Source organism: Helianthus annuus, chromosome 4, assembly GCF_002127325.2.
Source record: "Helianthus annuus cultivar XRQ/B chromosome 4, HanXRQr2.0-SUNRISE, whole genome shotgun sequence".
Taxonomy (NCBI): Eukaryota; Viridiplantae; Streptophyta; class Magnoliopsida; order Asterales; family Asteraceae; genus Helianthus; species Helianthus annuus.
In genome coordinates, this window is record NC_035436.2 from 33,046,031 (window position 1) to 33,118,119 (window position 72,089).

Consider the following 72,089-nt stretch of genomic DNA (forward strand, 5'->3'; position numbering starts at 1 on the left):
TCAACCAATTATCAAGAATGGGTATTTGTCACTCGATTCATTTCTGTGACTGTGGTCATACCACTATTGGGTCCCGTTGCCCAAATAGTGACGGTGTACTCACACAGAGTAATAATAACTCACATAGAGTAATATTCACTCACATAGAGTGATAATAACAGTAATGTGCACAATACCCCACATACCAGCTGTAATTTGGTGATTACAAAGACTTAATCCCTGTAATTATAACCTTTGAAAATAATTTGAGGTATTGTAATACTTACTCACAAACTGTGAGAAAAGAGTTTATAAAAGAGGAATGACTCACATTGCAGATTAACGAGCAATAGATATAAGCCTACTGATTAGCCTTGATTACACCTAGTTTTAACACAATGCACACACACAGGTTAGTAACTAATACAGCAATTACGTCAATTCACGAGATTAAACCTTCACAACGATTAATCAGTGCAATACTCGATAATTCAATCGGATTCACAACGAATAACAGAGCATAGTCCGAATTCGAACAGCACTCTAATATTCGAGTCGAAATCACGACGAATAATCAAAGTACAAGCTCAATTGAGCAGCACCTAGACTATCGTTGGATAGTTATAATCGATCGGACGTTGAATCGTAATAGCGATCGAGTTATTACCCTGATTGCGGCAGCGTTTCGATAATTGTGTGTGTGTGTTGGACTGTTTTGCTTATAACTCGACGTATATTATGAATTTTAACGTCGTTCAAGTGCCAAATTTCAAGTCCCAACCCCTGCTATTTATACTGAAAATTTGACACCGTCGCGTAGCGCGAGGGGGTACCCCTATAGGCGTCGCGCTACGCGAGTGGTCACCCTACTTTCATAGAGTAGCCCTTCGTGCATGTAGGCTTGCTGTGTCGACAGTTTTTCAATTTTCGAATTTTACAATTAGTTATGAGGATAATCGTTGGCTAGGGTTTATCCCCCCCTGAGTTTTAGGGGCCCTGATCCTGATTCTGATTGTAATGAAAATTTTAGGGTTTATGCAGAATCACGTGGGTTTTTCAATTAGGGTTTCCTTATTACCTAATTACCATCCTAATTATGGATTTTAGTGACAGTTGTTACAGCTTCCTACCCATATAAACTTTCTAATCGGACCAGTTCGGTTAGTTTCGGTTTTTGATATATGGTTAACCGAAAACCGAAATGCCGGTTATTCAAAAAACAAAAACCAAACCATCGGTTCGGTTCGGTTAATTCGGTTTCGGTTAATTCGGTTTTATGCACACCCTTACATCTTACAAATATCAATATTTATCCTACGTCATATCGAAATTTACCCTACACTTTAAATTAGGTTCGGTTAGAAAGAATATATATTGAAAAAAAGTTATTAGTTTAGTTCAGAGAAATACAATAATTTAATCAAAAATGTAAATTTACTCTTATAATTTTAGTATAACATTAAATAAAAAATTAAATGTAGTACTTTTTTTGAGTATAAAGTTATTCTTTTCTATTTTCGTAGGAAAATTTATTCTAATTTGAACCCATATTAATTAATTATTAATTATTAATTATCTCTATAACAATTAATTAATTAATTAACTCTATAACAATTTGGAAGTTGGATGAATAGTAGATATATAATATTTTAAAGATCAAAATTACAAGTATACCCTTAGTTGGCCCAAATCAATTTATGATTTCGTCCCGCTTTAAAATTATGATTTTGTCATCAGTTTAAAATTACGTTTTTATTAACTCTATAACAATTTGGAAGTTGGATAAATAGTAGATATATAATATTTTAAAGATCAAAATTACAAGTATACCCTTAGTTGGCCCAAATCAATTTACAATTTCGTCCCGCTTTAAAATTATGATTTATTATCAGTTTAAAATTACGATTTTACCTCTAGTTCAAAATAAAATTATGTTTTTGCCCCCAGTGAAAAATTACACTTTTGCCCTCGGTTCGAAATTACGATTTTGTCCCGTTTAAATTAAAAGTTTCGCCATTAGTTTTGTTTTCTTCCTCCCGGGTAATTTACGAGCCCTCAAGTTAAATTCACATTTTTGTCATCGGTTTTGTTTGCTTTCCCAGTCAAATTACGATTTTGCCCCACTTTAAAATTACGATTTTACCATTAGTTTAAAATTACGTTTTTACCTCCATTTAAAAATAAAATTATGCTTTTGCCCCAGTGAAAAATTACAATTTTCCCTTCGGTTCGAATTACGATTTTGCCCCGTTTAAATTTACAGTTTCGCCATTAGTTTTGTTTTCTTCCTCCCAGGTAAATTACGATTTTACCCTCAATTTAAATTTACATTTTTGTCATCGCTTTTGTTTGCTTTCCTAGTCAAATTATGATTTTGCCCCCAGTGTATAACTACAAACACAAGATGGGGGCATAGTGCGAGGCAAGTGCCTGGAACTCCCCCATTGGCCCAACCAATTTACGATTTTATCCCCGCTTTAAAATTATGATTTTGCCATCAGTTCAAAATTACGTTTTTACCCTAGTTCAAAATAATATTATGCTTGGCCCACAACTAAAAATTACAATTTTGCCCTCGGTTCCAAATTACGATTTTGCCCCGTTTAAATTTACAGTTATGCAATTAGTTTTGTTTTTTTCCTCCCAGCCAAATTACGATTTTGCCCTCAATTTAAATTTACATTTTTGCAATCGTTTTTCTTTGCTTTGTTGTTTCTTTTTGTTTTTTTTGTCCTTTTCCGCTTTATGTATAAATTATAGTTATTACTGCGCGAAACTATTAAGAAAAAAATGCGCAATTCAGTTGGTTGTATGAACATTCAAATATAGTGATTGTCTAGGGTTCGAAGTCCTTCATTGGAAAGAAATTTTTTTATTACCTGCTGCTAAATAAAAGTTTGAGTATCTTTCATTCTTAATAATATTTTTCGTGATTTATTCCTTCTTCTTTTTCCACTTTTATATTGTTTTCTCTGCTTCTAAATTTGTAATTTTTATAACCAACCGGTAAGTAACAAACCAAACACATACCATGCTCATCCTGTTAAAACTGAAACGAATCGATAACGTTCGAATTCCCCGCCACGTAGCGTGTCGAATTTGACTAGTTAATACATAACTACTAAATGGTTTTCTTTTTGTCTTCTAGTACAACTTTTAATCTTTATCAAATTTTTCATACACCCCTTCAACTTTAGTGAATTTCTTTTAACCAATTACACTATATCATTTGTACTTTAATAAAATTAATTACATCCCAATAAAAAAAATATTCATACTTTTAATTCTTTTTTTTCTTTTTGTTTCAATTGTTTATTCTAATTACTATAATTAAAACTAAGTTTTACATTTTGACGTATTTACTTAACCGTGCTACTTTCTTTATTATCAACATTTCCATGTCATTATTTTTTACGTGGTAAATGCTAATGTACAAATGATCGAAACTGAGTCTTACATGTTTTCTACCGCATCTACACACCTGGCGCAAACAAACGGGTTACGCCCACTTCTTATATTAAATATGATCAAGTTACACATATCAAATATACAAGTTACAAATATTAAATATAGTGTCGTTGTTGTCAACCACCTAATATCTATCCTATAGCGAGAGTCTTGAAAAAGTTGTCTAAAACCTCAAACTTTGCGTGAAAGGAGGCCGAAGCCTATTGAGAAAAAAGAGAGGGAGAGATGTGGATGAAATACGTACTCAAACGGATGGAGGACATACGAGATACGAGAAAAGAGTTTTTTTTTTTTTTTTTTAAGTCGTAAAAGTTCAAAGTCATAAAACATTTGTTTTAATTCAAAAACAAAAAATTGTTATCATTCAACTCGTATCGTTGTTGTTATGATCAAAAGCCATATAACATTTCTTTGAAAATCGAAAAAAAAAAAACTTAAGTCTATTAAGTTTTTTTAACGAGCGACAAGTGGAGGAAAAATAGGTGAAGGTTGGACTGACAGGGAAAATATTCAAAAGTGAAACTGCCAATGACAATAACTTCTACTAGGGGTTATTAAAGGTCAATTTCCCTAATAATAATAATTGTATCCATAACAACAATTTAATGAAATAGTTGATTTTCCGCCCTCGCGTTGCGTCGGGGACCTATTGTCTGCAAAACGCGTGTTGGCAACTGCAAGCAGATACCAAATATCAAGACATAAATAAAAATAATGTGGTAACGATAGTCACTTCTTCATAAAAAATGATTTTAAATAATCTAATATACAATAATAGGACCCACACGTTGGAAATTCGGTTGTTTTCAGTTCAGTTATTACGGTGCTAACACGTTAAAATATGGATAAGCTTGGTACCGGTAACGGCACCGAAAGTACCGATCTGGAAAATCATCGAAATTAGGTACCGGCACCGAAAATGCTCAGTACTATACAGTATGGTATTTGAAGGTAAAAATCAGTAAATACAGGTATGGTGCTAGACCGGTGTCGAACCGAAAGTAATGATTCTGAAAACGCCAAAAGGTGGGTACTAAATTGGTACCGAAAATGATTGGTATTGTAAATTTGGTACCGATACGATACCGGACTGATTACATGACTTGATATGATTTGCTCATCAATAATCTAAATATCCAAGTTAATTTACATGCTACAATTCATTCATTATAGTAAAAGACAAAAAAGAAAACAAAATAAGTTGTTTTGTATATAAAACCTCATTCAAACGAAATACAGTTTACTAAAGTGTGTATGAAAAGTAATCTAAACGGTGCAATTACTTGCGTTGCTACGTTGCTACAGGATTTGATGAGCTCGGTACCAACCGGTACCGAAAATAGCGTTACCGAAAATCCTCAAATGTGGGTACCGGTACCGAATATACCTGGTACGGTACCGGTATTTGAGGGTAAAAACCGGTGAATACTGGTGCCGAACCGATACCGAAAATGTCAAAAATCGGTACCATTCGGTACCGAAAATATATCCGGTTTGGTAAATTTGATACCAATACCGGTACTCGATACCATTTGCTCATCCCCTTGATGATGTTAGTATTCATTGGGTTGTGTATGAAAAGTAATCTAAACGGTGCAATTACTTGCGTTGCTACGTTGCTATAGGATTTGATGAGCTCGGTACCAACCGGTACCGAAAATACCGTTACCGAAAATTCTCAAAAGTGGATACCGGTGCCGAATATACCTGGTGAGATATGGTTCGGTACCGGTTGGTACCGGTATTTGAGGGTAAAACCGGTGAATACCGGTGCCGAACCGATACCAAAAATGTCAAAAGTCGGTACCGAAAATATACCCGGTTTGATAAATTTGATACCGGTACCCGATACCATTTGCTAATCACCTGTTGATGTTATTGTTCATTTTCTTTTAATTTTAATATATAGGTAAACTAGATTTAATTATAAGTTTAGGGTTTGATTTAATTTTAAACAAATTAGAGGGATTAGAGTGTAAATGACCTTGAACCTGAAGGATGGTATTGAAAATTTTCATTTAAAATGATTTTTCCTCTTCGATTCTAAATTCCGAATGGGGAAACTCAGAAACCGACGATTTGTTCTTTTTACGTAACAGATGAAAAATAATTAGGATTCATGATTAAATCACTCATTATGGGAAACAAATAATCTTGTTAATGTTCATAAACTAATCGGTTCTCACAAATTCACATACTCTCTCTCTCTCTCAAAATATCAAAATACTCTGAACCTCCGCTACACAGATTGAAAATTCGGAAGCCACCGCTGGAACAACCTTCTCCGGTGACAACAACAGCCATTCCACCACCACGCAACTTAACGCCACCGTACAAACATGCCATCAACAAACCACAACCACAACCAACCGGAGTTACGCCGTCATGCGTTGCAAAATTATCGCAACCACCATTCACAGCCGTCTACCACCATTCACGCAATTATACGCCGTTTTTCGAATCAGGTTTTGAATAAAAAAAATAAAACTATGATCTAGAAGTTGTTTTTGTTCTAGTGACGGTGTAGCTTTACGTAAACTGTGAATCACCATTGTTGCTCTTAGTTCCGTTTGACTATCCGAAGCGCCTTCAGTCTCCGATCAACTTCTTCTGACAATTATGGTTGAGTAATGGTACCTGATGGTGAATTAAACAGACTCAATAACAACACAAAAATATATACAAGAAGTAATATGATACATGGATAAGATTCGAGTATTTGGTTTTTAAATTCGTGTATCCATCTAAATTGTTTTTTGAACCGAACTTTACACACCCTTGGAAATAACTGTAAATCCCGCCGCATCACACGACCACCCATTTAGTTTAGAATGATTTGTTTCAACAATAGATGTCCATTTTTTCACATGTTCGTAGTCAACATATTTATAGTTTAATTGAAATTATAAAGTCATTGTCCAAAAAGAAACTAATCCTGAATTCTAAAACATTCTAGAAGGTGTAGGTTACCTTCTGGTACTGGTCTCTTAGGCTATGCTCGGTAATTCACTGTATGTTGGGTGCTGACCGTTGGAACTTTTCGCTCAATAGTGTTATATATGAAATTTTTGTATAGAAATTTTTAGATATATACATTTTCGACCTCCTGGTTCTATAGAAATTTTTTGGTATATATGTTTTCGAATCCTCCATCCGTCATCCGGGTCAAGCTTCGCCACTGTCGCTCACGTCTTAAAAAAACATACTTACTACTAGTACCGAGAGTACTCTACTCAGACTATGAGTAGTGGTTCACCATATCAAGTAGAAAAATTCGTTATTTGACGTTCACGTGATCAATAAGTGATATTACTCTTGGAATGGTGTAATAGTATAAAATGTATGAATCAAACAATACCATGAGTTTGGACTTTTCATACATACTCACTCTCTTTGTCTATAATCAAAACCAACCCCTCTCTTACTCTCATGATGGAGACTACGAAGGCCATGAGTTTGAACCATTTCACATGTAAGGAGGATAGTGTTTCAAATGTGGTTGGATGTGATTTCACATGACCACTACATATGGGTACATTCATAGAAACCTGCTTTTTAGAGCATTCACTCCAACTTCTTCTCTATCAAAATTCATATAATTACACTAAAAATCACAATATTTTCTCTTTTCTTTTCATTTAAATGATATTTTTTATACTTTCATCATTATCTTTTATTTCTCCTCTACTTACAACCACTTTTAAAAAATATTAAATAACCAATGTGGGGAACAATGTCACCCCAAATATATAAATGAAAAGTAAAATTTTATATTATAAGAAATGATTGTTAGTGTTTTTGAGTGGTTGTGAGCGGAGAACAGAAAAAAATATATGCAAATATTACTGTTCATATGTAAATATAAGGGAAAAAATATCTAGAGAGAGAAAAGCTTATAAATTTTTTAATATTTTAAGGAATGGTTGTGAGTAGAGGATAGAGTAAAGATAATAATAAAGGTATAAAAATATTACATTTTCTCCACCATCCTTCACCTCATCTTCAAAATTTATAAAATTTAACAAAAATTCATTACATTCTATTCGTTTACTTTATCTACACCCCTATAATAACAGTACCTACACACTCCACCCAAATTTGAAAAGTTACTATTCACCTCTATATCCAAGGGCGTACCCACCTCAAGCTGTGGTGGGCAGATGCACCCTTTGAAAAACTAATTTTTAGTTTTATTTTTTTACGAAAATTTCAACCGCACCTCTTTGAAATTTTCACCCGCACTCCTTGCAAATTTTCAACCGCCTCACTCAGAAAAAAAAAACTGTTATGAATTTATATAAAAATTAAACGTTGACTATTATTTAATATATATAACACAATTTATATAATTATTTTTTAACCACTTATTTACTTAATTACTTAACCCAATCAAAGACCAATCTACATTTTTATTAACCCAAGCCCAAACCCAACCTAAAGAAATTTGAACTAAATAAAATAACCCAAACTCATCCACCAATTCGAACTCCAAATCACGCCCCAAAAAAACTTCCGGCAACTTGACGCCATTGCTCACGACTGGACGACTTTTTTTGCCTGAAAAACCAAAATTCCGGCAATACCGATCCATATTACCCCAGAATTCCGACATAGAACTACTATGGTTTCTTTATTGATTTTTTTTTTGTTTTATGTGGTGATTAGGAGAAAACATAGACGTATAAGGGTTTGATCTCTTTATATTTTTTTGATGTTTTTTTGGTTGTTATAGACTTGTAGTTAAATGATTTTGTTGTTTTATTCATATTATAACTTTGTTTGTTTAAATGATTACTTAAAAGTAATCAACATTTAATACTATGGCTTGAATGTTTGAAAATAAAATTGAAAATTATGAACTATGGTTGAACATGATTGTTTATTTTGTTTAAGTGTTTAATGTTGTTTAATGAACTTCTGGAGCATTTTATATTTGATAGGAACCACGAGTAAGAATGTAATAAACTTATAAAGTGTTCAGTATCTCTAGATAATGTTTTGGATAGATTTCAAAAATGAAAACCTGTAGGGCACATTTTTAAATACGTTTATAATGACGTTTGACGTGTTTTTGATGATTATATAAATTTTATTTTGATATTCTTTTGTCTTGTATGACCCGATCCGACCCCCTATGAACCGATTTTTTCTACATAGATAGAGGCCTAAAATCTTAAAAAATATTCCGCACCTCTAGCAAAAGATTTTGGGGTCCCCCACAACTTATATCATCTCTCACATACACACTTGCACACATACACATATATAAAAAGAAAAATAAATTGAAAAAAGAGAAGAAAGAATAAAAAAAGAATATAGAGTTAGATATGGTGAATAGGATGTGGAACATTTTTTATATAAGAGATAAATTTTGAAAAGTATGATTTTAACTTAAAGTATAAGATAATTACATAAATAATGGTGGAGGGAATATGAATCTTCTTAGGGACCCGAGGTGGTGAGTGATACACCCCCCATCACTTGTGAAAAACTTTAGCATACCGCCGCTACCATCATTTATCATGCGTGGAAGTTTTAATGCGTGATTAATATCACGCGTGAAAAAACAAAAAAAAAAATCCGACCGTTTGTTGATTTTGACCGTTATTTTTTGAACGTTTGATTTAATAAAAAAGAACACTTTAAACAATCTATATATACTTCACAATTTTTATACCATTTTACCCACACCAAAACACAAACACATATCACACATTCTACATATTTCAAAAATGGATTTTCTTACGGATTCGACGTTTCCGATATACAGCAATAGCGATACAGATAGCCAATCGTCTTCCGACAACGAGACGCTTGATCTTTTCGTGTCGGTGTATAGCGAACTTGAAGGAAGTTCGAACCGCCCAAAGAAGAAAATGATGGATCGTGAACTATATGTGACAACCCTCACTAAATCAGGTATCCGTACGGTTTAATTAATAACTAATTACTGTTTAATTACTGTGCTTGCTTGAAATTACTGATGAACTGCTACTTGATTTCTGATACTTGTACATACATGCATCATACTTTAATTACCGTCACTACATTATTTACATACTGAACTCTAGTGACAAACATGATGCACAAAAGCACAGTAGCACTATGAACGGATAACCTATTGAACATGCTGATAAAGCCAGCATAAGGCAGATATTGCCTCTAAGGCCTGTATGAGCCAGAAATATTTCACTACACCCATAGTGAGTGTAGGGAAACAAGGGTTGTAGAACTGCGTCTCTAGGGATAAGTTACAATGACTGGATGTGCCTAGGACATACACTAAGCACAAAACTCAGCACTTTAATAAACAATTCAGCTTCTAGCTAACTAATAAAGTGCCAAAACATGAGAAAATATTACTAGACACTTTCCAAAGTGTCGAGAATAAGTTGTGTCACTAAAAATGGTATTAACGACACTCTAAAAGCTTTGTTAAGCGTTTTAACGGATTACTATCCAACCGAACAACCGGACTATACCCGGAACATGAAAATATTGTTAATAACATTATTTGTCTTTCTCTGAGCCAGTTAGGGTCCCTGAATACCCTAACACCCGCCATAAAGCACAACACACAACTAACCGGGTTAATCCCTTAACTAACCTAATTAACCACGCTTCCGCAAAGCCAGGGTGTGACAGCTTGGTATCAGAGCTCTAATCATAGCGAACTAGGATTCCTTCTCGAGTCTAGACTATGATCACTAGGGCTCTCACGAAAACATTTTTACTGCATACCACTTAAGTTCAGATCCAAAACGTCTTTATAAACAAATGTTGAGCACATTTTATTTATTTATTATTAGGCTCAGTCTTGGAGGCTGAGGCTCGGTCTTGGAGGCCGAGGCTCGATCTAAGAGATCGAGGTAGATGGCTAGTAAGACTAGGAAGAGTAGGCTCAGTCTTGGAGGCTGAGGCTCGGTCTTGGAGGCCGAGGCTCGATCTAAGAGATCGAGGTAGATGGCTAGTGAGGCTAGGAAGAGTAGGCTCAGGCTCAGTCTTGGAGGCCAAGGCTCGATCTAAGAGGTCGAGGTAGATGATAGAGCAGTCTTAGAGACTGGGAGAATTTGGCTAGTGGGACTAGGAATGTCAGTCTAGGAGACTGGGAGGCTAGTGGGACTAGGAGAATTATGTGATTTCTTACTTGGTGACTAATGTGTTTACCTGATTATATGACTGATTATTTGTGCATATTTGTGCTTATGTTACAGACACATGGACTCGCCCGGCACTGGCGTCTCAGACACCACCGGACCTAGACCTGTAGTATCAGATGACCTAGCATCTTCAGAGCACGAGGTGCACACGTCGGACGTTTCTAGCATGGACGAGGACGACTTTCAGCCCTTCGCGCTACCTGACGAGGCTGATGAGCTCGCCGATGGCCCTCTTGTTGAGTACCTACCATTAGTGGAGATCCCTGCTCCCATACCCTTAGCTGTTTACCCTGCCTACGATTTACTTCTTGACGCCGAGGCTGACGGCGATAATGATCTGTTTGACGATGATCTCCTAGAGGACGATGAGGAGGGCGAGGCCCTCATAGCCGACGGAGGACTTTTACTGCTTGCAGATGCTCCAGCTGCGGCGTCACCTGCATACTCACCTGCTCCAGACTCCTTCGAGTCTGTGGCCTCCGCACCTTCCCACACTCTGAGCGCACAGCACTTTTCACATGGTTCAGATCCTGACCAGGCATCTTCTGTTGCCCCTATTCCTAGCTTTGCTTTCGACCACGATGATGTGGAGGATTCCGATCCTATTTTTCCCCCAGGATTCGACCCGGATCAGGATATAGAGTTTATACCTATGGATCAGCCTATGGAGGATCTAGTAGACCCAGCTGACCCAGTGGATCCCATCGACCCTGAGTTTGACTTTGAGATGGCTTTTGATGATCCCGAGCCTGCCATCGCCGCTGAGCAGGCAGCCGCTCTAGACCCTGTGCTTGAGCATGACCCCGTTCATGTTGGCATGCCTATTGAGCCTGTGATTGCTGACCCACCTGTTGATGATCACCCTGTGGATGCTCCGTTGATGGAGGGCGATCATGTCATTGCTGCTGATCATGTTGATCACCCACTTATTGCTGATGCACCCGTTCACCCTCTTGTTGCTCCCCCACCTGATCCCGTTCCACTAGAGCCCGAGCATGCATTATTCGCGACCCACATGGATCCACGAGATGAGCACGCACAGCACGGGTGAATTCCTGCTGATGATGAGGTTCCACCTATTCCCCCTCAGATCACTGATACTCGTCACGTTGATACCTCCTTTTCATTCCCTCGGTTTACACCTCCAGCGCGACCTGGAGAGGGTTCCTCGGCCCATCCCTTTGGGCATGTGCCGACATCTATTCCCTTCATGTCACAGTTTCCACCTGTTTTACCCCCTGTTTCTCCATTTCATGTGGCACCTTTTGATCCAGCCAGGGAGCCGTTTCTCTGGTCATCACCACCTATCATGCCACCGACTGACCCCTACCATCCTTTCCACATGGGGTACACTATTGAGGACGTTTTGATGTCTTTCGTCGCCCAGCACGAGGCACACACACAGCGCATTCAGGAGCTTGAGAGAGCTCAGCCGCCACCGTGTCAGTGCCAGGGTCAGACCCACTCTCCTTTGCAGCCCTCTCGACCTGTACCCCCAGATTATGCTGCACGTCTATTTGCACTAGAACAGCAGGTTGCTTCTTTCCTTCGTACTCAGAGAGCCATGGAGGAGGACTGGCTCCAGTTGCGTCGTTTGTTTTACACTCACTTTCCCCCTCCTCCACCGCCATCCGTATAGAGCTCATCAGTGTCGTTTGGGTAGACGTTGGTGAGAAGACGGCGATTGCTTTTGACTGCACAGCATTTTTGGATACTACTTTCTGATTATGACTTTTGTTGATTTTGTACATGGGATGTAGTGACACTGATTTGATATAGTTTTTGGACAGGGGTGATGTAGCCCTTAGTCGATTGATGTTGTATGACACTGTGATGTACTTGTACACTTACTATGTGGTCTCGATATATGGCAATCGCAGTATTCTCATCATATTTGATGCTTGATTGATTATTTATATTTTTATGACATGGGATGTTGTGTGAATGATATTTGTGACAAGAGATGATATGTGAATGATATATTGATAACATGAGATGTTATGTACTATTACTATCATTATATACGTACGCTCTACTATGGCCTGACCAACGTAAACACATCTTTAGAAGATGCCGCCCAGACGTCAACAACCGCAAATGACTACCAATCAGGCAGAACTCCAGCAAATCATCGCTGCTGCCATCGCACAATACGCCGCCTCTCAAGGAGGGACTAGTGGAAGCAACTCAGGCAATACTGGCAACAACAACAACCCGCCTCATGGTAATACTAAGTCATTTAGACATACCATGACCTAATTGGATATCTATGGCAAAGATGCTAATGTCGTTCACATGTTATACTATACGTGCAGGGTGCACCTATAAGCAGTTTCTAGACTGCAAGCCAGTCAACTTTGATGGCACAGGAGGTGCTGTCTCCTTTGTTCGTTGTGCTGAGAAAACTGAATCTGTTCTTCGCATGAGCAAATGCGCACTAGATCAGCAAGTCACCTATATCTCTGGGCTATTCTTGGATGGAGCCCTATCTTGGTGGGATTTGCAAGTACAGACACTTGGTGAAGCTGCTGCCTACGCGCTAACCTGGACCGAACTGAAGGAACTTATGCGCAAAAAGTACTATTCCCGCGCTGAAATCCAAAGATTGGAAACAGAGTTCTGGCATTTAAAGATGGAAGGTCCAAAGATCGCAGAATACGTTCAGAGGTTTCATGACTTATTGCATGTGGTACCCTACATGGTCACTCCAGAGTTCAAAAGGATTGAACGTTTTATTTGGGGATTAGCTCCTTAAATCATAAGCATGGTGACCTCTTCCAAGCCTGCGACTATTACTGAGGCAATTGATTTGAGCGTGGCTCTCACAGAGGAGGCTATTCGCCTGAACAAGTTCGATGATGCTGAGACTAAGAAGAAAGAGACTCATGTGGAGTCATCAGGAGGTACAAGCGGAAGTTTTCAAACTTCAAGCAAGGCACTAGCGGTGTGGTTAAGAAAGGGGAATCAAGCATGCCAGCTCAGGTTACAGCTGGTAGTGGGAAGAAAGGAAAAGGATACATGGGCACCCAGCCCAAGTGTAATACCTGCCAGCGCCACCATTCTGGCCGTTGTGGTTTGAAAGTTTGTGAAGCTTGTGGAAGGACTGGCCACCTGAAGGATTCTTGTTGGGCCATAGCTGGCCAGAGAGGCCAGGGAGGATTCGGAAACAAAAACACCAACCGGGGCGGAAATGGAAATCGCCCACAAGGGAACAATGGAGGTGATGGAAATCGAGTTAACAATGCTAATCAAGCGGGCGCTGCGAATCGTAATCAGAGGAATAATCAAGCTGGTGGAAATGGGCAAAGATCCGGATGCTTCAACTGTGGTGATCTTGGGCACTACAAGAGGAATTGCCCAGAGTTGAGCCAAGCCCGTGGTAGGGTTTTCAACATGGAAGCAAGGGAAGCGCGCCAGGATCCCAATGTCGTTACTGGTACGTTCCCTGTAAACCAACGCTATGCATCCGTTTTATTTGATACTGGCGCCGATTATAGCTTCGTATCATTAGAGTTTAAGAATATGCTTGGTTTAGCCGCTAGTAAATTAGATATTCCGTACTCGATCGAATTGGCGAATGGAAAGTTGGTAGAAGCCAATGAAGTTATTAGAGGTTGTGTGATCGAATTGGGAGAGCGTGAGTTTGCTCTGGATCTACTACCAGTCCAGTTGGGAAGCTTCGACGTGGTGGTTGGAATGGAATGGTTATCAGGCAAAAAGGCTGAGATAGTTTGTCATGAAAAGGTCGTTCGTATCCCAACCGAAGATGGTGAGACAATTGTGGTTCACGGAGAAAAGCGTGATACGCCGTTAAAAATTATCAACTGCCTGAAAGCGCGAAAGTGCTTATAGAAGGGATGTGCTGCCTTCCTGGCACACATCGTGGATAAGAAGGCTGCTGAAGAACCGAAGATCGAAGACATCCCTATCGTGAGGGAATATCCAGAAGTCTTCCCAGAGGACTTGCCTGGATTGCCGCCTCAGAGGCAAGTAGAGTTTCGCATCGACCTAGTTCCAGGCGCCGCGCCTGTGGCTAAGGCACCCTATAGACTTGCTCCGTCTGAGATGCAGGAACTGTCGACACAACTTCAAGAGTTGCTAGACAAGGGATTTATCTGACCAAGCTTCTCGCCTTGGGGAGCTCCAGTTTTGTTTGTCAAGAAGAAGGACGGTAGCTTTCGAATGTGTATTGACTACCGGGAGTTGAACAAGTTGACGATCAAGAATAGATACCCTCTGCCAAGGATTGATGATCTGTTTGACCAACTGCAAGGTTCAAGCTTTTATTCAAAGATCGATCTTCGATCTGGATACCATCAGTTAAGGATACAAGAGGAGAGTATCCTGAAGACAGCCTTCAGAACTCGATATGGACACTACGAGTTTCTAGTCATGCCGTTTGGGTTGACAAACGCACCTGCAGTGTTCATGGATTTGATGAATAGAGTTTGCAAGCCGTATTTGGACAAGTTTGTGATAGTGTTCATCGATGATATCTTGATTTATTCAAAGACGAAGGCCGAGCACGAACAACATTTAAGAGCCATTTTGGAATTGCTGAAGAAGGAACAGCTGTATGCCAAGTTCTCTAAGTGTGAGTTTTGGCTACGAGAAGTCCAATTCCTTGGGCACGTGGTAAATGGCGATGGAATCCACGTGGATCCAACCAAGATCGAAGCGATCAAGAATTGGGAAACGCCAAAGACGCCAACCGAGATTCGACAATTCTTAGGTTTGGCTGGTTATTACCGAAGATTCATTGAGGATTTTTCAAAGATCGCTCAACCATTGATGCTCCTCACGCAGAAAGATAAGAAGTTTGATTGGGGAATCAAACAGGAAGAAGCGTTCCAGATATTGAAGGAAAAGCTCTGCAACGCGCCAATCTTAGCACTACCGGAAGGTACAGATGATTTTGTGGTATACTGTGACGCCTCACGTCAAGGATTGGGTTGCGTGTTGATGCAACTCCAAAAGGTTATTGCTTATGCGTCACGGCAGCTGAAAGTGCACGAAAAGAACTATACCACTCACGATTTGGAACTCGGCGCAGTGGTTTTTGCTTTAAAGATCTGGAGACACTACCTTTATGGTACGAAGTGTACAATTTTTACAGATCACAAAAGCCTACAACACATATTCAACCAGAAGGAGCTGAATATGAGGCAAAGACGATGGGTCGAGTTGCTGAATGATTACGACTGCGAGATAAAGTATCATCTAGGGAAGGCGAATGTGGTCGCCGATGCCCTAAGTCGAAAGGAGAGGATCAAGCCCATAAGGGTTAGGGCTTTAGAGATGATCATCCAAACCGATCTTTCCTTGCGCATTCGTGCCGCGCAAAAAGAAGCTCTCAAGGAAGGAAACCTTGAAGAAGAATATCTCCGTGGGATGGAGAAGCTATTGGTACCAAACAAGGAAGGAACGTTATGTTTTGAGAAAAGGATTTGGGTTCCTTTGTTTGGAGGTTTAAGGAAGGTTATCTTTGATGAAGCTCACAAGTCGCGGTACTCTATCCACCCTGGAGCGGATAAGATGTACCAAGATCTTAAGGATTACTACTGGTGGCCTAGGATGAAAGGCGATGTTGCTGTTTATGTGAGCAAGTGTTTAACGTGCGCTAAAGTGAAAGCGGAATACCAGAAGCCCTCGGGACTTCTGCAACAACCGGAAATTCCCAAGTGGAAGTGGGAACAAATCTCCATGGATTTTATTACGAAGTTGCCAAGAACGCCAAAAGGCCACGACACTATTTGGGTAATAGTGGACCGATTGACGAAGTCAGCACACTTCTTACCTATCGGAGAGAAGGATAATACGAGCAAGTTGGCCGAAATTTACATGAAAGAGATTGTTACACACCATGGAGTACCTCTTTCAATCATCTCTGATAGAGACGGGAGGTTCGTCTCAAGGATTTGGCAATCCTTCCAGGAAGATTTTGGCTCGCAATTGAATATGAGCACCGCGTTTCACCCGCAGACCGACGGGCAAAGCGAACGGACGATACAGACTTTGGAAGACATGCTGAGAGCGTGTGTTATGGATTTGGGTGGTAGCTGGGATAAGCATTTGCCTTTGGTTGAATTTTCATACAACAGCTACCACACCAGTATCGGTGCCGCGCCATTCGAAGCTCTATATGGCCGCAAGTGCAGGTCACCGCTCTGTTGGTCTGACGCAGGTTATAGACAGTTGGTTGGTCCTGATGTGGTCTAGGAAACCACGGACAAGATTGCACAGATCCGAGATCGCATCAATGCGGCTCGTGACCGTCAGAAAGCCTACGCGGATCGAAAAAGGAAGCCTCTGGAATTTGAGGTAGGAGATATGGTTTTGTTGAAGGTATCACCCTGGAAGGGTGTGGCACGCTTCGGGAAGCGTGGAAAGTTGAATCCGCAGTATATTGGTCCGTTTAAAATCTTGGAAAGAATTGGGTCCGTAGCATACAAGTTAGATCTACCTGCCGAACTGAATGGTGTTCACGATACGTTCCACGTATCAAATTTAAGGAAGAGTCCAACGCAAGATACCGTTGTCATTCCGACCGACGAAATTCATGTTGACGACACGCTCCACTTCGTTGAAGAACCTGTAGAGGTTACGGATTGGAAAGTGAACAAGACCCGCCGGAGCAGTGTCAAGCTCGTCAAGGTTCGTTGGAATGCCAGACATGGTCCTGAATACACCTGGGAACGTGAGGACCGGATGAAAGAGAAATACCCCCACTTATTTCCCAAGAACCCTGCGACTAGAAGCAGAACTTAAAATTTCGGGACGAAATTTTTCTAACGGGGGGAGAATGTGACAACCCTTACTAAATCAGGTATCCGTACGGTTTAATTAATAACTAATTACTGTTTAATTACTGTGCTTGCTTGAAATTACTGATGAACTGCTACTTGATTTCTGATACTTGTACATACCTGCATCATACTTTAATTACCATCACTACATTATTTACATACTGAACTCTAGTGACAAACATGATGCACAAAAGCACAGTAGCACTATGAACGGATAACCTATTGAACATGCTGATAAAGCCAGCATCAAGCAGATATTGCCTCTAAGGCCTGTATGAGCCAGAAATATTTCACTACACCCATAGTGAGTGTAGGGAAACAAGGGTTGTAGAAGTGCGTCTCTAGGGATAAGTTACAATGACTGGATGTGCCTAGGACATACACTAAGCACAAAACTTAGCACTTTAATAAACAATTCAGCTTCTAGCTAACTAATAAAGTGCCAAAACATGAGAAAATATTACTAGACACTTTCCAAAGTGTCGAGAATAAGTTGTGTCATTAAAAATGGTATTAACGACACTCTAAAAGCTTTGTTAAGCGCTTTAACGGATTACTATCCAACCGAACAACCGGACTATACCTGGAACATGAAAATATTGTTAATAACATTATTTGTCTTTCTCTGAGCCAGTTAGGGTCCCTGAATACCCAAACACCCGCCATAAAGCACAACACAAAAGTAACCGGGTTAATCCCTTAACTAACCTAATTAACCACGCTTCCGCAAAGCCAGGGTGTGACACTATACATGCCAACGAAGTGTTAATGAACAATTATTTTGTGGAGAATCCGGTCTACAATACCACCGAAACGTTTAGAGATCGGTTTTGTTTACCAAAAGAATTATTTTTAAAGATTGTTGGAGACATCGAAGCAACTGAAGAATGGTTTCAAGAAGTTTACAATGCGAGGGCCAAACCAAGTTTCACGCTAATACAAAAATGCACGTCCGCCATTCGCCAACTAGCGACAGGTAACCTTCCCGATCAATTTGATGAATACCTAGCTATGTCGGACAGAACTTCCCGTGAATGTCCGCAATTTTTTTTAACACGGTCATTAAATTGTATGGTAAAGACTTTTTACGTAAACCGACGAGACACGACATCTCACGTATTTATGCCGCACATGAGGCTAGATGGCATTTTCCAGTGATGATCGGTAGCACCGATTGTACACATATCGAGTGGAAAAATTGTCCAAGAGAGTTGCGAGGGGCGTATGTTAGGGTGACGTCAAAAGACTAACCATCATACTTGAAGCGGTGACGTCGAATGATTTATGGTTTTGGCATTCATATTTTGGTGTTCCAGGTTCAAACAACCACATCAATGTTTCGCACACGTCGCCGTTGTTCCAAAACTGTAACAGATGGTACTGCACCCTTCTGTCCATTTTATGTTAATGGGCGATATTACAAAAGAGGCTTTCTTCTTGTGGATGGTATCTACCCCTCATGGTCTGTTTTTGTGAAAGCTCCTTCATTTCCCGTCGAGGCTAAAGAAAAGGCGTTCAAAAAGTTGCAAAAATTGGCAAGAAAAAATGTTGAGAGGGCTTTTGGTGTTTTAAAGGATAGATATGGCTTACTTAGCCGACCGGTTCGTGCGATGAATAAGAAACAAAACATATCATAGTATATGCATGTATCATATTGCACAGTATGTTAATCAAAGAAGACGAACATACAATATCTCCAGATTTGGTGCCAGATCCTCCTACACAAGTTCACGTTCCCGAAAATATCCAACAAGACTTGCGTGATAAAAAAATTCACTTTCGGTTGAGATACGATTTAATTGAATTAGTAGGTTCTTTGGGTTTGGAATTTCCTAATTCAGACGAGGAGTAGAGTTTCTTTATGTATGTTTTTTTATTGTATTCTAAAATATTTGAGCTTTGAAGATAGTCGTCGGAAAACTATTACGACGATTAACGTCATTTTTGCTTTGAAGTGTCAAGGATGTACAATTATATACTATGTTGATTTGGTTTGATTGTATGTGTTTAAGTTGTTATTTTAGGAAATGGCTATATAGAAATTATGTTTGTATCTTATTCTTTTTAGTTTCCCATGAACATGTAATTTTATGTCATTATGCTTGTAGATTTTGTACATTTTTTGTTTGTATAGTATTTTTTCTTTGTATTCGATCTTGGATGTTTTATAAATAAAATAAAACTAAGTAACATTTGTTCAAATAATTTATATTTTTACGGATCAGTTCATAATAGAAAATCTATCGCCAATAACCTTTTTATATTTTATTTTTTTTTAAATATAAAGATAACCCAAGTGAACCAATTATAGAAGTGTCAAAAAGTTTTGATATCCTAGTAGTGAATTAAATGGTGGTAAATGCCTATTGACACTTGTTAGAGACTTATGGTATCTATCATTGATTTTTTGGTGGTGTGTTTAGAGATTTAATAGTGGACTAATTTGGTTTCTAACATTGATTTTTTGATGGTGTTTAGAGATTTAACGGTGGACTGATTTGGTTTCTATTATTAATTTTTTGATGGTGTGTTTAGAGATTTAATGGTTGTACTAGTGAATGTGAATCCTATAGAGACTAGGAATGTTTTGGGCTAATTCTATAGGGCTAATTCTATAGGTGCTATCTTGAAATAAACGAATATGAGAAAATGTGCAGAACTGTTTCTCTATATAAGCGGGACACAAGAGTAATAGGCTTCGGTGTGTTCAAGCTTGGTTAGTTAAATGGATGCGTTTTACTTGTTCATCCCATTATTATTGTTAGCCATTCCTATCTTCACTGATTACTTCCTCCACAAACTCCAAAACCTCCCACCAAGCAGGGGCGGACTTATGTATAAATAACGGGTTCCCGGGAACCCAGTCTTTTTTTAATTTTTATTGTAAATATATATAAGAAGCTGAAAAGGAACCCATAAGTATATTATAAAAGGAACCCATAAACACAAAAGGTCTTGGGTTCACTGGTTATGCTCGCGCTTTTCTTCCTAACCCACCCGGGTTCGAATCCCGTAATTGCTGTTTTTGTCCGTTTTTTTTAATCTCTTTTAAGTTTTTTTCTTTAAAGTAATAAAACATTAAAACCCATTTAGGGTTATATCAGAAAACATATACGCCGCACACAAACAAGCAGCGAACAGAGATCAAACAACATCAGCAGGCAGCACTCCCAGCAGCTCCGCCTCCGGCTGCTCCGCCTCCGCCTCCGGCTGCTGAAACTTTGTTTTTCTTATCAATTTATCAGCATCTCAGTGATTAAGGTTAGTTTTATACGATTAATTGATTATCAATTTATCATCATCTCAGTGATTAGAGTTTGTTATAAATCTGCTTGTTTTACATCGATGATTACAGCTTTTGACTACATCAGTGATTAAGTGATTAAGTGATTAACTGATTACAATTTATAATCTGTTGATTACATAAAAATTGGGTTTGAAATTGGGTTTTTAAGTTCATATTGCTGCTGAAAGTTTCAGCTTTTGATGTTTTATTGCTGCCGAAACAGTTCGATTAAGTGGTTTTTATGTTAATATTGCTGCTGGCCTGCTGAAAGTTTCATCTGTTTGTTTTACATCATTGATTAGGAACCCATAATGTGTGTGTGTTAGGAAAATATCATGTATCTTGTAATTGGTGTATACTATATAGAAAGGTAAAATTTGTCAATTACATAAGTGGCGTATAGTAGAGTAACTATAAGTATAAAATTTTGTTTTTTTGTTTTATATGTGGAGTCTTTGCAAACTGTAGATGAATCATCATCTATGGTTTTGTAGGCCTTGAGTGTAAATTGTTGAAAGTTGCTTTGTAGTTGAGATATGGTATTTAGTATTATTCAGGTACTATGAATTTGAAACATAGTCTTACTTTGTAGTTGATTTCTGTTATTACTTGCAAAACTATTTAGATTTTCGAAGGTTTTAATTTCAGTGGATCAGGACTGAGATTTTTTGTTATTTGTTTGGAATGTCATATTAGTTTTTATGGTTTTTATTTGGTTTGAGATTAGAAACTTTAGCATGAGTTTGTATATTGGTGGAAGAGTGAAAGGTTTAAAGATGGACACGGACCCATCTTGACTCGAATTTGTATATCTGTTTATGGATTTTGCGAAACCCAAAATAAAATAACCAAAAGATATATGATTCTGACACGGACCCGTCTTGACTCGAATTAATTCGATAAAAATTTATTACAAATTAATTTAGTGACAAAGTTAGATAAATGTGTTTTTTTAGAGACGATGATAGAATGGGACGGGAATGCTCTAAAGCATCATAGGAAAAGAAGTGGCTTTAGAAAAAAAGTGACTTTAATGATAAAGCCCGACCCGACCCGACCGGAATTCTAACGTCAAGTTGACCGAAAATCAAGAGCCTAAAAAAGTGAACCCAGTAAAAAAAATTTCTGGATCCGCCACTGCCACCAAGACCATGGCTCCCTCCTTTACCTATAATCGGTCATCTGTACCTTCTCAAAAAACCACTCCACCGTTCCCTCGCCAAACTCTCTACAAAACACGGCCCAATCCAACTCTTGCAATTCGGCTCACGCCAAGTCCTTGTGGTCTCCTCTCACTCCATGGCCGAGGAATGTCTCACCAAGAATGATATCGTGTTTGCAAACCGCCCTCGGCTGCTTGCAGGCAAATACCTTGGCTACAACTACACCAGCCTTATCTATGCACCCTATGGCGATCACTGGCGGAACCTTCGCCGTATCTACTCTCTTGAAATCCTCTCATCTAACCGAATCAGAGAGTTTGAACCCATACGCAATGATGAAGTGCGTCTTATGGTGCGTAAGCTCTATAGATCTTCATCAAAACAAGGCACTATGGTGCAGGTTAAATCCATGTTAGTTGACCTAACGCTCAATGTTATGATGAAGATGATTTCTGGTAAGAGATACTATTTTAGTAGCGACTATGTCCCAACGGTAGAAGTGAAGGAAAAGGCACATCACTTTCGTGAGATTATGGATAGGGTTTCGAAGGTTATGGGTGCTACACATGTGGGGGATTACCTGCCAATGTTGAGGTGGTTAGGAGTGACCAAATTACAAAAAAGATTGATCACTTTGCAAGCAAAGAGGGACATGTTCTTGCAGGAGCTACTGGAAGAGCTAAAAGGGAGCGTGAAGAATTGTAGTGATGGGAAGCAGAAGAAGAATATGATTCAAATGTTCTTACATCTGCAGCAAACCGAGCCCCAGAACTACACTGATGAAATGATCCGAAGTATCATGCTGGTAACCAGGGGCGGACTTGTAGTGTAAACGGGCGTAGCCCGGGGTACGGCTCAAGTTTTTACGAGTAGTGTAAAAAAATTTTTTTTTCCCATTTTTATACACAGGACACTCCTGAACAAGTACGAGGACACCCCTAAAAAATTTTGGGATACCCTGAGTTGAAGGTCTAGTTCCGTCACTGCTGGTAACGATAAACATTTATTTTAGTTTTCCTACTGTTTTTCGTTTTATACTATATACATACCTGATCAAATTATATTGCACACAATTTCAGATCGATAAACGTACAGTTAGAACTAGAATGTGGAAATTTATCAAGAGACATGAAATTCTATGTTGTATAAAAATTATTTCGAAACTTTAACAACTATACCGTTTCAACGGTTCACATATATAATAATACTAGTAGAGTACTTTTATCATATTTCCCACTCTAATTTAATTCTCTTAATCGATATTTAATTACATTGACATACAATTCTTTGTTCATTCTATTAAAAATTATATATTTTTTTCTTTCTTTTTCTCGATTGGCTGAATATATATATTTACTGATGTTGATACAACCCAGCTTCTACATAGAATCTTGAATAATTTGTTTTTTCATCTAGTCAAAATCGAACCTCCTTACCACTCACTAATTCGTTTTTCTATGGATGCACTCCAAGTGTTCGATAAAATGCCTACGCTTAAATTTTGGTTTTTACATCAAAATTTCGTGTCTCAACTTGAATCGTGATTTATTTCGCCTTAATGACAACCCCTTATACGCCTTTGAGTGGCTCCTGGCCATGTCCTTTTCGTATGTTTCATTGTTGCCCGGATGGTGAAGTGGGAAATAAGGGGATTTCTCGGTTGATCTCTCATCTCAAGAGATTGCACCTTTCTAGCGATGAACGTAGAAGTGTGTTGCGTGAGGCTATTTCTACGGACCATGGGTTGTTCATGGATGTAGAAGGTACTTTGAAGTTTTTGGCCAATGGATGTGTGGAAAGTGTTTGAGTATACATGCATTGAGTCGTGCATGCCATCATCCCGATGGGCTTGTCCGTTTTACCAATCGTGATAATGACATAGATAGCTACATTATAGGGATTTCGAGGCCCTCTCCCAAGGTGCACGTGACCAATGTTCATGAGTCGTTCATGTTGGATACTGTTCTACTAGATCGTGTCTTTAAAGCACACATTGTCACCGTGAAGAGCATCCCTCATAGCTGTCGGTCTCTCAGGCGTTGAAAACCGCTCTCTACAAAGTGGTTGCCCAACCTAGATCCATTGAAACGTGGGTTAGGTTGTTCCTTCTTCCTCGCTGCACTTTGCAAGTGGTCAGACCAAAAAATAGGAAAGAAAAAAGGTCTGGGAATAGAAAGGCATTGCAACAAAAATCAATTCTGAATTCTTTAGCCACATGGGGGAAAGAAGATGGTATTTTCATGTTAGTTAAAAATATATTTGATAGTCCTGCTTTGGGGTCTCTAGGTCAAGGAGGTGTTGATAATCCTGAGGAGAGTACTGTTAGTAACACCAATGTTAGGCAGTGCCTTCGAAAGGTTGCTGATGGCCACTTTACAGCTGCAGTGAAGGTGCTATGTTCATCCGGTGTTGCTTTGTACGATGATAATACCATATAGGCTTTAGAGGCTAAACACCCGCACAAAGAACCTCCATCTATGCCAGGTACTATATATTCTGAGCCTCCCCTTGTAGCAGAGGTGGATAGTGTCCTATGTTGCATTAAATCGTTTCCTAAAGGAACCTCATGTGGGAGGGATGGCTTAAGGGCACACCACATTTTGGATGCTTTATGTGGAGAGGGGTCTGCTATTGCCACTGATCTTTTATGCGCTATCACTGCAGTAATCAACTTATGGTTAGGGGGAAATGCCCATCGTGTTTGGCAGAGTTCGTCGCGTCTGCTCCCCTTACACCGCTTTTAAAACCCGACAATGGGATTACACCTATTGAAGTGGGTACTATATGGAGGCGTTTGGTTTCTAGGTTGCTATGAAGGGTGTTGGTAAAAAAATGACCAAGTACCTTAATGATTTTCAGTTTGGGGTCGGCGTGTCGGGTGGCGCTGTGGCCATTTTACACAGTGTCAACGGGGTTCTAAGTGAACGTCACACTGATGGGTCTCTTGCAATGCTTACTGTAGATTTTTCTAATGCTTTTAACCAGGTGGATAGATCAGCCTTACTTCGTGAGGTCAGGATGAGGTGCCCTTCTATTTCTTTGTAGGTGGAATTTCTATATGGGCAGCCAGCAAGATTGTATCTTGGAGAAGGGCACATTTGGTCTACCACGGGAGTTCAGCAAGGGGACCCATTGGGACCACTTCTTTTCGCTCTTGTTTTGCACCCCCTTGTGTATCAGATTAGAGACAAAAGCAAGCTTCTCCTTCATGCTTGGTATCTTGATGATGGGACTGTCATTGGAGGTTCAGAAGAGGTGGCTAGAGTGTTGGACATCATTAAGGTGACGAGTCCAACATTGGGTCTTGAACTCAATATTAAGAAAACTGAGCTATTTTGGCCTTCTTGTGATGGTAGCAAGTTTCGTGAAGGGTTATTTCCTAAGGACATCGGGAGGCCATTAGTCGGGGTGAAGCTTCTTGGGGGGGGGGGGTGTTAGTAGAGACGCAAGCTTTATTGGTGGGTTGGCAAAGAAAAGAGCTGCTAAGGCGGTAGATTTGATACATCTTCTACCCACATTAGGTGACCCGCAGAGCGAACTACTCTTGATTCGATCCTGTATGGGCATTGCCAAGCTTTTCTTTGGCTTGAGGACGTGCCAACCTGTACACATGGAAGATGCAGCATTGTTCTTTGACAAAGGTTTGCGTGAGACGATTGAGGAATTGGTGGTTTGTGGAGGTCCTTTCTTTGGAGACCTCCAGTGGAGACTTTCCTCTTTACCTATTAGGTTTAGGGGTTTGTGGTTGTATTCGGCTGTAGAGGCTTCATCCTATGCTTTTATGGCTTCGAGGGCCCAATCGTGGGTGCTACAGGACCACATCTTAAGAGACAGTGGAATACGTGGTATGGATTCTGATTATGTTTGTGCTTTGGCTTGTCTTCGTGATACGATTCCAAGCTTTGACTTCAGCGGTTTCACTAATAAGGACACCGCCCCCTCTAAAGCCCAACATGCATTGGCGAGTGCTCTTTTTAGTAAAATTGTCCATGAAATCGAAGTACAGTTTGACTTACCGTTAGACAAAAAGCCATTTTTGAGTGTCTCCGAGCACCACATGCACAAGATTTCCTTCTTGCTATACCTATAGATAGGTTATGCCAGCATATGTCGCCGGTGGAGTATCGTACTATCCTTAAGTATCGCCTCATGATTCCTTTATTCCCAGTTGATGAGGTATGCCCTGTTTGTCAGAAGGCGTGTTTGGATTCCTTTGGAGAGCATGCAGTTCACTGTAGAGAGCTCCCGGGGTTCAAATACCGACATGATTTGGTTAGGGATGTCCTTTTTGACATATTCAGGTGCGCTGGTATTTCTTCTAAGAAAGAGGCTCCCGTTAATTTCTTAATAGACCCGTTGGAAGGGAGATCTACCCTTCGACCAGCTGACATTCTGGTTTTTGGATGGGTAGGAGGAAAACATGCCCGTGTGGTTCTAACAGGGGTTTCCCCGCTTGTGCGCCTAAGGGGTAGTGCATTTACGGTGGGTCAGGCTGCTTCGGGTAAAGTGACCAAACATGAGAAAGCGTGCCTTGACAACCAACACGTGTTTATCCCATTTGCTTTTGATACTTTTGGTTTTCTGGCGCCAGAGGCTGTGGAACTACTTAGTGGAGTTCAAAGGGTCATGCATAGTAATGTTATGACCCCGAGATCTATGGACGTAGTTTTTAAAAGGCTTAGTTTTGCTATTCAAAAAGGGGTAGCGGTGCAGCTTGTTGCCCGTTTACCAACTATCTCGATGTAAATTCATACACTAATAAAAGTAGAGTACCCACGCTACGCCCCGCTTGCGTTATGCGCATATAATGTATATGTGTGGGCCATGGGGGGGGGGGGCAAAAATGAAAGTGCACAAATTTTAACGTTATTTTACTAATTTCATGAAAATAACGTTAAAAGCTAAGGATGGTTAATCATGCATCATGTGGTGGCGTTGATAGCTGAAAGACAAAAGGGTACATGCACTAATCGGTCTTTGTCCCGATTGCTGAGTGTTATTTGTCTTATGTCCAAGGCTTGATGCAAAACTACTATCGAGCCGGGGGTCTCACTGTAAGCAACCTCTCTATTCCTACGGGGTAGAGGTAAGGCTGTCTACATCTTTCCCTCCTCATACCCTACATTTGCTTTACTATTGGTGGGATTTACTGAGTATGATGATGAGGTGTAGAGTACCCACGCGATGCGACATGGGTGACAATTTGCATTGAGGTACCGTCGTCTTTGATTGTTTTCTTGTTCGTATGATATTTATTGTAGTATCATTGTGGTGGATATACGTTATAAGTGAAGTCAAACCGAGCCCCAGAACTACACTGATGAAATGATCCGAAGTATCATGCTGGTAACCAGGGGCGGACTTGTAGTGTAAACGGGCGTAGCCCGGGGTACGGCTCAAGTTTTTACGAGTAGTGTAAAAAAAATTTTTTTTTCCGATTTTTATACACAGGACACTCCTGAACAAGTACGAGGACACCCCTAAAAAATTTTGGGATACCCCTGAGTTGAAGGTCTAGTTCCGTCACTGCTGGTAACGATAAACATTTATTTTAGTTTTCCTACTGTTTTTCGTTTTATACTATATACATACCTGATCAAATTATATTGCACACAATTTCAGATCGATAAACGTACAGTTAGAACTAGAATGTGGAAATTTATCAAGAGACATGAAATTCTATGTTGTATAAAAATTATTTCGAAACTTTAACAACTATACCGTTTCAACGGTTCACATATATAATAATACTAGTAGAGTACTTTTATCATATTTCCCACTCTAATTTAATTCTCTTAATCGATATTTAATTACATTGACATACAATTCTTTGTTCATTCTATTAAAAATTATATATTTTTTTTCTTTTTTTTTCTCGATTGGCTGAATATATATATTTACTGATGTTGATAGAACCCAGCTTCTACATAGAATCTTGAATAATTTGTTTTTTCATCTAGTCAAAATCGAACCTCCTTACCACTCACTAATTCGTTTTTCTATGGATGCACTCCAAGTGTTCGATAAAATGCCTACGCTTAAATTTTGGTTTTTACATCAAAATTTCGTGTCTCAACTTGAATCGTGATTTATTTCGCCTTAATGACAACCCCTTATACGCCTTTGAGTGGCTCCTGGCCATGTCCTTTTCGTATGTTTCATTGTTGCCCGGATGGTGAAGTGGGAAATAAGGGGATTTCTCGGTTGATCTCTCATCTCAAGAGATTGCACCTTTCTAGCGATGAACGTAGAAGTGTGTTGCGTGAGGCTATTTCTACGGACCATGGGTTGTTCATGGATGTAGAAGGTACTTTGAAGTTTTTGGCCAATGGATGTGTGGAAAGTGTTTGAGTATACATGCATTGAGTCGTGCATGCCATCATCCCGATGGGCTTGTCCGTTTTACCAATCGTGATAATGACATAGATAGCTACATTATAGGGATTTCGAGGCCCTCTCCCAAGGTGCACGTGACCAATGTTCATGAGTCGTTCATGTTGGATACTGTTCTACTAGATCGTGTCTTTAAAGCACACATTGTCACCGTGAAGAGCATCCCTCATAGCTGTCGGTCTCTCAGGCGTTGAAAACCGCTCTCTACAAAGTGGTTGCCCAACCTAGATCCATTGAAACGTGGGTTAGGTTGTTCCTTCTTCCTCGCTGCACTTTGCAAGTGGTCAGACCAAAAAATAGGAAAGAAAAAAGGTCTGGGAATAGAAAGGCATTGCAACAAAAATCAATTCTGAATTCTTTAGCCACATGGGGGAAAGAAGATGGTATTTTCATGTTAGTTAAAAATATATTTGATAGTCCTGCTTTGGGGTCTCTAGGTCAAGGAGGTGTTGATAATCCTGAGGAGAGTACTGTTAGTAACACCAATGTTAGGCAGTGCCTTCGAAAGGTTGCTGATGGCCACTTTACAGCTGCAGTGAAGGTGCTATGTTCATCCGGTGTTGCTTTGTACGATGATAATACCATATAGGCTTTAGAGGCTAAACACCCGCACAAAGAACCTCCATCTATGCCAGGTACTATATATTCTGAGCCTCCCCTTGTAGCAGAGGTGGATAGTGTCCTATGTTGCATTAAATCGTTTCCTAAAGGAACCTCATGTGGGAGGGATGGCTTAAGGGCACAACACATTTTGGATGCTTTATGTGGAGAGGGGTCTGCTATTGCCACTGATCTTTTATGCGCTATCACTGCAGTAATCAACTTATGGTTAGGGGGAAATGCCCATCGTGTTTGGCAGAGTTCGTCGCGTCTGCTCCCCTTACACCGCTTTTAAAACCCGACAATGGGATTACGCCTATTGAAGTGGGTACTATATGGAGGCGTTTGGTTTCTAGGTTGCTATGAAGGGTGTTGGTAAAGAAATGACCAAGTACCTTAATGATTTTCAGTTTGGGGTCGGCGTGTCGGGTGGCGCTGTGGCCATTTTACACAGTGTCAACGGGGTTCTAAGTGAACGTCACACTGATGGGTCTCTTGCAATGCTTACTGTAGATTTTTCTAATGCTTTTAACCAGGTGGATAGATCAGCCTTACTTCGTGAGGTCAGGATGAGGTGCCCTTCTATTTCTTTGTAGGTGGAATTTCTATATGGGCAGCCAGCAAGATTGTATCTTGGAGAAGGGCACATTTGGTCTACCACGGGAGTTCAGCAAGGGGACCCATTGGGACCACTTCTTTTCGCTCTTGTTTTGCACCCCCTTGTGTATCAGATTAGAGACAAAAGCAAGCTTCTCCTTCATGCTTGGTATCTTGATGATGGGACTGTCATTGGAGGTTCAGAAGAGGTGGCTAGAGTGTTGGACATCATTAAGGTGACGAGTCCAACATTGGGTCTTGAACTCAATATTAAGAAAACTGAGCTATTTTGGCCTTCTTGTGATGGTAGCAAGTTTCGTGAAGGGTTATTTCCTAAGGACATCGGGAGGCCATTAGTCGGGGTGAAGCTTCTTGGGGGGGGGGGTGTTAGTAGAGACGCAAGCTTTATTGGTGGGTTGGCAAAGAAAAGAGCTGCTAAGGCGGTAGATTTGATACATCTTCTACCCACATTAGGTGACCCGCAGAGCGAACTACTCTTGATTCGATCCTGTATGGGCATTGCCAAGCTTTTCTTTGGCTTGAGGACGTGCCAACCTGTACACATGGAAGATGCAGCATTGTTCTTTGACAAAGGTTTGCGTGAGACGATTGAGGAATTGGTGGTTTGTGGAGGTCCTTTCTTTGGAGACCTCCAGTGGCGACTTTCCTCTTTACCTATTAGGTTTAGGGGTTTGTGGTTGTATTCGGCTGTAGAGGCTTCATCCTATGCTTTTATGGCTTCGAGGGCCCAATCGTGGGTGCTACAGGACCACATCTTAAGAGACAGTGGAATACGTGGTATGGATTCTGATTATGTTTGTGCTTTGGCTTGTCTTCGTGATACGATTCCAAGCTTTGACTTCAGCGGTTTCACTAATAAGGACACCGCCCCCCTAAAGCCCAACATGCATTGGCGAGTGCTCTTTTTAGTAAAATTGTCCATGAAATCGAAGTACAGTTTGACTTACCGTTAGACAAAAAGCCATTTTTGAGTGTCTCCGAGCACCACATGCACAAGATTTCCTTCTTGCTATACCTATAGATAGGTTATGCCAGCATATGTCGCCGGTGGAGTATCGTACTATCCTTAAGTATCGCCTCATGATTCCTTTATTCCCAGTTGATGAGGTATGCCCTGTTTGTCAGAAGGCGTGTTTGGATTCCTTTGGGGAGCATGCAGTTCACTGTAGAGAGCTCCCGGGGTTCAAATACCGACATGATTTGGTTAGGGATGTCCTTTTTGACATATTCAGGTGCGCTGGTATTTCTTCTAAGAAAGAGGCTCCCGTTAATTTCTTAATAGACCCGTTGGAAGGGAGATCTACCCTTCGACCAGCTGACATTCTGGTTTTTGGATGGGTAGGAGGAAAACATGCCTGTGTGGTTCTAACAGGGGTTTCCCCGCTTGTGCGCCTAAGGGGTAGTGCATTTACGGTGGGTCAGGCTGCTTCGGGTAAAGTGACCAAACATGAGAAAGCGTGCCTTGACAACCAACACGTGTTTATCCGATTTGCTTTTGATACTTTTGGTTTTCTGGCGCCAGAGGCTGTGGAACTACTTAGTGGAGTTCAAAGGGTCATGCATAGTAATGTTATGACCCCGAGATCTATGGACGTAGTTTTTAAAAGGCTTAGTTTTGCTATTCAAAAAGGGGTAGCGGTGCAGCTTGTTGCCCGTTTACCAACTATCTCGATGTAAATTCATACACTAATAAAAGTAGAGTACCCACGCTACGCCCCGCTTGCGGTATGCGCATATAATGTATATGTGTGGGCCATGGGGGGGGGGGGCAAAAATGAAAGTGCACAAATTTTAACGTTATTTTACTAATTTCATGAAAATAACGTTAAAAGCTAAGGATGGTTAATCATGCATCATGTGGTGGCGTTGATAGCTGAAAGACAAAAGGGTACATGCACTAATCGGTCTTTGTCCCGATTGCTGAGTGTTATTTGTCTTATGTCCAAGGCTTGATGCAAAACTACTATCGAGCCGGGGGTCTCACTGTAAGCAACCTCTCTATTCCTACGGGGTAGAGGTAAGGCTGTCTACATCTTTCCCTCCTCATACCCTACATTTGCTTTACTATTGGTGGGATTTACTGAGTATGATGATGAGGTGTAGAGTACCCACGCGATGCGACATGGGTGACAATTTGCATTGAGGTACCGTCGTCTTTGATTGTTTTCTTGTTCGTATGATATTTATTGTAGTATCATTGTGGTGGATATACGTTATAAGTGAAGTCAAACCGAGCCCCAGAACTACACTGATGAAATGATCCGAAGTATCATGCTGGTAACCAGGGGCGGACTTGTAGTGTAAACGGGCGTAGCCCGGGGTACGGCTCAAGTTTTTACGAGTAGTGTAAAAAAAATTTTTTTTCCCATTTTTATACACAGGACACTCCTGAACAAGTACGAGGACACCCCTAAAAAATTTTGGGATACCCTGAGTTGAAGGTCTAGTTCCGTCACTGCTGGTAACGATAAACATTTATTTTAGTTTTCCTACTGTTTTTCGTTTTATACTATATACATACCTGATCAAATTATATTGCACACAATTTCAGATCGATAAACGTACAGTTAGAACTAGAATGTGGAAATTTATCAAGAGACATGAAATTCTATGTTGTATAAAAATTATTTCGAAACTTTAACAACTATACCGTTTCAACGGTTCACATATATAATAATACTAGTAGAGTACTTTTATCATATTTCCCACTCTAATTTAATTCTCTTAATCGATATTTAATTACATTGACATACAATTCTTTGTTCATTCTATTAAAAATTATATATTTTTTTCTTTCTTTTTCTCGATTGGCTGAATATATATATTTACTGATGTTGATACAACCCAGCTTCTACATAGAATCTTGAATAATTTGTTTTTTCATCTAGTCAAAATCGAACCTCCTTACCACTCACTAATTCGTTTTTCTATGGATGCACTCCAAGTGTTCGATAAAATGCCTACGCTTAAATTTTGGTTTTTACATCAAAATTTCGTGTCTCAACTTGAATCGTGATTTATTTCGCCTTAATGACAACCCCTTATACGCCTTTGAGTGGCTCCTGGCCATGTCCTTTTCGTATGTTTCATTGTTGCCCGGATGGTGAAGTGGGAAATAAGGGGATTTCTCGGTTGATCTCTCATCTCAAGAGATTGCACCTTTCTAGCGATGAACGTAGAAGTGTGTTGCGTGAGGCTATTTCTACGGACCATGGGTTGTTCATGGATGTAGAAGGTACTTTGAAGTTTTTGGCCAATGGATGTGTGGAAAGTGTTTGAGTATACATGCATTGAGTCGTGCATGCCATCATCCCGATGGGCTTGTCCGTTTTACCAATCGTGATAATGACATAGATAGCTACATTATAGGGATTTCGAGGCCCTCTCCCAAGGTGCACGTGACCAATGTTCATGAGTCGTTCATGTTGGATACTGTTCTACTAGATCGTGTCTTTAAAGCACACATTGTCACCGTGAAGAGCATCCCTCATAGCTGTCGGTCTCTCAGGCGTTGAAAACCGCTCTCTACAAAGTGGTTGCCCAACCTAGATCCATTGAAACGTGGGTTAGGTTGTTCCTTCTTCCTCGCTGCACTTTGCAAGTGGTCAGACCAAAAAATAGGAAAGAAAAAAGGTCTGGGAATAGAAAGGCATTGCAACAAAAATCAATTCTGAATTCTTTAGCCACATGGGGGAAAGAAGATGGTATTTTCATGTTAGTTAAAAATATATTTGATAGTCCTGCTTTGGGGTCTCTAGGTCAAGGAGGTGTTGATAATCCTGAGGAGAGTACTGTTAGTAACACCAATGTTAGGCAGTGCCTTCGAAAGGTTGCTGGTGGCCACTTTACAGCTGCAGTGAAGGTGCTATGTTCATCCGGTGTTGCTTTGTACGATGATAATACCATATAGGCTTTAGAGGCTAAACACCCGCACAAAGAACCTCCATCTATGCCAGGTACTATATACTCTGAGCCTCCCCTTGTAGCAGAGGTGGATAGTGTCCTTTGTTGCATTAAATCGTTTCCTAAAGGAACCTCATGTGGGAGGGATGGCTTAAGGGCACAACACATTTTGGATGCTTTATGTGGAGAGGGGTCTGCTATTGCCACTGATCTTTTATGCGCTATCACTGCAGTAATCAACTTATGGTTAGGGGGAAATGCCCATCGTGTTTGGCAGAGTTCGTCGCGTCTGCTCCCCTTACACCGCTTTTAAAACCCGACAATGGGATTACGCCTATTGAAGTGGGTACTATATGGAGGCGTTTGGTTTCTAGGTTGCTATGAAGGGTGTTGGTAAAGAAATGACCAAGTACCTTAATGATTTTCAGTTTGGGGTCGGCGTGTCGGGTGGCGCTGTGGCCATTTTACACAGTGTCAACGGGGTTCTAAGTGAACGTCACACTGATGGGTCTCTTGCAATGCTTACTGTAGATTTTTCTAATGCTTTTAACCAGGTGGATAAATCAGCCTTACTTCGTGAGGTCAGGATGAGGTGCCCTTCTATTTCTTTGTAGGTGGAATTTCTATATGGGCAGCCAGCAAGATTGTATCTTGGAGAAGGGCACATTTGGTCTACCACGGGAGTTCAGCAAGGGGACCCATTGGGACCACTTCTTTTCGCTCTTGTTTTGCACCCCCTTGTGCATCAGATTAGAGACAAAAGCAAGCTTCTCCTTCATGCTTGGTATCTTGATGATGGGACTGTCATTGGAGGTTCAGAAGAGGTGGCTAGAGTGTTGGACATCATTAAGGTGACGAGTCCAACATTGATTCTTGAACTCAATATTAAGAAAACTGAGCTATTTTGGCCTTCTTGTGATGGTAGCAAGTTTCGTGAAGGGTTATTTCCTAAGGACATCGGGAGGCCATTAGTCGGGGTGAAGTTTCTTGGGGGGGGGGTGTTAGTAGAGACGCAAGCTTTATTGGTGGGTTGGCAAAGAAAAGAGCTGCTAAGGCGGTAGATTTGATGCATCTTCTACCCACATTAGGTGACCCGCAGAGCGAACTACTCTTGATTCGATCCGGTATGGGCATTGCCAAGCTTTTCTTTGGCTTGAGGACGTGCCAACCTGTACACATGGAAGATGCAGCATTGTTCTTTGACAAAGGTTTGCTGAGACGATTGAGGAATTGGTGGTTTGTGGAGGTCCTTTCTTTGGAGACCTCCAGTGGCGACTTGTCTCTTTACTTATTAGGTTTGGGGGTTTGTGGTTGTATTCGGCTCTAGAGGCTTCATCCTATGCTTTTATGGCTTCGAGGGCCCAATCGTGGGTGCTACAGGACCACATCTTAAGAGACAGTGGAATACGTGGTATGGATTAATCTGATTATGTTTGTGCTTTGGCTTGTCTTCGTGATACGATTCCAAGCTTTGACTTCAGCGGTTTCACTAATAAGGACACCGCCCCCCCTAAAGCCCAACATGCATTGGCGAGTGCTCTTTTTAGTAAAATTGTCCATGAAATCGAAGTACAGTTTGACTTACCGTTAGACAAAAAGCCATTTTTGAGTGTCTCCGAGCACCACATGCACAAGATTTCCTTCTTGCTATACCTATAGATAGGTTATGCCAGCATATGTCGCCGGTGGAGTATCGTACTATCCTTAAGTATCGCCTCATGATTCCTTTATTCCCAGTTGATGAGGTATGCCCTGTTTGTCATAAGGCGTGTTTGGATTCCTTTGGGGAGCATGCAGTTCACTGTAGAGAGTTCCCGGGGTTCAAATACCGACATGATTTGGTTAGGGATGTCCTTTTTGACATATTCAGGTGCGCTGGTATTTCTTCTAAGAAAGAGGCTCCCGTTAATTTCTTAATAGACCCGTTGGAAGGGAGATCTACCCTTCGACCAGCTGACATTCTGGTTTTTGGATGGGTAGGAGGAAAACATGCCCGTGTGGTTCTAACAGGGGTTTCCCCGCTTGTGCGCCTAAGGGGTAGTGCATTTACGGTGGGTCAGGCTGCTTCGGGTAAAGTGACCAAACATGAGAAAGCGTGCCTTGATAACCAACACGTGTTTATCCCATTTGCTTTTGATACTTTTGGTTTTCTGGCGCCAGAGGCTGTGGAACTACTTAGTCGAGTTCAAAGGGTCATGCATAGTAATGTTATGACCCCGAGATCTATGGACGTAGTTTTTAAAAGGCTTAGTTTTGCTATTCAAAAAGGGGTAGCGGTGCAGCTTGTTGCCCGTTTACCAACTATCTCGATGTAAATTCATACACTAATAAAAGTAGAGTACCCACGCTACGCCCCGCTTGCGGTATGCGCATATAATGTATATGTGTGGGCCATGGGGGGGGGCAAAAATGAAAGTGCACAAATTTTAACGTTATTTTACTAATTTCATGAAAATAACGTTAAAAGCTAAGGATGGTTAATCATGCATCATGTGGTGGCGTTGATAGCTGAAAGACAAAAGGGTACATGCACTAATCGGTCTTTGTCCCGATTGCTGAGTGTTATTTGTCTTATGTCCAAGGCTTGATGCAAAACTACTATCGAGCCGGGGGTCTCACTGTAAGCAACCTCTCTATTCCTACGGGGTAGAGGTAAGGCTGTCTACATCTTTCCCTCCTCATACTTTACATTTGCTTTACTATTGGTGGGATTTACTGAGTATGATGATGAGGTGTAGAGTACCCACGCGATGCGACATGGGTGACAATTTGAATTGAGGTACCGTCATCTTTGATTGTTTTCTTGTTCGTATGATATTTATTGTAGTATCATTGTGGTGGATATACGTTATAAGTGAAGTCAATGATTAATCCATTTCAATGTGGAGTGCATGGTTCAGCCGGTTCAACTACGGTTCAACTATTGTCCTCAACCCAAGTTGAAACCGAAGTCATCAGTTAGTCAATTTTATTAACTAATCGGTTTTCGGTTAATCAGTTCGGTTTATTCGGTTAGATTGATGGTTTTTTGTTTGGTTCTTTTAATTTCAGTTAATAGACAAAACAACACTTGGACTACAATTGTTGCTTAAAAATGTATGAAAATGAAGTATAAATACATGAAATGGATGTATAAATACATGAATTGAAATAATAAATACATGAAATGGAGGCATAAAATACGAAATACATGAACTGGATGTATAAAAGCTAGAAATGAATGAAAACATGAAAGATTATGTTCCATTAATTTTGGTTAAATGATGGTACAAAAAACTAATAACCGGTTTTTTGGTTAATTTGGTTTTCGGTTAATTAGTTTTCAGTTAATTCAGTTTTTGGTTCGGTTACGTCTATTTTAGATTTGGTTGTGGCTAACAATTCAGTTGTTGCTTACTCCTAGCCACTGTTAATATATCAATCTTTTAAATTAAAAGAATATAGGTTTGCTACACTCAAATTAAAGGGAATAAAATACTTGCTTTTATTGTGTAATTTTTATAAAAGATAATAACGTACGAAAAAGTTACGGCCATTTAAAAATTGTGGGATAGTTAGTTATTTTTATAAAGAGATAAAGGTAACTTTTTACTAATTTTCTATAATTTGGTTAAAGATGGTGGAATTAAAGTGTAATTAAGATAATTGGATTAAAATGTAATTATTGTTTGAAACACTAATTTATCCTTATTTTAGGGTTGCACATTATGCATTAAACTAAAAAAAGTTTTTAACTTTTGTGTATTTTAAAATGCCATCCCTCTACGCATTATATATCAGTTAATAATATACCCGAATTTTAAAGTTGTATCATGTCTCTACACACGTAATCTTTAGGTTCTCGTACCCAACCAACTTTTCTCCGCATAACCTAAGCATCGCAACACTTCAGAACTGAAAACTGGCTAATCTTATTTGACCTAATATCATTTTTAGTCCCTAAGTACTACAATTACATTTTGATCTATACCTGAATTTTAAAATTGTAACATGTCTCTACACACGTAATCTTTAGGTTCCCGTACCCAACCAACTTTTCTCCGCATAACCTAAGCATCACAACATTTCAGGAAACTGAAAACTGGCTAAACTTATTTGACCTAATAACATTTGAAGTCCCTAGGTATTTACAATTACACTTTGTTCTATATGCGAATTTTAAAGTTTAACATGTCTCTACACACCTATTGTTTAGGTTCCCGTACCCAACCAATCACTAAAAAGGGTATTAAATTGCTCCCGTTCCTACTGCCATGTTTTTTGATTGACCAAGGGGATCCAACCAATCACTAAAAAGGGTATTAAATTGCTCCCGTTCAGCCACACCCGGACCCGCGATGACCCGTTTCTTCTTCCGTTTATAAACTTTAAGTGGAGTTGTATCATTACATCCCTCCCCGTAAATTGCCTTGTCCTCAAGGCAAAAATTAGGGAATTATTCAACCAACAGGTCATAAGACTCCCAAGTAGCTTCGTCGATAGGACGTTGACACCAAGAAATTAACAGTTCCAACACCGGTTTACCTGCCTCCACCACCCAGCGATGCGGCACCACAGAATTCGGTTGTAAATCAATTTCCCAATCTTTGGTAATAGGAAAAGGTGGGGTAGGACTCGCAGAAAATGATCCATGAGCTGGTTTGAGCATTGAAATATGGAATACCGGATGAATTTTGGCATCAACGGGTAACTCAAGCTCGTAAGCAACCAGACCAACCATTCGTTAACACGGTATGGGCCAAAGAACCTAGGACATAACTTTTCAAAGCGTCTTTTTGCTAAGCTACGCTGACAGTATGGTTGGATCTTCAAGAAGACATGATCACCGACCTCGAATGATAGTTCCCTGCATTTAGAGTTAGCTTGGGCACACATACGATTTTGAGCTTTACTAAGGTTGAAACGAAGCAACTTAAGCATCTCCTCGATCAGTGGTTGTTACAGTTCCTCATTTTTTTGTCTCCCCCTTAACATAAGGAAAGAGCGGTGGAGGTGCTCGTCCATAAACCACAGAAAAGGGTGTAGTGCCTGTAGAGGTGTGATAGTCGGTATTGTAAGAGAATTCGGCCCAAGATAAATAGGAGCTCCATTTAGTTGGCTGTTCATGGGCAAAACATCAGAGGTAAGCCTCGAGACAACGATTGACAACCTCTGTTTGCCTGTCCGTTTGTGGGTGATAACTAGTGCTCAACTTCAGCTTAGTTTGACTCAAACGGAATAGTTCTTGCCAGAAATTGCTAATAAATATCAAATCACGGTCAGAGACGATGGAGCGCGGGAAACCATGTAACCGTACAATCTCCTTACAAAACACAGCAGCCACACCTTTAGTAGTAAATGGGTGAGATAAACACAGGAAATGGGCGTATTTGCTAAGGCGATCCACCACCACCATGATGGTGTCATAGCGATTGGATGGAGGTAAACTCACAATGAAATCCATCGATGAATCTTCCCAGAATTGTTTTGGAATAGGCAAAGGCTGAAGTAAACCCATAGGAGTGTTGTGTGCTTCCTACAGCAGTGTGAGCTTGATATTGGGCACGTCAGGAACCACCAAACGCTTCTTTTAAAAGAGGAGCTGATCCACTAGATAGAAATCAGAAATTGAGGCTGGATCAGAAAGCAATTCCTGGATGATATTACTTGTGTAGGGATCGGTTTGAAGCCCCTTTTTAATTCCTGCAATTTCTACACAAAAAGGAACTGTTAAAGTTAATAAGTCACCAGAACGAGGCATACAAGACAAAGCATCTGCCCCGCGATTCTCTTTTCCAGCCCTATGACAAATAGAAAAGTCATAAGGCATAAGCTTGAGTAGCAATCGCTGTTGCTCAGTAGTTGTTATACACTGCTCAAGTAAGAACTTCAGAGTGTAGTGATCTGTGCGAATGATAAAATGGCGACCCAGTAAATAGTGGTTCCATTTTTGTACCACGAGGACCAACGCTAATAACTCTCGGTTATAAGCTGATTTCATTCGGTTAGAAGGTGATAAGCCCTTGCTAAAATAAGCTACCGGGTGTTCATCTTGTGACAGGATAGCTCCCACTCCATCGGATGAAGCGTCACATTCAACCACAAAAGTTGTGGAAAAGTCTGGTAAACGTAGAACAAGAGCGGATACTAGGGCTTGTTTCAGGGCCTTAAACGCCTTCAAAGCCTCATCGGACCAAATAAACCCATCTTTCTCGTAAGGGTTGTGAGAGGTCTCGCAATTAATCCGTAATTTCGCACAAACCGTCGATAATACCCCGTTAAGCCTAAAAACCCTCGAACCTGTTTAACATTAGTCGGAACTGGCCATGACAGAACTGTCGAAACCTTCTCTTGTTCCACCGGAACCCCTTCGGGTGTTATCACGTGCCCAAGAAAAACCACTTTAGATTGGCCAAAACAACATTTTGTTAATTTGGCAAAAAAAAAAAACAGTTATCATGCAACAGCTTCATAGTTTGTTCACGATGGCCTACATGTTGTTCCATGTTTGGGCTGTATATCAAAATATCATCAAAGAAAACCAATATAAAACGACGTAAAAGGGGGTAAAACAAGTCGTTCATAACAGCGTGGAAGGTCGATGGAGCATTGTCAGCCCAACGGGCATGACCTTAAACTCGTAATGCCCTGAATGAGTCCGAAAAGCCGTTTTCGGCACATCCGAGACAACAACTCTAATCTGATAGTAACCCGATCGCAAATCCAATTTCGAGAATACTTTAGCCCCATGTAACTCGTCCAAAAGCTCGTCAATATTAGAGATAGGGTATTTGTCAGCAATAGTGATCTTGTTAAGTGCCCGATAATCCACACACATTCGCCATGAATTATCCTTTTTTTAACCAACAAAACGAGGCTTGAGAAAGGGCTGGTACTCGACTGGATAAATCCGGCTATCAAGAGTTGCTCCACCTTCTTCTCTATTTCAGTATTTTGGGAGTGGGGATATCGGTAAGGCCGAATGTTAGGCAGAGTGGAGTTTGGGACTAAAGGAATTGAGTGGGTTTGGGTACGGGTAGGTGGTAAATCTTTTGGTTCGTCAAAAAACAGTGTGGTATTTAGTAATAATAGGCTGTAACAGGGCTGGTATCTGGGGGTTAGCTTCGGGTTCGATAGCTAAATGTTGAAAACACGATGATTTTTGAGGCCTGGAAGAAACACCTTGCAATTTGTATCTCTTCCCATCTATGGTAAAAATCATAAACATTTCTCTCCAATTCGCTTGTACCGATTTAGGGTAGCAAGCCATTGTACACCTAGCACCAAATCAGCCCCACCTAAAGAAAAGGGATGAAAATCTTGGCTAATTTGGAGGTCATTTACCTGCAAAGAGAGATTTTTGCAAACTCTACCACAACGAATCACATCCCCATTACCGATTTGAACACCGAATGGAGCTACTAGTTGAGTAACAAGCGTCAACTCATTTACCAAAATATCAGAAATAAAATTATGGGTAGAACCCCCATCAACCAGAATTAATACCTCAGTAGAGTTGAGTGTACCGTGGATTTTCATGGTGGTAGGGTGTGATTTCCCCATGATTGCGTGTAGGTTAATTTCGGCTGTGTCTTCCTGCACATCATTTAAGTCTATGGTTTCATGTGGCGGCTGCTCATCGTCACCCTCTTCGGCTTCTAAAGTTTTGAACGTTCCTGTTTTACACCTATGCCCCGGACCATACTTGTCCCCACATCGAAAGCACTCACCCTTAAGGAAGTGAGTCTGTTTTTCTGCATCAGTGAGTCGAGAGTTAGGTTTAGATTCAGTTTTTGGTTGGTTGGTGGATGATGAGGCATAGGTTGCTGGAGTGTAGGGTTTTGAATCCGGTTTTAAATGAGTTCCAGGTGTTTTTCTTTTCGGGGCGTGAATGGCTAAGTTTGGATTCAAATTCTATCGCTAGGCTCACGACTTTGTATACCGAATGGGGTTTATGGATGCGAATGTCCGCCTTTAACTCCTCATTGAGTCCATTTAGAAAGACTCCTAATAAGCAGTGGTCGGGCCAGTTGGAGACCCGAGATGATCTACGTGCAAATTCCTGTCGGTATTCCTGGACCATCCTGGTTTGCTTGATACTACACAAATACTCATACGGGTTTCGGAACTCTGGTGGTCCAAAATGTTTTTTCAAAGCAACAGTTAAATCTTCCCAATATGCCAACTCTTGTTCAGCCGATAACCATGAGTAGAGATCCAGGGCATCGCCCTCAAAATGCATAGCTGCAAAATCCACTTTCTCTTCATCCAACGTATGGTAGAATCGAAAGTATTTTTCTGCTTTCACTATCCAACCCCTTGGATCTCCACCACTGAAAACAGGGAATTCAATTTTGTGATAGGGGCGGCGATTGAAATTAGAAGAACTATGCTCCTCTTCATCGTACTTAGTTCCGCTTCCACTCGATTTCTCTCTCGCTGCCGCTTGTCGCTTTAACTCAGCCATGTCCTCCTTTAAGGATTCCATGGCTTTGAGCTTAGCAGCAATCATACTCAGTTGCGTTGCGACAGCATTTGATTGAGAACCAGCACCATCAGAACCGCTCCGGGTGACCACCATTGTTGTTTCTTCGTTTCCTGGCAATGGAACCAATGATAGAGTCTAGGGATTAAGGGAGGTACGATTACTGGAATTAATAGGACCAATTCGAAAGGGGCAATCTCTCCAATTACAAACAAAGATGATCAAAATTTTCTGGATAATGAAAACTAACAGAACCTTCTATTTATAATGCATAAATTAATAACCACTCTTGGAATTTGGATGGTTAGGGACTCCCCACATTCCTACTGCCATGTTGCTTGATTGACCAAGGGGATCCAGCCAATCACTAGAAAGGGTATTAAATTGCTCCTGTCAGCCAAACCTGGACCCGCGATGACCCGTTTCTTCTTCTTCCGTTTTGTAAACTTTAAGTGGAGTTGTATCAGTCATATTTTATACATGTCAATAGCATTTTATTGAATTATTCTGAAAATACCATGTGTTGTTTAATTAAGTTTAGTAATAAGTCAATCTTCATGCAAATCTTATGGATTAAAAATGTCCTTCATAGGTAACATTAGCAGGAGGTGCGGATACGACTGTATCCACCTTGGAGTGGGCAATGTCTCTTTTGTTGAACAATCCAAGTGTTCTGAAGAAGGCACAGGCTGAGATCGACAATTATGTAGGACAAGATCGTCGCCTCGAGGAGTCAGATATTCCTAAGCTACCGTATCTTGGTTGTATAATAAAGGAAACCATGAGGATGTTTCCAGCAGGTCCTATATTGCCTCATGAGTCAGCAGAAGATTGCATAATTGGAGGATATCACGTTCCTAAAGGAACAATGTTATTAGTAAATGTGTGGGGGATACAAAATGATCCAAAAATATGGGATGATCCCAAAACATTTAGGACGGAGAGATTTGAAGGTCTAGAAGGCTTTAGAGATGGTTTCAAGTTAATGCCATTTGGGTTTGGAAGAAGCAGTTGTCCTGGGGAAGGCATGGTAATGGGATTGGTGGGTTGGTATTGGGATCCCTGATCCAATGCTTTGAATGGGAGCGAACAAGTGAGAACGAGGTTGACATGAATGAAGGGACCGAAGGATTAACCTTAAAAAAGGATATAAACTTGGTGGCAGTTTGTAGTCCTCGTCTATCAATGTTAAATCTACTTTCACAACTTTGATTTGTTCGGCCACTTTGTGTTGAAAAACTGCCAAAATATGATAGAAAACATACGTTATTATTTAGCCACTTTGTGTTGATAAGCTGCCAAAATAAAACTTTATATGGGTTTAAAGATAGATATGCCACTATTCAAGAGTATGATTTGTCCATCTTTTAGTAGCAACTATGTTTTTATATTTTCCTAGTTTAGTATCTTCTCAAGAAATTAAAAAAGAAAAAATTCAAAACTTGATCGTTTGTCCTCTTCCCATGTAACCCAATTCAGGGGTTGTTTGGTAGCCTCTTAATGACCATTCAGATGCTACTTCTTAATGGTTTAAAACCTCTGAATGAATAAGAGGTAATCTCAAGTCTGAATGGTTAAGAGGTAACCTCTGAATGGTAAATCATCACATGTCACATTCTTCTCCCTTCTCATTGGTAAAATTCTTAATGGTTCCATTAGAAGGTAGCCTCTTAATGAGCATTCAGAGGCTATCAAACAGCCCCTCATTCTGTTTCCACCCACCTCCGCATGGTTGTGCCTTTTTCTGCTCTTTGAGGTGAATAAAATAAAGAAAGGTAACATTTTATCAACATCAATATCAATCATACATACGAATAGAGAAACCTAAAAATGGAAAACAAGTTCCCGCAAACAAGTCCCGAGAATTTGATCTTGTTGTAAGAGGCCTACCTTCCTTAGTGGAGTCGTAGGTTTCCATTCCCGCTTAGGCCATTTTCAACGGATATATGGGTGAAGGGACGAATCGGGGTTTTAATCACGGGTTCAAACCTGACCGGGGGCGAGGGTTTACGGATTTCATTCGGTTCCCGCGCATCAGAAGGTACAGTCTCATTGCAGTAGAGGAGTCGACCTTGAACATAGGCCCGAGCAGGTGGTTTTACAAGTGAGATTCTTTGCTGTTAAAAAAACCGTTCCCGCAAAAAAAAAAAGATAAAGAATGATGAAAGATAAAAAATGGTAATTAACCTAGTGTCTCCAAGGCTAAGTACTTCCTGACTAATTGCTTTAAGTTAGGTTGCCGAGACGACTTTATTCAACTCCACCTAATTACTCGGAATCGATCAACTGCGATCAATCTCGGGCAAAATCAGATCTAGTGTGTCAACTCGGGGCGAGTTTGACTTTAAAAAAACGAAAACATAATTCCTATGTCTATCATATTAAAGAATTAATATCATTTTTTTGAAATACTTTACTATTTGAACATGTATTTTTTATTTATATTGATATTCACACATTTTGTTATAAATATTAGTAAATTTAAGATATTTGACGTATATAGAGTTTACCGAAAACTAATTTCTTTATTATTTAACATATCCAAGTACTCTCAATTCCCAGTCAACCGACTAGGGAGCGCCCAATGAATTTTGCAACCATGCTCACAGTTCGCTCGACAAATGTTCGAAAAAAAGCTCGTGGTTGGCTCTTTAGTTGGCTTGTTCGTTTGGCTCGATTAAATTAAACCCCAACTTTTGATATATATATATATATATATATATAGGGTAGGGTTCAAGAGTGAACCATATTGTTTTTGTGAACAAAATGAACAAATCTTGTCTATTGATTTAGGAGATCTTGAGATTAATAATAATGACAATTTTCTAATTATTTATGTGTAGAAAATAAACGAAAAGGGTATAAGGGTAAATTGTTAACTAATTCTCTTTCCAAATTAAATATTTAAGTACATTCTCTCTCTTCATTTCTCTCACCAATTAACTAATTTATTAATATAAAAATATACACAGTTACTATTCAACCAAACTATTTTATACACATACATATATTCGTTTTATGCACATGCGTACATATGAAATTTGAACAAATAAATATGTGTACTTTGAGTATTCAACACAAGTACATATGTGTATAAACCATTTATTAGTTCTGTTTGTGTATATTTTATACACAATTTCTATTCAGCCAAACTATTTTAACATATATGTATATCCTTTTTATACACATATGTACAAAGTTTCTAGGTCTTCATATGTAATCTTCTCTCTCATTTGTTTTTTTTATTGATTCTTTGGTTGTCCTCTTGGCTTTCATCAAACACCGTATATTAAAACTGTCGTTATACACATGTGTATCATTTAATTAGGCACCTGTGTATTATAAAAAATCATTGTTTAGACGAGGTGTAAAAATTACACATGTATATAAGTAACTTTTGGTCAATTTTTTTGTATGTATAATAAGCATTTGCTGGAACATGGCACATGTAAAGTGTGTATACACATATATATTCGAACCCCTAAAATTATACATCGGTGTATTAACCATATAATAATGAGTTATAATCATATTGTTTCTATTAAATGTAAAATTTAATAACTGGATATATGGTATAAAAGTGGTTAAGCAAATTATAAAATGACTAGATGTGTAAAAATTTTGTAAAAGAAAAATATGATTCTTGTCCAATCGATTGAAAGAAAAAGAAATCGTGAACTTCATTTTTGTTTGAATAATGGATTTGAATTATTGATTATTGGATCAATAAATTGATTCACAAAAAAATAGGGATCAGTTACCATTTTGGTTAATTAATATTAATAACTGCCATTTAAGTTTATATGTATAGTTACAATCATACCCTTTTCATCTAAAAAGTAATCAATAGCTATGATTAGTTCACTAGGTTCACAAATTAGGATGATGTTCACTCTTGATCCTAACCCTATATATATATATATATATATATATATATATATATATATATATATATATATATATATATATATATATATATATATATATATATATATATATATATATATATATATATATATATATATATATATATAAGAGAAGGATCCGTTAGAAATCACCATTTAGGGAATTGGTCTGTAATAATCTCACCTAGACCTTATTGGCCATCAATAATCCCACCTCAAAATATTCCCCCAACCACTCCCACCTTTCACATATTTTTCCTACAATGGTCCCCCGTTAAAAAAACTTAACGGAGTTAAGCTTTTTTCCAAATCACAAACAGATTTTTTAGGGCTTTTGATCGGAACGATGATACGAGTCCATTGATGTGAAAGGTGGGACTGGTGGGGGGAATATTCCGAGGTGTGATTATTAATGGCCAATAAGGTCTAAGTGGGATTATTAGAGGCCAATTTCCGACCATTTATTGCAAAAACCAATGTGAACACAACCAAAAATACCTAAAAAATCTAAAAAACACACAAAAATTTATTTTTTTAATATTTTTTTATAAAAAATCGCTACTTTTCGTCAGAAAAGAATTGACAAAAATTGGCGATTTTTTATAAAAAAATATTAAAAAATTTTTGTGTGTTTTTTAGATTTTTTTAGGTTTTTGAGGAGTTTAGCTTTTAGCATTTAGCTTGTTTGGGGGGGGGGGGGATGGGGCTGTTTAGGTTTTTTGGGGGGTGGAGGTTAGTTTTTTTTTTTTTTTTTTTTTTTTTTTTTTTTTTTTTTTATGGGGTTTAGCTTTATGGTTTAGTTTTTAACATTTACCTTGGGGGGGGGGGGGTTAAGTATTTTTTTGGTTTTGGATAGTGGTGTAGTGGCCAGATTTATTTTGTTGTGTTTACATTGGTTGTCACGGTTCTCGCAATAAAGGTGGTTCTCGCATGAACCCACCCTATATATACATATATGTGTGTGTGTGTGTGGGGGGGGGGTGTTTGTGTGTGTAGGATTGGGTTCAAGAGTGAACACTACTGTATTTGCGAACTGAGCAAACTAATCTTCCTCATACATGTGTGTAAATCAATAGCCAGAATTTGTTCCCTCAGTTCACAAATATATTAGTGTTCACGCTAGAACTCCACCCTATATTATATATATATATATATATGGTAGAAATCATTTAGGAACTACAATTTATGGTGAAAATCGCGAGTTTGACCACAACCAAATCTACTTAAAAGACCTTAAAAAACTCACATTTTTTTTTAATTTTGCAATAAAATCGGAACTTTTTATTAATAAGAAAACTGTTTTTTTTTAATTTTTTATTAAAAGTCATGATTTAAGTGTAAAAAGATTCTAAAAAATAGCATTTAGTTTTGGGGTTTAGCTTTATCTTTTAGTTTTAAGCATTTAGTCTGGGTGTGGCGTGCGGTGGATGGGGGGTTTAGGTTTTTGGGGGGGGGTGGGATGGGGTTTTAGGTTTTTTTTTCTTTTGAGTAAAGTACAGTTTAGTCCATAAGGTTTACACCCGCTCGCAGGTTCAGTCTCTGTTTTGAAAAAAAAAATCAACACTCTAGTCCTTGACGTATTCAATTGCTCACAATTAAGGGCCTGGCCTAACTGCCGTTAGTCAACCAGTAGTTGACTAGAGCATTACAGTCTTTTTAGTTCTAAAATGGAGGGCAATTTGGTAATTTCCCAATTTACAATTCCTTATAACACATACCATCCCTTATCAAACCCTCGTTTCCACAATAATGCCCTTCCTTCTTCTCTAGTAAGCCAAGTTACCTACAGGTGCGATCAAAGCTTCAGGACGAAAATAGCTAGGTTTTTTTAGGGTTAGACCCGATGACATCTACGTTGAACGTAAAGATTATTATGGTATATAGGATCGTTTTACCGACCAAACGAGTCGTTCAGAAGAGTTTTTGCTCAATACGAGAGGCGGAAACAAACGTATCGAGTTCAATTCAGCTAGATATACACTTTAACTGTCTTTCTGATTAATTTGACAATGATTTACAGCGAGACGACAGTTCGGCAGCACTTCGGCTCCGGAATGACACATACACGACTGAATTCAAACGAAATTACAGAGCCCCTATTTATAGACAGCTAATTTCGCATGAGCTTGTTCCAAACGAAATCACATTTCACACGAAATCTAATTTCGTGTGAAATTACATCAAAATTTTTCGTGTGGAATTACAAGGTCATGATTCATGCGAAATTACCTATTCATGTGAAATTACATGTTTTCTTGATTTACGTGCCCTGATCTATCTATATACATACAAGACTCGATACAAGACGAAGTCGACAGACGTATGCACCAACAGACTCCCCCTCGGATGTTGACGAGTCTTAAGTGTCGAGTCTTCAACGTCTTCAGTCTTTATCAGTCTGTCTGCTCTCTCCGAAGTATCTGACAATGTAAAGCATCCTCAAACTTTTTTCTCTTTTCATCAGCACCAACAGATAATCTCCCCACAGATGTTGATCTAATCTTCAATCTTCTCTTTTTCTCTTGATCAAATCTCTTGATTCCTTAAGTTCATCAGTATCAGCAGCTTGCGAGAACACATCTTCTAGGATCAGAATCTGGCTTTTTTCATCTACAGACTTCCCCAATCAATATGCTGGGACCAGGATCATGACCTGGCACACACGCTGCTTTAGGAATTGAAACCTGGCTTACCTGCACATACTCTACCTCAAAATAAATTTCACAAATTTAAAATTTGACAAATTTATTTACCATTTGCAGGATATTAATCAATCAATGATTTGACAAATTCAATCTCTGATGAACCTCTTGAAAAATAGAATGATTTAACATTTTAAAAATTTCTTATGACCACTTGTAAGCCAAACATTCAAACTCGTTTCTCATTATGCACACACTCCCCCTCACAAAATGTTCATCATGTTTAGCACTTGGAATTTTGAAAATCAGCTCTTCAACATCAGTTGTCGAAAATATTTTTGGATTTTTCAAAAGTTTATGCTAAAACACACTGAAAATCTTTTTGAGTTTTTGATTTTAATGAAATGCAGTAAAGAAATATTTACAGACAATATTTTTGTGAGTTTGTGTAAGAGGATCATATCAGTTTATGAGACAAATCACTAACACCGTTAAGCTTTAGACATTTTAAGTTCTAAATGATTCACGTAGATTGTCAGTATATTGATCCACTTAAATTTTTACACAAAGTTCAACTGTTTCGAGATACAAGATTAATGTTTTAAGGATTTGAACTTATCTGCGTGTCCCACCTTAGAATATACTCCCGCATCCGGATTTCTATATTCAGTCTTACAGGTGAATGTACAGTAATGATATCTGTAAATGGGTAAATGCGAAACCGTGAGAGCTCAGGCTATTGCTTCCGCAAAATCAGAGAGATGACGGTTCGACTTTTGGTGTGTCCCGTTTGGGGATCTTTTTTTCAACAGCACATGATTAGCATTTTTCAATGTTTCATCATTTTTATGCTGAGGGCTGGCTTTAAGGATTAAAGCTTTTGCAAAGTACTATACGAGGACTAGGCTATTGCTCCCGCAAAATCAGAAGTCCTGGTATAATACCCCAGATATCACCACGCACAAAGACCTAGTATATCAGAAATAGAAAATCTTTTAACCAAGATTTCAGGGGTTACCCATATATTCGAGAGATGTTCCTCACGAGATAAGTAAGTATTTGAATTTAGGTTTATATCTCGAAAACAATCTACTAAATGAGTAAAAGTCTACTGACACATCCGTAGTGAGACCATTTATCACTTTTTGACTTTCCAAATCTTTAGCGTGTTGTGATAGTCTACTGATGTACTATCATTTCCTCTTTGCACAACCAAACTCATTTTTGAATTTTTCAATGTTTTTGGCTTTTTCTGGTTTTATCATGCTTTTGGATTTGTCAAATTTTCGAAATTTTCTAAAATGTTTACTCCCCCTAAAATCAAAATATATTTCAATTTTGATTTTCTGAGAAAATTTGAAAAAAAAAATGTACAAAAATTGACAACTTGATGTGAATTGCTTCAATTCACCATCCACTTTGCATAAACAATCAGAACTCCCCCTTACAACAAACTATTTTCCCATTATGATTTCAAAACACTTAAGTTTGTTTTAATCAAAATGGATTTTCCGAAAAATTAGTTTTGTTGATTTTATAAACCACTTGTAGGTTAGGGGTTCATCACATTGTTTCATCAACCACTTGTAATGAAAAATTTAACAATTTTAATTTCTACCAACAACTACCACATGTAGAAAATCAAGTACAACTTAATGTCCCTGATTAACCACTTGAAGATTAAAATATCACAGTTACCAACCTGTGAATTTCTCAAGAAAGATGCCGGCAAGTCAGGTTTTTCAGTTAAAAACATTTTCACTTGAATATCAAAATATCACAGTTACCAACTTAATGTCCCTGATTAACCAATTATCAACCTGGGAGTTCCGGCAAGTCAGGTTTTTCAGTTAAAAACATTCTCCCAAGCCTGACACACCTTGGGAGATTCCGAGTTACCACCACTCGGTTTCTTTCCTTTCATTTTCTTCTCATAGAATTCTTTAACCCCTTTGACCTTTCCGTCAATCATTTTTCCAAAAATATTTTTCACAGTGGGGTTAAAAGCTTTTTCAATATCAAATTCTTTCTTTTCAGAAAAGAATTGATTTGAAATCTCAATTTTACCAACTATTTGTTTAAACTTTTCAGCCCCCAATGGTGGAAAATTTGCATCATCCATTGGAGGAACTGATTTTTCATCTTTCATCACTACTCGTGGCTCCCCTGATTTTGTGGAATCAGATTCATCGCCAGAAGATAGCTCCTCTAATTTTGTCGAATCAGAATCATTGCTAGAACTATCATCAGATTTCTTAACAATCCACTTTTGATTGTCAAGATTTGCTTTTCTCTTGTAAAATCTTTTTGAACACTCACCAACCTCAAATTTTGAGTTTTTTTAAAAATATAAAAGGTTTGATTGGTGGGTCATTTTCAACCATCTTTTCTTTCAATTTATGTTGGGATTGAACCCTATCAGAGGAACAGATAATGAAAGCCAAAACCGGTTCACAACAGTGGATTAGTCATAAGCAGCTATTTGCATTAAGCTCTCCCCTTGTCAGTGGTTATCTAGCATCTGATAGACTTCAAAGGACTGCTCAATAGAACAACTGTTACTAAAGTACTGATGAAGATTAAAGACTAAAGCTCAATCTACTAATGAATTCCAAGCACTGGTGAAGAACTAAAGTACTGCTCTTTCAAGGTCTGATCATCCTTTAAAGAAAGCACTGATGCTCAACATCAGTGGTCGACTACAACAGTGGAATGAAGAATCAGTGTTTATACATCAGTGTTTAGAGTATAATAGGTGTCTGTATGATCAGTTGTCATAGAACAGTAGATAGAGTTTGTTAGTTTATTAGACGTCACTTTCATGGTGACGTCAGCTAAGATGCTTCAGTGGTTTGGTTTGCCTATAAATGTAACGGTACCCTAAACTGTTACATTTGATTGACTGAGTGAGTTTTTCTCCTCTAGTCCAATCCTTTCATCTTGTGCAATCAACCTTAGAGAATCTTTTACTTTGTATTGTAATCATTTGACTCTACGAAAAGCATATGTTTACTAAACTATTCTCTTCTTCGATTGTGTTTACAAAGTTTGTGTCCATTTCCGCTGCACTTAATGTTTAAATTATGCAAACAAACAAAATCATGAGAGCCTAAGATCCTAACAATTGGTATCAGAGCCCGGACAGTCAAATTCGATCTAACAATCAATTTGACATAACAGTTCAGCTCAAAATTCATTGATACTAAGGTTGTCTGTATTTTGTTGAAAAACAGAGTAACGAGTATGGACGTTCAAAGTTACTACTCAAAAACTCTGTAAAACAACCAAGATGTCATAAGACACACAAATTTCACATAACAAGTGATCTCATGCATAAGACATCTATAGTGTTCAGATCTGAAAATGTGTCTGATAACTATGGTATAATCATTTCCTTTACCAAATTTATTTCAAGTGTTAATATGAAGTTTGTGCTGTTTCCATCGTGTTTAATACTAAGGTATGAACCTCCTGTCAACAAAAACCTAGTTTCATAAAAACAATAGTGTTTTTGTTCACATACAAGGAGGATCAAATCAACTCTGTTAAGAACACATCGAGAAAATCAGATGAAAAACAGACTAAATCATATGTGATGTGAGATTTGACATAAGCATATGCAAAATGTCCAAGTCTCTCTAAACATTGCTGTAAAATGATTCTGGTCTGAGTATTTTTCCAATAAAAACCTCCCAGTAAGTATCCTAGCACTTATGAATGGGAAGAGTAAAAAGGGAAAAAGAAATATCAAAAAATCCCAAAAGTGTGTTTATCTCAAAACTTTTGAAGTCAAAAGAAAAGAGTATGAATGCAAAACACTTATGAGTCCAAAATTGGGTAAACAATTGTCATCAAACAACTGTGTGCATTCATTAATTCAGGGAAGTTCAGGTAACACTAAGTATCACTAGTGATTGAACTCAAAAGAGGTCTAGGCAAATTATCAGCATCAGCACATGGTAACAAAGTATAACTGGACTTTCAAAAACCTATGTGTACATGTTTCCTCATTTTTGCAATCAATTGACAAGGAAATGGTCTCAAACAGTGGTTATTACAATGTATTTCAAATCATTGACCATATTCCTAAAACTTGAGAATGATGTGACTATGAGTTTTAATTTGAATAACCTTTAATTATTTTTTCTTGAAATAACCTTTAATTATTTTTTGATGTTGTTTTCAGAATAACCTTTAATTATTTTTTCTTGAAAAGGTTTTTCTCAATAAAACAGGATATATTATTCTTTTTTTTTGAATAATATATTTTGTACTTTTACTTGTTTTTGATAGTAAAAGTATTAATCTGCTGTCAGGATATAGAACCTCTATTTTTGTTGGAGATATTATCCTTAAAAACAGATCAAAAGGAAAAGGTACTAGTGCCAAGGTCATATCAACCTCAAGTTTGTTTTATCACAGATCAAAAATTGATTGTTAACAAATTTTAAACTACTGAGATACTCATGTTCTAATTCAAATAATTAGACACAAAATGAGTAACCTTAGTAAAAAGGTTTTCATCATCTGAGATACTTAACCACTGTCAGGAATTTATAAAAGCTTCAAAACTTGTAGAAAACATGTGGTGAAACCTTGAACTTAAATCCCTGGAAAAACTGCTGACAAATTAAACTTGACAATTTGCATCTAAAATGTAATTTGTTAAGTATAGCATTCTTGCGGATGTATATTAACAGATGTTGGACACGATATTGTGTTTACACAAGACAAAATCAATTCCCACATCTGAACAAGCAGATGCTCAAATTTTATTTGTCAAAAGTTCAAACACTGTTGCACTAACAGTTGCTGACTTAATGGTCTATCAAATCTTTACCATTTCTTTACCCTTAACTACTGTTGTGCTCAAACATCTGCTTTCTAAAGTCTGTCCACTGCTGAAAATCAACCCCTGCTCTCTCATATTCTTGAGAAGCACTGTTGATCAAAATCAGTGTTCTATCCACTGATATGTCATCCACTGATAGTAAAAATCACCCACTGTTTAATTTGTTACCGTTGTAACTACTGATGGTTGATCCATCAATGCTCTCAAAACAACTGTCCTCCATTATTTAATCTTTCATCAGGGGTTGGCACGTGTTCAGTTTTTAGCCATCAGATCGTTGTAACCGCTGCCATATCAGCATTCACTTTTTCCCTAAATAAAACCCTGACCAAAACCCCAAACAGGGTTTCACTGTCGAATTGAATTCCAAAAATTCTCTTCTCAAAACAGTTTTCCACTCTTCATTACAAATCACTCTTTGATCTTCTTCATCAAAATGACGAAATCAAAATCAAAATCATCTTCATCCTTTGTTTCCAAAGACGCCACTCAAATAGCCACTGAACCCATCGAAATACCATACAAAGCCCCTCACAACTACTTGGGTCTACTCACTAAACCCACTACCACCAACACCTTCGATTCCATCATCGACACCTTGTCTGCATCAAAGTACAAAACTTTGCTAACAGTAGATTCTCCCATTTACCAACAAACCCAGAGAGAGTTCTGGAAAAATGCTATCCTTGAAAAACAAGATAACATCGTCATAGCCATCAACTCCTCTATACAGGGTAAAGCGATTCAAATTACTCCACAATCAATGTCAGAAGTCTTTAAACTCAATGATCAGAAAGGTAAAACTTCTTTTTCTAAAACCGAGTTGAAAACTGATTTTCTGGGTAGGGGGTATGCAGAACAACCAAAAAGAGATACCTTACAAAAAGGCTATTTCCCTTCTGCACCAGGGTTTCTATTTCACACTCTTTTGATGTGTGTTTCAAATAAAACAACTGCTTTTAACGAAATACCATTAAAGACCCAATGTATGGGTTATGCTATTCTAAATAATGAAAATTATAACTACTCCCAGGAGATCTTTAATGACTTGATAAAAAATGTTGATAGCAAATCATTTTGCTTTTTCCAAGGTTTCTAAGCTTCTATTTTGAACAAAAATTTGGAAAAGAAAATGAAAATTTGCTCAAACAAGGTGTTTATTTTCAAATAAATGGTTTAACACCTGAAACATTCTCTAGAATGTTAACACCTTCAAAAACAAAAGCAGAGTTACCTGAGCAAAATTTAGCAGATAACAATGCTCCTCAGGTAACGGCTGCTGAGCCCACTGCTCCAGGTGATCATAGCAGCACAACCACTGCTTTGAAACCCACACTTGCCATTACCAAAAAGACCAAAAAGAAAACATCCAGAAAGCCCCCACAAAACCAAAACAAAGGCACCTCTGGAAGATGAGATTCCAAAGCTACTGCCAGTGACAACACAAATGTCACCAATAACCACTGCTGCTACTTCCTCACAGCAGAGGGAAGACAGATCTCCACCATTGCCTCAAACTCCTCATGCATCCTCACAAAAGGATCAGGTTGTAAACACAGGGTCCCCACAATATGAAGCTCTGGATTCAATTGGATCCATCTTCCTCAGTCCTAATCCCAAGGACATGTCTCTTTCAACACCCTTATCTTCACCCCCCACATTACCACCATCCATAATACCTCTGTTGCATGCAGTTGATATAACTCAGACACAAACCAGTTCCTCTCAATCACCTATCACTGAGAGTATACTCCCACAAGTGACTGGGTCTGATGCTTATACCTCTGTTATCCCAGCAACAACTGAGGAGGTTACACTGCAGGAGTTACAAATACCTCCTGTCAGTAATTCAAGTGGAGCAGCAACTACAAATGCTGGATCAACAGATCTACATTTGGCCACTTGTTTCATCAGTAAGACTCCCTTGAAGGCAATTCCTACAATAGCACCTATGATAACCACCAGAGAGTATGTATTACCCTCTGGTATCCTCAAAAGGTTATCTAGTGTTGAAGGAAGAAGACCCCAGTACCAAGAACAAGGGGCATCAATGAATGACTTTTTGGACTCTGTTCCTGAGTCACACATTGGTACAACCACTACTGGTGGGGAATCAGATGATCCCATTAAATTGGGTGATGATTTAAAATATCAGGAATTGACGGGCAGAGTTGAAAATCTTGAAACATCAGTTGCCGATATAAAGGATATGGTGCAACAACTGTTAAAAGCTCAAAAAGCACAATCCACTGCTGTTCCAGCTCAAGCATCTGCACATCCTGCACCTGCTGCAAATGAGCTATGGAGTGTATCCAAACCCCTGCTTGAAAACCAAAAACAAATGGCTGATCAGCGGCATGCAATACATGTACAAATGCTGACAAACATGGTGGAATCAAGATTTAAAGATACTCAAGCAGATATCAAAGCTATCAAGGCTCAAATACAAAGCACCACTGGAAAGGTTCCTCCCACTATCCTCTTCATGAATAACCCCTTTCCAGATAATGCCAAAAAGGGGGATAAAATCAGGTGGAAGAAAAAGGGAATTGAGGATGGTGTTTATATTAAGCCAGAAAAAGATAACCAGACTAAAGCTGTTGTATCAACAATCACTACTTCAACACACACCACCTCACCACACACCATCAAACCCACTGCCCTACCACCATCATCATCAATTATCACAACACCACCACCAAAACCAAACTCACCACCATTACCACCTGCCATTAAGTAGAAGACAACAGATGTTACAACATCTGTTGTAATGACAATAGGGGTTGAAACACCAGTTGCTTCAACACCTGTTAGTCAGACACTTTCCAAATCACTACCAAATCACCACCTGCTCAAAAGCAGTGGTTCAAACCACTACCACTTCAAACACTTCATCAACTACCAAATCACCACCTGCTCAAAAGAAGAAGACAACTACAGACACATCAGTAGTTGTAATGACAATAGAGGTTGAAACACCTGTTGTTTCAACAGTTGTTAGTCAACCATCTACCATTGCTCTCACCATTCCTACATCACAACCAAAATTCCCTTCACCCATAAAGCTTTACACAAGAAAAAGGAAAACAACTCAATCAAATGAGGACAAATTTGATTCTATTGCTGCAAAATATCCACTGGAACTAGATGCTGTAAAAAATGAGATGAGACAATACTACACCGAGGATGATCCTTCAAAAAGAAGAGTCCCTTCTCTAATAGGCTTTATAATCCCAGAAAATATGGATGAATATCTCCAGATCAAAACAAGGCAGGCTATGATAAGAGCCAAACTTGAAAGTGAAGATCAAAGTGACAAAGCCATTTCTGAAAAAATGGAATTTTTGCTCACTAAAGTCAAACAGATGGAAGTATATGCACAAGATCTGAGCAAAGAAATGTCAACTTTACCACCCAAAGCAGATCTACGAAAAGAAATGAGAAAAGAATATCTTGCATACATCATGAAAGAAAAATTCTATCCAGCTGAAGAAAAACAATTTGAAGAATGGCCAATAGTTGCTTTTGTAGGATCGTGTTCGGCCCTGTTTGAGTCGATCAGCAGAATTCCTATCCAAATCAAGAGGCGGAAACTAATGATTTGGTGCTATTTCAGCCGGATTCACTATTAATTGCTGTTATATTGATCTTGAGAACTTGTACAGACTCTGACAGCACTTCGGCAGCACTTCGTGGCTTGCCGGAAGAATACACCTCTAACTATATCTATAGTTTCGCTTAAAATGCCCCTTATAGAGGCCAACAGGTTTTGCTCATTCATACATGTATATATGAGCGAAACTAGCATGTTTAAATAAGCGAAACTATTCCCATGACACAAAAGCGAAACCTAGACAAAGCCATATAAGCGAAACTATCTCTATCACATGTTTCTAGGACTTCGTGCCATATCTAACCTATACATCACTAGACTCGATATAAGACGTAGTCGACAGACGTAGTGCACCAACAAACTCCCCCTCGGATGTTGACGGAGTCTTCAGTGTCGAGTCTTCGATTGTCACTCTACAGTCTTTATCAGTCTTCAATCTTTCTCTAAAATATTTGTCATTTCCAGAATCTTCAAACTCTATCTTTATCATCAACAAACTTCTCCCTCTTGAATGTTGACTCGGTGTCTTCAGACTCCCCCTCTCATTCAACTGGGATCGTAGTCTGGAAATCACAGCTTCAATCTGAGATCATGATCAGGCTCACATCTGGTTCAGGATTGTTACCTGACTCTCTTCCATCACAAACTCTTCACCTGACACGCATTTACCTGCACAATCTCTACCCACACATAAGTTTCATCAAAGATTAAACCTTTTCAATAATTTAGAAACTATGTTGGAAACTACAATAATGATTTTACATTCAGGATCTTTTCCTATCTCTTATCATTTTCACATACACTCTCCCAAACCTGTTCTTCAAGTTCAGCACTTAGAATTTCGAAAATCAGCTTCTCAATATCAGTCGTCGAAAATCTTTTTGAATTTTTCAAAATTTATGCTAAAACACACTAAAATCTTTTTGGATTTTTAAAGAAAGTAAATGCGGAAATGAAATATTCACAAACAATATTTTTGTGAGTTCGTGCAAGAGAATCATATCAGTTTTGAAACACATCACTAACACCGTTAAGCTTTAAACATTCTAAGTTCTAAACAATTTACATAGATTGTCAGTATATTTGTCCACTTAAATTTTCACACAAATTTCAATTGATTCGAGATACGATATTAATGTTTTAGAAACTTGAACTTAGTTGCGTATCACTCCACTTGAATATACTCCCATATCCAGATCCCAGTGTTCAGTCTTACAGGTGAGTATACCACATATGATATCTGTAAAGGGGTTATGTGCGAGGGCCGTGAGAGCTCAGGTCGATACTTCCGTATACGCAGAGAGATGACGACTTCGACTTTCGGTGGGTCCCCTTAAGAGGATCTTTTTGTTACAACAGCAGTGACTATCAATTTTATTGTTTTATCAACTTGCTGAGGTCGAGCTTATATTTCAAAGCTTTTGCAGAAAGTATTATTCGAGGACTAGGTCAGTACTTCCATACAGCAGAAGTCCTGGAATAATACCCCAGATATCATTGAGTATAAAGACCTAGTATCTCAGAAAGAGGGACCTTTCGAACAAGATTTCGGGGGTTACCCATATATCCAAGAATAGTTACCCATAAATCAAGCAAGTTTGAATTTAGGTTTATATCTCATTTCAATTTACTAAGTGTGCAAAAATCTACCGACACATCCACAGTAAGATTGTTTATCACTTGTTAAACATTTCATATCTTTAGCATGTTGTGATAGTTCACTTATGTACTATCATTTCCTCTTTTATGCAACAAAAACTCATTTTTCAGTTTTATCATGTTTTTGGCTTTTTCAAATTTTCTGATGTTTTTGGATTTTCTAAAATTTCTTACTCCCCCTAAAATTCAAATACATCTAACAAAAATTGAAAACAAACTGTACAGAACAAACTGATATCGAATCGCTTCAATTCTCCATTCGTTTGGCTTAAACAATCAGAACTCCCCCTCACGACAAACTATTTTCCCATAATGATTTCAAAACACCTAAGTTTGTTTTAATCATAACGGCTTTTCTAGAAAATAAGTTTTGTTGATTTTACCACTTGTAAAATTGGGGTTCAAATCATCACTTTGTTTTACCAATCTTTTGAATGATAGTTAATTCAAGTTCAATTTAATGACCTTGATTAACCACTTGTAAGACCAACCTGAACCACTTGTGAAACACAACAATCATACATATTACTTGTAGAATTAGCAATTAAGCATTTTAAACCTGTTTTTCAACCAATTACCATCCGTTGGTTGAATTCTCAAGGTGCCGATTCCTACTCCTCGCTTACAAACCTGGGAGTTCCGGCAAGTCCTGCTTTTCAAAAACACATTTTACAAACATAATAAAGAATGATGTTGATTCATGATCCACGATTACCAACTTGGGATCTCCGGCAAGTCAGGTTCTTACTCTTTGAAAAATATATCCACCCAAGCCTGACCTTCCTTGGGTGTAACCACATCTTCTTCTTTTTTACTTTTAACGGACCTGTGAACTCCTCTTTTGGTAGCATAAAATTCTTTAACACCTTTGGCCTTACCATTGACCATTTTGCCAAAAATATGTTTCACATTTCCGTTGAAAGTCTTTTCAACATCAAATTTTTTCTTGTCAGAATAAAATTGATTTGAAATTTCAACTTTTCCAACTTTCTTCATAAAATTTTCAGCACGCAACGGTGGAAAATTTCAATCGTTCATAGTCGGAACTTTTCTTTCAACTGTTTTCTCAACACGTGGCTCCTCTGATTTTGTGGAATCAGATTCATCACCAGAACTGTTAACTGAACCTTTCACAACCCATTTTTGATTTTTTACATTTTCTTTTCTTTTCAAAACACTTTTTGAAGATTCTCCTTTTTCAAAAGTTGAATTTTCAAAGCCTGTGAACTTTCGGGTTTTCAATTCAGTGTTATCCGCAACTTTCTCTTTCATTTTACCAGAAACTTCCTATTTTGGTTTGAATGTCTTCGGACAATTCCTAGCAACATGACCAACAGTTTTACACTGAAAATAAGTTCTGGTTTCAATCTTCTCCTGAACAACATTCTTCTTCAACTCTTCTTGCTTCTTGGCAAGGAATTCCTTATTTGTCTGCTTTCTGAATGATTGTTCTTTTTCAGCCTCTGTCGTTTTCCCTGAAACAAACACAGTTTTCGGTTTATAAACTTTTTCATTTTTATAGTTTTTCGGTGGAACAAAACCTAATCCTTTCTTTTTGAAATTACGATTATGGTTTGGTTTCTTTTGGAAACTATAACCACAATTGTAACCCATTTTCTTGTTAATTCTTTGTTGATCTCTTGAAGTGTATTGTTTAGGTTTTCCATTAAGATTTAAATCTTTTATTTCAGAAATATCAATTTCTGTGATTTTGAAAACCTTTTGAATCATTTCAAATCTGACACTTCTTATTGGAAAACACTCATCAGAATATAATTTGTCAGAACCTTTCAAAGTATATGCTACTTTGACCGATTCATCATTCAAATTAGATTTCGAAAGCAAAAATTGTTTGTCATAAACCCGTTTGTCCTTTTTGATTGTAGACTTTGACGCATCGGACTCAGACTTTGACTCGGGGTTGGACTCCAAGTTTGACTCCTCACTGTCATCTTTATCTAACACTTGATCGACCATACTTTTTATCAACTTTGACTCATGATCAGTGTCGGACGACGTGTACGTGACATCAATATTTTCTGGCAAGTTATTCGATGGCCCAGACACCCATTGTAAGTTTATTGCCTTTTCGACTCTTTCAGAACTTGGATTTCGAGGTGAATATCCATTTTCGACCGGGGGCGGACATCTATTGTAGACCACACTTGATTTCTTACCAGAAGTCTTCACTTCTACTTCATCTTTTGTCACAAATTTATATTCTTTGAATGTCTTTACTTCTTCAAACGTCTTCAAATCTTTCACGATCGGATAAATCCTATCAACAACAAAAGTAGAACATGAGTAGCTTTCTAATAACTTGTTAACTTTCTCAGTTTCTATTTTTTGTGTTGCCAACTTTAACTCCAGCTCAGCACACTTCTTTATGTGAAAGTTGACATCATCCAGCTGTCTCAGATACGCTCTCTTTAATGTATTCATTGCCACAACTTGTTCACCATATGAATCCGTATACTTGTTGATTTCTCTGTTCATCATATCATAGGATTCTTTCAATATGTTTATGTTGTGCAACAACTCATTATTCTGCTTGATTAACGAATCACAGTTCATGCACTTTCTGGAATTTTGACTAGTTCAGCGTCAACTTTAACTTCAAATTCAGGAACCTCTTTGACTGTTCTGTTTGATTGTAAAAACTCAGCTCTTCTCTTTTTTTCAGCTTCGGCTTCAGCTTTTAATCGCTCTTCCTCTTCTTCCTCTTCTTCAAGCTTTCTCCGCCTCGCTTCAGCAGCTTCTATGACTTTTCTGCTTCTTTCAACACATTTCAAATCGTAAGCATTTGCAATGAAAGCGTTAACATTTGAAGTGTTTTTGGACATCTCTTTGGCCATAAGTTCTTGATCTAGGCAATAATTGTCTCAACAGAAACCTTCAGCCAACTTCTCATCATCTTGCTCTACCAAACACACTTTGCTGTTTGCTGGAAGATATTTATCCCAGGTAAAATTTTCATATTTGCTTAAACATGCTCTTTTTGAATTATCAATTACATCTCTCCCGTGAGCAGTTTGTGCCTGATGCGATGCTGGTGGTGTGACTTGATGATAAATCGCCTTTTTGTGATAATCGTTGTTTTCAAAAGGATTCTGGGCTCCAGTAGCTTCACGATTTTTGCATTCTCTCTTGAAATGCCCCTTTTCCCTACAACGAAAACATGTAACTTTAGATTTATCAAAGCCTAAAGTTGAAACATTTGCATAACGAAAATCATCTCGGCATGTGATTTGTTTAAACTTCTCAGCACGTCTCATTACACTAGCCATGGACCATTTAATGTCCATTAATTCCATTTCTTCAGCATCTATTTGATCGTAATCCTCTTTTATGAGTATTGGATTACCGATCTTTCCGGCCACAAAACTACTGTAAGATTCAAGAACCATCCCCAACAAAGACATTTGATTTTTGGCAACTTCTTCAGAATAATCTTGATCACTTTCAAGATTTAATACAATGTTACATTGAAGTTTTCTTCCATTCTTTGTTGCAGAAATGTTGGGATCGAATGATGAAAATCTCGTGCTGCTTGATCCCTGGGATGATTTCTTTTCAGAAGAATCTTTCACACTGAATGCAATCTCAATTTTTGGAGAATGACTTGTCGTTCCAGGAACACCACTCTTGTAGTATAAGCTGATGTCTTGTTCTCCATCGTAACTCTTCATCCTGGCGATCTTCCTCTGTTCCATTTCTTGAGCTTCCGGGTGCTTAATGAAATCTCCCAGTGTCATATTCTTGTAATCTTTTCTGTTGGATCTCAGCATCATCAGAAACGTTCCCCATGTTTCATGTGGTAGCGCATCTGCAAGTTTTTCAATCAATTCATCAGTATCTTTCTTAATTCCAAGTTTTGTCATATTTCTCACCAAATTACAATATTTATCAATTATCTGCTTGGTGTTTTCAGATTTCAAACCACGGAATAAATCGAATTCTTTCTTCATGAGAGACATCTTATTTTTGAGCATATCATCACTTCCAACGAATTTTGCTTCCAATTCTGTCCAGATTGAATAAGCAGTTCCATCATGTTGAAGCAATATCAATATGTCTTCTTTTATCGCTTGCTGAAGTAGACTCACCATCAGTTTCTCATCCCGATATTTCTTTTTATCTTCCGTACTCATTTCTCGAATTGTTAATTGCACACCATTTGCTGTGGGTCTAACATATGGTTCCTCAGTGTGTTCCCACGCATCCAAATGATAAGCTTCGACCCAGTTTCCAAACCGTTCAGACCACGCATTATAATCATCAATATCCATGAGTTTAGGCGGTTTCTGAGACGTTCCGGTTTCGTTCTCAAGCAAAGCATTCTGAGTCATTGTGATCGGACTAGCAAAGGCGTTATAAAATTCGTTGTCCATTGTTCAATTGTTCACAAATTCACAAATTTCCAAGCTTAGGCAAAATGACTCTTGGAGCGAAATACCAAAGTTGAACAGATAAGCGAAACTAAGTTTGACCAGATAAGCGAAACCAGATTGTGCAAATGAGCGAAAGTTCAAATTGTCACAAGAGCAGAACCTTCAAACTGTCTTATGAGCGAAACCTTTTGATTGGTTACAAGAGCGGAACTTCAATTTTCACTAAGAGCGAAACCTAAAGTGTTCACACGAGCGAAACCTCCAATGTCACAATAAGCGGAACCTTTAAGTGTTCTTGGAGCGGAACCTTTTAGTGTCTTACGAGCGGAACTATCAAGCACTTTGAAGCGAAACTTCAGAAATTGTCCAAATAAGCGGAACTAGTTTGTTCAGATAAGCGGAACTAGGTGATGTTTGGAGCGAAACCACCTGTACCTTGGAGCGAAACTATCTGCTGATGTCACCTTTTGAACGTGTTCGTATAAGCGAAACCCCAAAAATCCTACTTTCTAGGTCGATTTTAATTCTGAAACTTTCGAGGGTTTACGAATACATGATTCCGAGTGCAATGTGTGAAATTTAGCTGGTTTTACCATGAAAAATTTTGAAATTTTGAAGAAAGTGTAGGAAAACAGATGAAATGCAGCTGAAATGGCAAGAACTCTCCCTCCTGAGCTCTGATACCACTTGTAGGATCGTGTTCGGCCCTGTTTGAGTCGATCAGAAGAATTCCTATCCAAACCAAGAGGCGGAAACTAATGATTTGGTGCTATTTCAGCCAGATTCACTATTAATTGCTGTTATATTGATCTTGAGAACTTGTACAGACTCTGACAGCACTTCGGCATCACTTCATGGCTTGCCGGAAGAATACACCTCTAACTATGTCTATAGTTTCGCTCCAAATGCCCCTTATATAGGCAAACAGGTTTCGCTCATTCATACATGTATGTATGAGCGAAACTAGCATGTTCAAATAAGCGAAACTATTCCCATGACACAAAAGCGAAACCTAGACAAAGCCATATAAGCGAAACTATCTCTATCACATGTTTCTAGGACTTCGTGCCATATCTAACCTATACATCACTAGACTCGATATAAGACGTAGTGCACCAACAACTTTAAAGCATGAGGCAAACAAAACTGAAAGAATCAAAAATGATCCAAGCAAGAAGATGACAACTCCAAACTGGAGCAAATACAAAAAGCTCATTGCTGACCTTACATCTGAGTACAAAAGAAAGAAGCATGAGCTAGTTGATGCAAAGGTGGATACTGCTAAAGCCATAGCAAAATGGACAAAGCAGTATACAGATGAGGCCTATGAAAGGTTGAAAAGAAGAAAAATAACAGATCCTAATTCACCAAAAAGGCCTGAACACAAGGAGCCAAAACAGGTCATTAATCCTAAACCACTGTTCACATCAGCAGATACCTCTATTATTGTGATAAACCAAGAAAAGAGGAAACAGCTGACTATTGCAGAAGAAAAGGAAAAGGAAGCTGAGTACTTTGAAGAAGCCATCAAGAAAATGGCTTCAGACAAAAACAGATCAGCAAAGCTTCAAGACCTTGCCAAAAAGGTTTTAAGCAAACCATCATCAACAAACACATCAGCAGAAATGACAGACATTGAGCTAGATCAACAAAAGAGACAAGAGCAGATTGACACAGAAGTTGCAGAAGATATACCTGCAGCAAATGATATCATAAAAATGGCTTTGCAACAAATGTCTGAAAATTCTGAGCTAGCAAAAGCTCAGGATATCGTTTCACAAATATCTACAAGGCCAAAATCTCCCAACTCATTAGTAAATAAACCTCTCCCAAGAAACCCATTGTGTTCAAAAATACTAAAATGGATGTCTGATCAAAAGACCCATGTATTGACCCTAGTCAGATCCAATGGAGAAGTGAAGTACATATCAAGGAAACAAGCACTAAGCCTTGGTGTTGAAGATCTACAAGATCTCCTTGAACTTACACTGTGCAGGGATGAGGATGACTCAAGTTCCAAGGATTTTGAAGTAGAATTTAAAATACAAGTTAGGGAACTTCTGATGAGAAATAAAAATCCAGAATAATGAAGGGTTTTGGCATTATCTGTTCTAGGGGGAGATTGTTGGGATTGAACCCTATCAGAGGAACAGATAATGAAACCAAAACCGGCTCACAACAGTGGATTAGTCATAAGCAGCAGTTTGCATTAAGCTCTCCCCTTGTCAGTGGTTATCTAGCATCTGATAGACTTCAAAGGACTGCTCAATAGAACAACTGTTACTAAAGTACTGATGAAGATTAAAGACTGAAGCTCAATCTACTGATGAATTCCAAGCACTGGTGAAGAACTAAAGCACTGCTCTTTCAAGGTCTGATCATCCTTTAAAGAAAGCATTGATGCTCAACATCAGTGGTCGACTACAACAGTGGAATGAAGAATCAGTGTTTATACATCAGTGTTTAGAATATAATCAGTGTCTGTATGATCAGTTGTCATAGAACAGTAGATAGAGTTTGTTAGTTTGTTAGACGTTGTCACACCCCCAAATTACCACATAGGGAGTGTCCCTGTTAGGCGTGTGACCAACCAATAACGAGCCACCAATTACATTGAACCAATACAAGTTATAAATAAAATCCCTATTATTAATAAAAACATCCTCAACAAGTTTAAACAAAAATCAATAAGTTCAGCGGAAGCAAATAGTAAACGAAGTTAAACTGTTTCAAAACCCAAGTATAGTTTCATGAAATCAATCGCATAAATCCTCCCAGTCGACCCATGACCACTCCAGCTACTCCAGACAGCAAGTTCCCCAAGTCCAAGATACCTAACGACCTGCGAGCATGCAACAAGTGTATCAGACAACGCTGGTGAGTTCATAGTTTTACGAAAACGTTGGTTACCAAGTGTTTAGTTAATCCATTAAAGTTAATTCCGAAAGTAATGTTGAATACAATGTTGATAATACCCCAATACAAGACGGCTTCTGATGATTTTGCCCTTTCTCCAATGCTCCTATCAAAGCATTGGTCATGACTAGGTCATTAGTTCAACACCCGTCCTCCCAGGAACGGGGTGAGGTTGCCAAACCTAAGTAGCGCTACTAACTAATACCATGTTACCTCCTCGGTAACCAAACAACACGGAGGGACTTTAAAGGTGATAGGAAGAGTATATTATCCAACATTCCCGTTTTTACCCAAAAGACTTATCCCTCCCAGGAATACCCACTGACTGTCCCAACCACCGGGACGCATGCTCAAGAGAGATGAACTCACCTTTGGTTTGCTCGGTAAGATTAAAGTATGTGTTCCCAGTTGGTCAACTAACCCCTATTGTGGTTATCAAATCAGTCAGTTTCGTGCAAACATAACACATGTGTTCTTTGCATTCATTACACAGGTTGCAATCAAGCAAAATATATTTCATCACGCAAGTCACAGTAAGTATCAGTATGACTAAACACCGTATTCATAACATCGTGAGCGTTCAGTTCATAAGTGATCCATATTACCAGTCCACACAACTCATGGCAACTTAATTCCTTCAACGATTACTCTAGTGTTTGACTTAATCGAATTAACAGCCCAAATACAATTTATAATTCCACTTTAATATTAATACCAGTTTACCAAATTAAGTCTAATAACAGTCCATTTGATTTCGGCCCACACTAACACTACCCCTTTGACATGCTAACCCAAACATCCTATCCACCCAAATATATCCCAACCCGCAAACACTTTCCCAGTTAATAATTCCTCCATGGCGCATGTGGGCTAATGAGGGTGGCCCATCGTTACTGACCCAGATCCATCTACCATTTATGATTTAATTTGCTTAAATTAATCCAGTTACATGCAAGGCCCAATCCCCATTTGAACATGTGTCGCCCATTCACATAACCCCACCTAATTTCTCACTAAATTTTATCAAACCAGTTTACAAATCCATGAATCCACCTGCATCTGTTATTAATTCGTTAAGTGTGACTCAAGTATTCCATAACAAATCCATACACTTAATCATATAGTGGACTTTATGATTTTATATGCAACCCTACCTCATGAGATTAACCAAACCAGATTAACACCTAATGATTAAATCGGCCCATCTAATATGCAATTCTTTTAAGCCATCCGATCACGTGAACATATCAGATTTCTAGTAATTGATGACAAGCATTAAAGTTTGTATAACACTCTAATCATTTATTCGGTTACATACATGATCAAGTTTCACAAATATTAGCACACTGCAATCATATGATCGATAGTACTTATTCATACAACATAACGAATTAATCATTACATATAAGTATACATAAGCACACAAGCATTTACAGATCACCGATATACATACGACATCGTCATCTCGGTTCGTGTCCCCACACCTTCGTGTAATCTACGGCTACGCTTACACACACACATATATAATACACCCACTAATTCAGATTTGCAATTACAAACAGTTAAGCATGATGTCACGTACGCATAGATTCACACGTCGAACCGAAACCATGACGAGAAACTGCGATGAGTGTGTTAATTTAAAGAGTTACGGATGCAGGAGAGAGGCCTTACCGGCGATCGGTAGTTGTGCTCCGGCTGAAACGGGGGTGGTGATGGTTGCCGTAGTCGTGCGATCAGGAAAGAGGGGTGTAGGGTTTGTTGTATCTTAATTGTTGTGATAATATGATAACGTAACCTCCTTATTATATTGCTAATCAATTAATGAAGTGGGCTGCCAATCAATTAATGAAGTGGGTCGGTGTTCAATTTAAAACAATTAGTAATCATGTTAAGTATAATAGTTGGGCCGAGATTCAATCTAAAATGTGGGCCGTGAAGTATAATTCAAGTATTATTTCATAACACACAATATACATAGGTAGATCCATACATGTAAATTTAGTCGGAATGAGTGGGCCGGGTCCACTTGGATTACGGTGTTAATGGGCTTCGGTTTGAATTGTATTTGACGACCAAAGGGATAGTGAGTGATCCCAAAAACTTGCGGCCCAAAGATGTCAATATGTTAGTTTAGCAAAATACACACACGCTTAACAGATTTACCAAAGAAATGCGGAGTAAAGATCATCGGATTGAACGTTACAAACCTTGAGAGTTCGGGTTGTCACATCATCCCCAACTTGAAAGAAATTTCGTCCCGAAATTTGACAAGTAGGCACGAAAGGGTGAAGTGAGGAAATTAGGATTATTGCGGATTTTGCTCGGGTGTCACATCCTCCCCATGTTACAGAAATTTCGTCCTCGAAATTTTGACTATATTATACTCTAGGCTCCAATTATGAGTTTGTTGATAATTCACTAAACACGTAGTTAAATACGGTTTCACGGAAGTTCACTAAATAATATATGAGCCATATAGCATATAAAGTCAGATAACATATAAATTCACATAAGTTATATTTCTTTATTTGTTCAGGAATAGTGTTCTAATTGTTCATCAACGTTCGAGTACAACCCATGTGTAATTTCGTAATTCCCCGAATTACCGTTATGTGAGTGTTATGCATGAATGAGTGTTTGAGGTAATAGAGTTTGTGTTAATTGTGTTAAACTAAAAATGTCTTGCTCTTAAGTAGAAACACAAGTTGAGTTAATAGGAGCTTGATAATGAAGAATGTTGTGACAAGTTATGCTAAGCTCAAGAGATGCTCACAAAAGTTGAAATACGAGTGTGTCATACATCTGTATGGCATTGCCTGATGCATTTAACATGTGCGACCGGGGGGGGGGGGGTTGTTGCACTAAATATAACTTGGGTGAGCTATACGCCTTCGAATTTGGGGACTTGCAAAAAGGCAGTGTTTAGTTATCATGGATATTGTATATTAAGTAGCCAACACTTCACGAAGCAAGTGTATCTAATGTATATCTAGAGCTTACCAGAATTGAGGCGAATGTCGTACATCATAAACGAAGGGTCGACGAGATAAACCGAACTGGAAATGTGTTAAGGTAGTTTGTTACAGGTTAAAATGCTCAACCCTCAAATCACGGGTGTCGGGTGCACCACCAAGATTTTCTCGAAGCAAAATATGTGAATGTGATAAAGTGAGTGTAAGAGATATATGTTTATATATGGTATCGCTACCGGCGATCAGAACTGGTGCAGTCACCCCTATCGAAGATCAAAGGTGATGCCATCGTATGTAAGAATTCGAGAAAGAAAATATAATTTCTTGGAACAGGTGATTCAAGCAATTCAATCAATCGATTGAATGAAAACTCAAGTTAGGCATTAATCCCTATTTCAGACTGGTATCATCTTGACTCGTTCGTTCAGAGGGAAAAGAGATTTTCAGTTGATATTGATCGTGATATTTTGGTCGCAGTTGGTTGTAGTAGATGACCAGCCTTCGGTCAAAGAGAGATAAGCATGGAACAAAGAGGTCGATGAAGCTATACATGAGTATGGTGCTTTCACACAAGAGGGATTTTTGACCTTGGCATACCTTACGTAAGTAATAATTTTATTTTTATGTTCTTGCACTTGATGATCTTAAGTATGACTCATTCCTCGAGTGACGTTCGTAGAGAGTGATTTAGCCAAGCGAGGATTAGCGTATAACAGGGCTATGCAAGAACTATGGTATTCATTTTAGCACAACAAGATAAGACGCGAAGAATATACCAAAACGCGGTTATCATCAATCTGTTCCATCTAATTGTTTTAGAATCATGAGTAAAGTAGCAAATCCGATGATGAGGATGTAGCTGGTCGCAAACAAGAAGTATAAATGGAAATAAAGTGATGTACCAGTCGATGGAAGCGTTACTTTGAGGGTGTTGGCGCAAGAAGAATTATCTATGAAGGTGATAGTTGGCTAAGTCTGTAGCATCTCGGTTAAATCAGAGCGTTCTCTACAGTCGTCGAGCTGCTCGTATGCGAAAAAGAATAGATTCACTAAGATCCATGTAAGTAATTGAGTATGCAATTAGTCGAACATGTATGCAACCAAGTTTGAAGGTTTGAACTAAGACGGGTGTACTGGGGACATCACATATGTTGCCAAGAGGTTTCATTACAAAGGCGTGTAAAGGCGTTCAAAATGGTATGGTGATGATAACAATACATCACCATTTTCAGAGTTCAATATTGAAATGATGGAACTGTTCTTATGGAAATCCGTTTGCAGAGTTAGATATGTTAGGATGAGAACCAGGTTAGACTAACGATAAGTCACAAGGCAGTATAATGGGGCCAAAGGGAATTTTATAGTTAAGTGCAAGGGGTAAAGTATTAGTGTACGAGGGATTCTTCATACTACGTTGATATGCTGATGTCGAAGAGCTTACACTAAGAGTCTTGTAGGGTTTAGATCGAGATAACAGGTTCTGATGAGAATCTTAGTTTCACCAAGTTTCTTACATGAGTAAAAGAAAAATAATGAGGGATTCCCGTGATGATAGCTCATTGTGTTCGAGAACATCTTCGGTCTAATAGTTGCGCCTATCAACTACCGCATGGGTTTAACTGTTCCAGTTAGTCGTTGAGTGGTTTATGAGAACTTCTACTAGCGCTACGGAAGTTATAAGCAAATAAAAAAATATCACAGGTTACACAAAGATTCACATGCATCAACAAGAATGGTGGAAAGAATAAGGATCAAGATTGAATAGAAGTCAATCATCGCCATAACCCCAACAGATTGTTGAATCCCCAGTTATGTCGATTAATGAGTCAGAATCCCTTTCACACTTGCTAAGCCTCACTGGGACTCACATGCACCCCACATTATTATTATGTGTGCACCCATAATGATAATGTAATTTGCATGTTTATCTCAGTTCCTCTTAGCTTGTGTCAAAAGGTTCCTTAGATTCGAATAGCAAAACGAACGTTGTCAAGATAGTAAAGATCACAAAAGTCTAGAGGTTATGCCATACTAACAATGCATCATAATGTAGACAAATAATTACACGTAATCAATCATACTATAGTGCTGAGTGTGTAGCCATAAGCAATGTCATAAGTAGGTGTACGCTAGGCACGTAATGCATAAGGTAAATGAAAAACGAACCTTGCAGTCTGGAGCTGAGTGTCATGGTCGATTTCGGTACTGTTCGGTTATAGTCTGGTTTTATGAAAACGTTTTAAAACCAAGTTCACTATAACCAGTGGCTCTGATACCAAACTGTCACACCCCCAAATTACCACATAGGGAGTGTCCCTGTTAGGCGTGTGACCAACCAATAACGAGCCACCAATTACATTGAACCAATACAAGTTATAAATAAAATCCCTATTATTAATAAAAACATCCTCAACAAGTTTAAACAAAAATCAATAAGTTCAGCGGAAGCAAATAGTAAACGAAGTTAAACTGTTTCAAAACCCAAGTATAGTTTCATGAAATCAATCGCATAAATCCTCCCAGTCGACCCATGACCACTCCAGCTACTCCAGACAGCAAGTTCCCCAAGTCCAAGATACCTAACGACCTGCGAGCATGCAACAAGTGTATCAGACAACGCTGGTGAGTTCATAGTTTTACGAAAACGTTGGTTACCAAGTGTTTAGTTAATCCATTAAAGTTAATTCCGAAAGTAATGTTGAATACAATGTTGATAATACCCCAATACAAGACGGCTTCTGATGATTTTGCCCTTTCTCCAATGCTCCTATCAAAGCATTGGTCATGACTAGGTCATTAGTTCAACACCCGTCCTCCCAGGAACGGGGTGAGGTTGCCAAACCTAAGTAGCGCTACTAACTAATACCATGTTACCTCCTCGGTAACCAAACAACACGGAGGGACTTTAAAGGTGATAGGAAGAGTATATTATCCAACATTCCCGTTTTTACCCAAAAGACTTATCCCTCCCAGGAATACCCACTGACTGTCCCAACCACCGGGACGCATGCTCAAGAGAGATGAACTCACCTTTGGTTTGCTCGGTAAGATTAAAGTATGTGTTCCCAGTTGGTCAACTAACCCCTATTGTGGTTATCAAATCAGTCAGTTTCGTGCAAACATAACACATGTGTTCTTTGCATTCATTACACAGGTTGCAATCAAGCAAAATATATTTCATCACGCAAGTCACAGTAAGTATCAGTATGACTAAACACCGTATTCATAACATCGTGAGCGTTCAGTTCATAAGTGATCCATATTACCAGTCCACACAACTCATGGCAACTTAATTC

At 38.7% G+C, this 72,089-nt stretch overlaps 1 long non-coding RNA gene and 1 pseudogene across 1 annotated transcript; one reads left to right on the plus strand and one right to left on the minus strand.

The window, feature by feature from the left end:
- Positions 1-5,549: 5,549 nt before the first annotated feature.
- Positions 5,550-6,296, minus strand: LOC110934504. Its single transcript, XR_002588393.2, has 2 exons — positions 6,224-6,296; positions 5,550-6,084 (listed from the first exon to the last, which is right to left on the minus strand). It is a non-coding gene; the product is annotated as an uncharacterized LOC110934504 (long non-coding RNA).
- A 2,883-nt stretch (positions 6,297-9,179) lies between these two features.
- LOC110933147 lies at positions 9,180-43,166 on the plus strand (annotated as a pseudogene).
- The last annotated feature ends 28,923 nt before the right edge of the window (positions 43,167-72,089 follow it).